The 72089-nt window shown below is 39.4% G+C and overlaps 1 protein-coding gene across 2 annotated transcripts; it reads left to right on the top strand.

Annotated features, from left to right (window-relative positions):
• Positions 1-16757: 16757 nt before the first annotated feature.
• On the top strand, positions 16758-67614 carry SCAF11 (SR-related CTD associated factor 11). Of its 2 annotated transcripts, none has more exons than XM_084206992.1 (15): positions 16758-16928; positions 33995-34070; positions 34888-35042; positions 43996-44073; positions 45787-45884; positions 46930-46997; positions 47625-47680; positions 50042-50148; positions 51082-51171; positions 52464-52570; positions 56523-59015; positions 60986-61329; positions 63706-63924; positions 64355-64474; positions 64845-67614. In XM_084206992.1, the coding sequence occupies exons 2-15, from the start codon at positions 34010-34012 to the stop codon at positions 64971-64973; spliced, it is 4125 nt and encodes a 1374-aa protein (XP_084063118.1). In that variant the 5' UTR covers positions 16758-16928; positions 33995-34009; the 3' UTR covers positions 64974-67614. The 2 variants fall into 2 exon arrangements, with proteins under 2 accessions (XP_084063118.1, XP_084063119.1); XM_084206993.1 differs by lacking the exon at positions 16758-16928 and adding an exon at positions 17212-17572.
• Positions 67615-72089: the final 4475 nt, after the last annotated feature.

The raw sequence follows: 72089 nt of genomic DNA, 5'->3' as shown, positions 1-72089 counted from the left end.
GCTCTCATGAGACTGTCTCCAACTGCCCCCCAATACACAGTCAAGATGGTGAAGTCTCTGTTCAATGCACTCTTAAGAGAGGCACAAAACAGACTGCAAAGGAAGAAAGTGCCCCCAAGAGACTCGACATCTCCTCAGAGTTGGCCAGGCAAGGAGACATTGGCCCAAAGGCTTTTTTGACTGTGGTCCCATGTTTGACAGCCTTGAGGAGGACTGGGGAAGAGAATAAGGCAAATAAGTTTATTTATAATTCCCTTCTTAATGCTTCTGTCCTTTTCTGTCTGACTCAGTCTGCCCCATAGATGGAATTCCCATGTCAAAACACAAGCCACAACATTTGAATGAATTTTAGAAATATTGATCCTTATATTATTCATAATATTGTTGTTACATTATAGGATAACCATAACAATTCAGAAAATGCACATTGCATCTCTACCTGCTTGCTCTTAGAGGCTGGGCAGGAAGGGCAGAGACAGCTTCTTGGCTCCTAGATGAGTTCACAAACCATGGGAGAGCAAAAGTAACCCACTGCATGTGCCAGACAGGCTCACTGAACTGTTCCCAAAATCATGGGGTCAGTGCTAGGACTGCTGTCCTGCCTCTCATTCTTTTCTTGCCATAACAAACCCTTTGTTTTCAGTTGCTGCCCTTGTTCTTTCAAGGGACTGCCAGCAGCCTAGCTCCTGTAACATTGAATGGAGCAAAGCATGGGACAATGTGCTCACACCCACAACCAACTACACTGCTCTCGTGCTGGGACTGAGCCACCCTCTCCCTGCAGAGCCAGTGACCCATTTAAGGGTTCACATTGCTGCAGCGTAACCCAAGTGACATCAAGGATGCTCCCATTTGGCACCTGTACTTATGGTATCCCAATACTGTGATAGCAATGGCATAAACCAGATCTCTGCAGCTTTCACAGCTCCTTTGCAATAACTGAGACCCAACACAAATATTACTCTGACATGATTCAAGCAAAGTCATGGTAAGTTTTGGACCTTTATGGAAAAAAATTTAATAAATTAGGTCTATATCAGTTTTCTTACTGCTTTACAGAAATAAACTTTCTCAAAATATTTCAATTTTAGCACAGTTAATTAGTGATACCTAGTGCATTTCATAGACTAAGCAAAAATCAGAGCAATTTAAGTCAAATTGAAGTGTGTTCACTGGGTAGGCATATGCAAGAGAAATCACAGAGGGTTGTTAGTCCCAGGCACGTAGCAGGTAGCCAATATAGCTTTCCTGGTATATTGCTGGAGCAAATGACAACACAAAATTGATGCTAGGTACAAGACCAGCAGATCTGCAAACATCAAGAAGGAGCTGGCTCTCTACAGTTGTCTTAACTGTGCCTCCTGCAGTTTGTTATAACATCACTCGCACGTGGAAGCAGATGGTTTCCTACATATCAATTTACTATGCCTCTCTTTCACTGATTTTTTTTCAGCTCCGTCTGTGCATTTTTATTCAAAAGGGGACCATATGGTCCCTCTGAGGTAGTTTATAAATAATTGTATATTTACAGTAGCAATTGAAACCAGAGTCACATGCTTGCCTTCAGGAAAGCAGCTGAAAGTAGCTGGGTACTATAGGATTTGGAATGATTTTCTCAGTACAGCATAGAAATATGTAATGAATAATTCAATAAAAATTGATTTCACATGGCCTTCCTGATTGCATTTGTTCTGCTACTGCTGCAAAACACAAGGTTCCTGACCAGACCTGGTCGAAGAGAGATGGGTCACGTGCGCTCTGACAGCATTGGCTCTGTCCATCATTTGCAGGCTGGAGCGAAGATCCCGTGTCTCTGCCTTGTCAAGGGCTGGATTCAGCTTTCAGTGAAAGAGGGCTTAGGAAAGATGGTGCTGTGTCCCTAGGAGACCCTACTTTACTTCATCTTTGAGGCCTGCAGGGGCTGCTTTGAACACCTAGTTCAGGCCTTCCCCAGCAGGGTAGTTTTCCAGCTGCAGATTGTCTGAGGACAGCCAATATTTAGCTAGCATCACTTCTTCAGGCACTATAAAGTGTGTAAAGGCTGCTGTGAATGACTGCCACCCTCGTGCTTCTTCTGCTCACCCTTCTCCTTCCTCCCTGCGGACCTGTTTGGCCATATCCTTCTTCAATCTTAGCAAATTACTCTAAGAAAAAAGCCCAACTGTCTGAAGAAACAAGACCAAAGTTGCTCATATAACTTGGTGATTGAAGTGACTGATTAGGAGCGGCCTTGCCTCCCCCTCCTCTCCTGCCCCATATATTTTCAGCATTGTCCTTGTTTTTGCACATAAGAATGAAAGACAAACCTGCACCTCCCCAGTACCAAGGGAGGGTGTACAAGGTCAGATGTCTCAGATATTTATTCTTCCCACTGGGAATAAATTGTCAGAAGAATTCATCTCCTGCTTAGATCAATAAATAAGAGCATATTTTTAAGTACCTTACATTAGTATTATTGGCCAAGATATGTGAATGAGAGTGCTATTCTGGAAGGTTCAATATCTCTTTGTAAATCCTGCCTACTTACTTGAGGGCTTAACTGGGGACACTGGAATAAGCATGGCCCCTGACCCACTAATCCCACACCTTCAGCCTGAAATCTGGGCTCCTCTAAAATGGAAAATCCTGTACTCCAATTCCTATCTCATTTACCACCCTCCTGGCGCAGTGCATTTGTGTATCTGAGAACTAATACCTGATAAAAAAGAAGATAAAACTGATTCCACTGAGGTGGCAACATTATAGTTCACTTTACTTTCCTTTTTCTATGTCTTACACTGCTGATGCCTAATGAGATTTGCTTTTCATCATGATCCTCTGGAGTTGATGCCTAAGAAGAGCACTGCAAGCTGTGATTTACCAAGCTAGGAGGCAGGATTAGTTGGGTTATGTAAGCACGACAGCAAAATCAATCATGAATGAAATCTAGACTCATTCCAGTGTTGTGTTGAACCCTACCTTCTTGCCTTCAGCTTGAGGAGAAAAATTGCAGAGATCTGTACAATGATTTGAGAAGTGGCTCAAATGAAGCCACTGTCCCTTCTACTCCTTTGTATCTTGGCTGTTCATACTGCCAGATGCTGCCACCATCTTCTGCCTTGGTTATCCAGTACATTCACCAGTACCACGTGCAGTAATATGTGCTGATGTGTTTCTTTCATGCAAGTATGAAAGAAAAGTAGTATAATACATATTTTCAGCCCCAGCTGATTAAATCTGCTCCTCATTCAGTTATCAGTAAATATGGTCAGGAGTAAGGTGATGGTTTGCCCATGAAGAACATGGTGACCATGGGGACAAGAACTGCCAGCCCAAAGCTTCCTCAGGTGAAATGGTGGGGATGGCATGTGGTGGGCAGTGGAGAAGACTGGGTTTGCAGGGTTACAGAACATCTCCTTCAGAAATGTCAGGTCTTCAGTTCTTTGCCTTAAGAAAGCTAGAAGATGTGTAGCCGGGAATTCCTGCTTTTTTGCGGCTTTGTGGTTCTTTCACTGAGAGGATGAGGAGGGCTGCCACCCATATCCCCACTGCAGCTGCCAATTGTCCTGTCCCCCCCTACAGCTTGGGTAGGCTACCCTGCAAAAGTATCTGCAGGAGCATGAGCTTCTAAGTGGAAAGCCACTCACCTGCTGTTATCTTCTGTATTGCTGGATGGAACATTTTAGCCCTCTTTCCTTATTTTAAGAGCAAAAAAGAAGTTTTGGTTTTCACTGTTTTTCTTTCTAAGCTTGACAACCAGACTATTCACAGTAACAGAGTAAGGTACACATTAATATGTTTCCATTAGCAGGACCTCTGACTCCACAAAGTTATTTAGGCTCCTAATAATAAACACAAGCACCAGGCTTGCCCTGGATTTCCAAACTGAAATACCCCTGAAGATCTGAATTGAAATGGCCATATCAGCAAGCCCATGAAACTAATTTTACACAGACAGCTATCAAATCCATAGACTAATCAGCCAAAATATAGAGATTGCTTTTTGCTAATGGCTTTCATTAATAATTATTCTGTTGCTATTTAAAAGTTTAAACTCTTTTTCTCCTGATAGAACCCCCTGAAAAGTCCCAATGCAATGCATGATACAAATACAGCATATCAGTTCTGTGCTGCAGCAAAAGCTCCAGATGATAAAACTGACATAAAAATGAGAAATATATTTTTTTCTCTAAACTAGTTCACTGTGATGAAAGGAGCAAGCAAAATACCTGAGAAACCTGAATTTTTAAGGTGTTATTGTTTCATACACTGTTATTGGATTAGCAATCCTACCTTTAAAGGTATAGACCCATTCTAAATGTACTAGACCAGATAATACCCTGATGCAAATAATTATTTCATTGATTTAATCAAAGCAGATTTAACTTTTGTTAAGTAACAACCAGACCCAATAGTATCTGTACTCTATTTATAGCTTTACTCCAGAATTCCATGTTGTTCCTGACATAGTAAAATGACACTTTTCACAAAGGCAAGAAATCCACTGACTTCATATTCTAAACAAACCATTGTTAAAATAAATGGAAGTCTCTTAACTCTTAACAATAGTGAGTCAGATGGATTTGACCTCTGTGGGTGGGTTTTTAATTATGCCCACTATGTTTAAGAAAGTACAGTATTGTAATAATATTATTCATTGCATTCCAAGAGTTCCATCAAAGGCTTGACAATCCGAGGAAATGATGCACATCCTCACTTACAGTACTACTAAATTACTAAATATGTCCGGTCATATAAAACCCGATCCTGTGAAGTTTTGGCATTGCCACTAAATAGGAACTAATAATATCTTAATTGTCCCTTTCCCTAGGTGAGTCATTGTGCTCAATCACAGATTTTAGCCCTCTCTAAAAAAGGATAACCAGAATAAAACTCCAGCAAAATCCAGCGGTATCAGTGCTGTGCACTGACGTGTTTGTGATGGGTGGAAGGAAGAGGGTGAATAAGCGGTTATCCGGCAGGGAAAACCAGGGATGGGCAATGTGTAGAGTCCAGAAGGGCTGCTGTAGGGAGGGAGATTGCAACATGACATAAAAGTGGTGTCTCCACTGAGTCTGTGGTTTCTTTTCACTAGCTCAGTTATGAGACAGAACTGCCCAGCACCAGACTGCCCTCCTGCAGAGTGCCATGGTGCCACCTACAGCTTCTTCCGCCTGGCTGCTGGGAAACTCCATTAGAAGAGAGAAAGCCCATATCTCCTTCAAGTGGTGTGGTTAACTGATACTTAACATGACAATTAATTTTGAACTGATTTCATTGCAGTGAACAGAAGAGTTGTCTGAAAGGAGTTGCTGCTGTAATCCTCTACTTTATTTTTTTTCCCCTGGAAATGCAGGATGCTACTGCTCAGTTAAACGTCAGTCACAGCAGCAGGGTCCACAGAAACAACTGCAGCCTTATTCATAGTAAGTGATAGTAAGAGTCATAGTCTGTGTTTTAGATCCTGATGAAATACGGTTTCTTGGTGGAAATTAGTCACAATATTCAACATCTAAAAAATTAAATTCTTCCCCTAATCTTTTGTTTCCATTGCAGCAGTTAGGTGTGTAGCCAGGATCCTGTGCTTCCTGGCACTCAATGTCACTATTTAGCTTTGCTGAAAGACTTGCTAAACCTCTTCCCTGTTGACAACTGCTTTTTCTCTGTGTGTTTGCTCTCTCTTGGAAAGCCTACTGATCATTTACGCCTGGAAGACAACAAACAGGAAACCTGCCAGCACTCTGGGAGGCAGCACCTCTCCTCCCGAGCCAGAAGGAGCACCTCCTGGGATGCTTTGACCTCCTTCTCCTCAAACCTAGCTCCACCATGTGGCTGGTTGTGTTAATGGGCATCTTCTGCATCTGCAGGCGTACAGTCGCTGCTTACTACAATAGCTTTTCAGGACCTGCCCCAGCAAGGATCTCTGATGGGGTTTTCCAACTGCTCATCCTGATGCTCAGTTGGGGAAGAGGTCCTATTCAAAAAGGACTTTGCACCGTTTCCCACAATTTTCTAGGTAACAGTAGTTTGAGAAAATATGGACAATTGTAGCTAGTAAATGCAGTTTTTATTTCCATTTAAAATTTTCAATAATTATTAGTTCAGAATCAAATGAAAATTTGCATTTTCCCTCTAAAATTTAGAAATCTGCTTTACAAAAACTAGCACAGAAATCTGCACAAGAAACTGCCACAGGATGTGTTCCCAGGAGCTGGGGGGAAGAAAGGGAGGGGGGGTATGTACAAGCTGGCTGAGAGGAGTTTTCTTGTTGCCACATGCAAGGCCAGCAGTGCTCTCCAGGCCACCACAACACCAACCTCCCACATGAACTAATATTTTGATGCAGTGATAGGGAAAATGGCATCAAGGGAACACTGAGTTTGCAGAGCTAGAGAATGTTCAACATATCTAACATTCTGGAGGGGTTGGCTGCTGGAGAAGGGCAGTCTCAGTGCTGGATCTCAATTTTGTTAAAATTATACAGAATTTCATTTGAATTCTCTTTACCACTTGTATCACAGACTTTAAAGGAGCTGGAGAGAAGTTGGCAGGCAAAAATAAATACTCTTATACTATGTACTTAGAATGTTAGTGGGCAGCGTACCTCAATACTTGAAAACACAAAGTTTGCCACAGATCAGGTGGCAAACAAACAGGTGGTAGACTCAGCCACAATTTTAATGCTGAATTGAGCAGGTCATTACTGACTCCCTTAACAGTTCAGTGTTATTAATAGCTACAAAATATATAATGTGCTCCCTCAGCAGAAATGTGGCTATTTTATTCACACTTTATAATGCTTCCTTTTCACTAACCTGGGAAGATGGCCTTAATAGGATCTGCTTAGGTCTTTTGTAAATTTGGAAATTTATAGAAATATTCTATTTGATAGTTTTGGGTTTTTTTCACACTTGCTGAAAAGCAGCTTGGTAGAAAAGGCCGTGGGTGTTTTGATGGACACCCAGTTGAACATGAGCTAGCAAAGTGGCCTAGCTGCAAAGAAGGCAAGTGTTAGGCAAAGTATTGCCAGCAGGTTGAGGATGTGATCCTTCACTGGGGAGAGGCTTCACTTGGGTGTGCTGTGTCCAGTTTTGGGCTCCCCACTACAGGAGTGATATTGAGCTATTTGAGAGAGTCCAGCTAAGGACCACACAGACGATGAAGGGACTGGAGCACCTCACATTGGAGGCTAGGCCAAGGGATCTAGGACTATTCAGCCTGGAGAAGAGGAAGCTCAAGGAGATCTCATCAGTGTGTTCAATCAGTGGGTACGAACACCTGCAGAGAAGGTGTAAAGAGGATGGAGCCAGGCTCTTTTAAATGGTGCCCAGAGACAGAATTTGTTACAACAGACACAACCTGAAACACAGCTGGTTCCTTCTGAATATCAGGGCACAGATTGCCCATGGAGGCTGTGGTCTCCATCTCTGGAATATTTAAAAGCCATCTAGACATGGTCTTGGGCAACTGGTTGTAAGTTGCCCTTCCTGAGCAAGGTGAGGTTGGACCAGATAACCTCTAGAGGTCCCTCCCAACCACGAGAACTCTGAGATTCTGCAAGTTCTGTCTGATAAACAAATGGATACATACCCATTCTGTGTAGGCATATCACTAGGATATATCCAATGTAAAAAGAAGACACAGACAATGAAGGACAACATCTCACTAAGGAGCTGTGGGCAACGAGACCATTTACTTGCAGTCACTCCACCTAAACAGGTCTATGGTAACAGCAAGGTGAGGGGGGAAGAACATAATTAAGACGTTCCTTCCTTCAACAGCTGGTTAATTGGGTTTGATGGCTCAAATCCCTTCTGATTTCTGACATTATATGATAGTTACAACCCAGTCCCTCTTTTTATCTGCTGGGTCTATTGAAGACATTATGGCTTTTCCTTTAATACACCATTCCAAATTTTGTCTTCTACTCCTGTGTCCCATGAACCTTGCTTTGGTGATGGGTTCATACCACGGCAACCTCATACCATGGCTGTTCTGCCATGCAGAGCTGAGAGCAGCATGGACAGAGACCCACAGCATGCAGTGTGCCACACAGCTCTGGCACCAAAGACTGCAGCAGAGGGAGTATCAGAAGGTCGTCAAGTCACAGAATTATTATTGGGAAGGTTATTTTCCTATTTTTAGTTAGTATTTACAGGTGTGAAAATGCTTTGAGTTTTGGCTAAATTTTTCTTTCAGCATTTTAAATACAAAGGACAAGCAAACTTCAGGAGGAAAAAGCTTCACTGAAAAAAATCATGGCTTAAGTGACAAGAATATTTTTCAATGCAACTATAGAACAAAATAAATCAAAACAGCCTAGAAAAACCCCAGAGCATGGGATGATGAACCTAAGAAATAATTATATTTCTCCTAAATTTTATAACCTGTGGGTAATCTCAGCAATTCAACAGAACTCTTCTCAGAGAATAAAACTAACACCTCCTCTAGTTCTGCCTTGATGGTGGCTGCATGAATGTGAGCACCATAACATTAACAACTCCTCCACCTAGCTGCCTTCTTCCATAATGTCATCCTGAGCAGCTGCAGACAAGCAGAGGCTTGTTAAAGTGTTATTTTGGGGTAAATGTCAGAAATAATTAATTTCAACATGATTTTGAACATACTGTTCTCAGAGTGTATTAAGTGGGGTGTACTTTTAGTAGAGTGGATCCTTAGTTCTTCTTTTGGGTAAAAAGATTGTTTAGTATGCACTAAAAATACTCCAGTGGTATTGTACATGATTAAGGGATGTTCTTTTTAGTGGTGCCCTTATTAGCGAGTGTGCTATGAACAAATGTGTTTATTAGATAGCGAACAGCATTTCAGTTTGCATTGGACCATTAGCTAGCAACCTCTCAGCTGACTTCACTGGGTGATCAGCTGGGGATTACTGTCTAGGGGCTGTAATAACATAGCCCAGTTTGGGTGCAGTAAATCACTAATTATGCTGTCAAGATAAAGTATTTGATAATAATACAAAACTAAATGATTGTTTGGAAAAGCTGATGGCAGTGGTGTTGGCAACTGACGTAATTCATATGAGCTATACAGCTAATAATCTGAAGCCTGAAATGATTTGTTAAAAAGTGGTGAAGTTTTGTTCTTATTTTAGTCACTTGGATTATTGCCTGTTATGCTTAGGATGTGACATTTTCTGAATGCATTTAAAGAAACACACTCAACTCTAGAAGCAGTCATTAGAAAAAAATGGCCTGAAAGTCCTCCAAGAAGCTTCCCAGCCCTTGAGAGCTGCTGCCTCAGAGCAATTCCTTTTTCCACCTGAGACACACTGAATTACATTCCTGTTTTCTGCCTTCTATGAAGAAGAGCCATGCAATCATCACAGGCAATCAGCTTGGCTGACTCAGACTTGCTGAAATGATGAAATTAACTATCACAAAATCAAAACAATTAAGTAAAATAATTTTTTCTCATCACCGCCTCACCAAAACATAACCTAAAGTAAACATGGATTGTATTCTGCCCTCTCTGGGTACTTTGTGACAAGCTTGATTGATTTATGTGGAGCAATCAAAGATGATATTTTCATCTCTGGTTATCTGCTTTTCCATTTTGCTCATGGTTACCGCCTCGCAACAGAGAGCAGAAACAATGTTTCAAACTGCAAGGCAGAATATTGTAAAGAACCATCAGTTTGTGATTTATTTGTATTGTGTGTGGTTGTTTTTTTCCAAAATGGAAACCTTTGGGAGAGGGACAGATTAGGCAGGAGGGGAAGGAAATGTCTCTTGTTATGAAAAGACAGACATTTTCTGGAGACGCGGTTCTGCATCATGTTTGTTAACTTCTCTTGCACTACAATTTGATGGCATGGTAGATTGGATTTCAGAGATTCCTGTTCATCCTGCTACTGTCACTGCTAAAACACAACAGATTTCCTCAATGGGAGGAGTGGCAAGTGCTAGAAACTTTAAGAAGTCTGGTGTATGCAAAATCTCAAGGAAGGGCAAAGGACACTGCAGGATTCAACATGCTGGACAACTAAGGAAGATGAAGATTTCAAAGCACCTTTGAACTGTAGTAGTTAATCAATACTTTAGAGGAAGTAAATCTGTGCTGAAGATTCAGCGTTTTAAATTAAATATAAGGAGCTCTTCTACAGTAGAACCAGCAAAGGCCAAAGAATGTTCTTAATCTCTAAAGCTTAAATAAGGAATTTTAGAAAAATCAATCTGCCCATATCTGTCATGTTAAAAAAATCAACTAATGAACATTTTTCATCTGTTTAAAAAATAAAAATCTTTTAGATATTCATATGAGTACAAAAATATTGATTCACATGAAACAAGGCTATACAGTATATAATATTCTCCAGTATAGTTCAAATTGCATAAACTCTTGTCAGATAAGATGTTTTCATCTCTTGAGGTAAACAAACAAACAAAAAAAATAGGGAAGGAACAGTGTTTTCTAAGTTTGTTTATGTCCATGAGTGTTGAGACACAATAAAAAGCAGCTGCTCCGTCTGTGGAGTGCAGCTGCCTGGGGCTTGGCTGCTGGCTGGGGTTAAACCATGACACCAGTTAACTTCATTCCGTCTCACCCTCCTCTCGCTCTGTCATATACAGTCCCAGAGCAAAACCTTTTCTTCCAATGAGTTCATGCTCATGTGTGCCTTTGAGCTTAACTTTGCTTTTATTTAGCTATCTCCTACAGTTCTTCTAAGATGAAGAGTGGTACTTACAGACAACACTTTAAACAGTATTTTTGTCAACCTGTTGTTACACCAAGTTTGAGAGAAACCAGTAAGCCTGTTCAGGGTGGTGAAGAGAAACATTATGTAATATGGTTCAGTTTAAGTTCAAGGGACTAAATTGGTTGGACAGGTCATCATCACACAAATTAGAACAAATCATTTGGAACAAGGAAAGAATGGTGCCTATTTTTGCTAAGGAGTGCACTGTTGGATTTTTATTAGAAATTTTTAGGTATATACATAGTGTTAAAAGCTCTGAGGATTTTTTTGTCTTAAAACTGTGAATAAATGTGGTTGGTCACAGCACAGTTCTAGGATGCAAAATGCTCTTGGGAACTCTTGGAATAATTAAAAATGGTGACAGGATAACACCCATCCCGCTTCTTGCTGAGGAAACAATATGACTATATATTATAAATTATGGCTAATTATCTCACATCCTGTTTCCTCACAGCCCTAAACACAGGAAGCCTTTTCTTCTTCCAGATATTCAATATTGCTGTTAATAGCATCTTTCATTTCTACAGTGGGATGCATTCCAGAGAATTCCAGTCTTTCTCCATGGAGCACAGTCAAAGTGTGATCAACAACCTGGCATAACAAGAGAAAAATTCCAGCCAAGACATTACAAAATTCCTCTGATCCTATTCAAAAGGGTTGCTGCTACCCACAAAGAACGGAGAAAGTCTGATATCCCAAGGTTTTGTCCAAGATCTTCAGCTTCAGAGCTAGAACATACTTTATTTGAACAGGAAACTCCTGGGAACTGACATGTGGGTACTGAACATAGAAACACTGTGAATCTGAAATGTGTGCTGTCAAATTTTATCTGATCTGATCCCGTCCATCTTTTGAAACTCAGTTTTGTCAAAGATTAGGCCAACAGGGATAACTGTATATACTTTACTAAATGGCAAACACGGTCAGTTCTAATGTATACAGAAGAACCAATAGCAACTGACCAGTACCTTTGAATGAATTAGAAAACCAAAAAAACCCCACCAAAACCAAACCAACCAACCAAAATATCAAAGGAGAGGCTTGATAACTTTGTTTCCAACATGGTGGGAGCATTTGTGACTCTTGGGTTTGTCCTGTGTAGGGCCAGGAGTTGGACTTTGATGATACTTGTGGATGTCTTCCAACTCAGAATATTCTGTGATTCTGTGATTTATTAAAAGAAATAGAAGAAAAAAGGAAAGAGAGAAGTTGTCTGTACTATGACTGACTACACTCTCAAAAAAGATTACTTTTTTAGGTGTTAGACCATACTTTTATATTACCGTTGACTAAAAAAAAGCCTGAAATTCCTCACTAGTCTGTGTTAACTCATCCCACTTACTTTTATTTATAGACTACCACACTGTATTTCTAAACAATGAAACTTGCAAGCAGAGACATACTGCATATAAATAAAAAACTAGTCTCTCAATCAAAGGTTTTAAAACAAGAAAAAATTAAAAGCTCTATCACTGAAATAATGTTCTCTGTGCAGCCAAGTATTTGAGGCATCTTGACAATGAAAATATACTATCTACTTACTTGGAGATATATATATAGCAGAATTTCAAAATTCAGAATTCCCTAAAAATAAATGAGAATGCCAGTACGAAAGACAGACTTCAGAACACCACATTATTGGAACAATGGGCTTATCCACTTAGTTTATTTTCAGTTAATTGGGTTTTTTTGCATAATATATAAACACAAGACAAAGTTGAATTTCAAATTAAAAACAGTAACAAAAATTTATTGTTGGAAAGAGGGACAGACATAGTCCCAAAATCTATCTGAAAAAATTATCAACCTAACAATTTTAATTATTTCAAAGTTAAGAAGAAGACAATGTCCAACACTAATTTTTCAAGAACAACTGCTGCCAAATCACTCCGGTTTCCTTTTATAGGAAAATATCAAGCCCCTTAGATAGGGTGGACAAAGAACTTACCATATATTTGATTTTAGTGGACCTTTCAATGTTGTTTAACATAAAAGACATTGAAAATTAATTAAAAATGGTAAAAACAAGTAAAAATCTTTTTCAAAGAGAAAGGGACCAATCTGATACCAGCACTTATGGTGGACAGGTATAAATGAATGGGCTTCTCATGCAGTAGGAAGGATCACAGATATAAATCTGTACAGCTTTTCAAAAGTATAAATTTTAAACTAAGGAAATGGCCTGCTTGAGGACAGAGACTTTGGAAGAGAGTCCACCACCACAGATCTTGAATAGACTGAGTGAAGGAGCATCATATACATGACTGACCCTTCATGGGGCAGAGAGGGTGAATGAGCTCTGAATAAACTCTGAGAGTCCACCTTTTTTATGCCATTTGCATATTTCTACATTCTTTGAAAGCTCAAAACCCAAAAGCCAAATAGATGACTCATTTATTACATAAATGAGCATCTGAAATCAGACAGCAGAAGTATTATATCATCAATAGTTCTTCTGTTCCCTGGGTACAGCATATTTCACTGGTTTAACTGATGAGTCCCAACAGTGTCACAGCAGGAAGAACAATCCACTATGCTAAAGTTTGTTCACCTCCTCTCTTCTAGAGACAGAATGCAGTACTGGCAGCTTCAAGACCCCAGAAATACCATTTCAGGCTCATTACATTGAAAAAAGTAATAATAAAGTCACTTACCTGTGCCTTCACTGGAATATTGTGTTAATGGCAAATGGTGTAGGATGACACAGAATACTTCCAAGTCAAGAATTTAAATTCACAGCACAAATAAGCAGTTGTCTCCATCTTCCCCTCTGCGCTCTATGACAATTTGAGTTTCTGCTCTCCTGGATAACTACCATTTTGCCCTCCAGGTGTCCCATGACTCATCCCTACTTTCATCAAGCATCACCTCCCCTCCTTTGCTCTACCATATTGTGGTCAAAATCTCTTTGTCAGTTCTGCCATCATCTCCCCCTCTCCTTCACCCTAATACCTCTCATTTCTAGTATCACATTCCTGGCTGCTCCCCTCTCCAAATGACCATGCCCTCACTCACACTGCTCTCCCTGCATGTGTTCCAGTTTTTCTCTGGCATATCTGGCTTCTGATCATACTCAGAGCTGTGGCATGAATACGGCTTTGCATGTGCTTCCACACCATGCTGACATCCTGAGAGAAACATAAGTTGGTGAGAGGCTCTGCTTCAGGAAAGTTTCCAGCTCTCATGAATACTGGGAAACTCTGAGAATGTGGGCAGACTAAATCTCCCAAACAAAACACAGGGCACGCACAAAGCGCCTCCAAAGTACCACTAAAAATTGTGAGTCTCCTACAGCCTGAGGTTTACTCATGGTCTTTCAGCAGAACATTCTGGATCTAGCTGGAAAATGAAGAAACAGCCCTGCTCCTACCTACCTAGAAAAGACAATAGGCAATAGTAACTGCCTCTACTAGTCCTATCCTTCCCCTGCAAAGGATTTATTGGTGGTCCTTACCTTGACTAAGGATAACCTCTGCCATCAGTCACTTGAAGAAGTTGAAGACCTCAGAACACATTAAACCAGACTAAAGACATTACGTTTTTACCACTGTAAAGCATGAAAACAAAATTATCAAATGTCAAAATCACAAGATTGGCTCCCAGATATTTAGATTTTGAATTTAAGATTCTTCCTTTCAGCAAAACTGGCTGGTGCTGACAACTCATCCACTAATTCAGAAATGCTAACAATTTCTGTATCCATTCCCATCAACTTTGCACCAGCTAACACTTCTTTTCCTGCCATCTTCATCTCAATTCCTAATGATATTTCAGCTATCCCTTCAGGTCAAATCATCCTCCTGTCTTAATTTTTGAGAAAAATACTAATGGTTGCATGAATGACCAATAAGTTTAGGAAAGTGCCTATATCACAGGGTTTGCTGAGATTAATAGAGTTAATGACCCTCTTTTTCTAAACCCCTGTACAAAACCCAAATTCCCCACTCTCCCTTTCAGCAGGCACAGAGCTCACAGAAGGGGTGACATCTCAGGCTCACCTTTGGCAGATCTGGCCAACTGCTCATCCTTGACAGACTGCTTCTGGGAGCAGACATCCAACTGGACAGGGCTGTCCTTCAGCCCTGATTGGACTGGAAATCTCCTCAGGCTGGAACTTCATGTACACACAGGAAAACAAAAGACATATTTGCCAGAACTGGCAGGAGGGAAGTCACAGATATCTGTCACCCCCACCCCCCCATCATAAACAGTGTACAGAACACATCCATCTCAAGAGGTGAGAGAGAGAGGGCCCAAGCCACTTCACCGTTACTACATATCTTGAAGTTGTGTGAGTAGCCATAAAAGCCCATGCTGGGATGGATGTGAGACAGACAAACAGAGGATCAAATGAAAGTACAGACAGCATATCAGAGGTGCTGAGTGTTTCTCTTTGCATTCCTCTCTCACACAAATATTCCTCTTCAGGTTCCTGGCTCTTCTGTGAAATGATCTTTGCAGCATGAGTGGGCAACAGCAACATCTTCAGGACTTGTGGCAGAAACAGTGAATTCCAAACTCTCTCTACACCTGTGAGTCCCGAGTGACTTAGTAAACATTTTAATTAAAACATTCAACAGTAACAAAGAGTAACATACAGTAGCTGTGTATAGTATGCCCTCCTTGCAACAAAACCTGACCCCTGCGATTGGCTAGGCAACCACACTGCTGGTTTGCTGCTGTGGTTCTCCCTTCCTAATTGCTTCAGGGTCTAGTTCTAGGGTCATTCAAGATCTCAGTGTAGTCAAAACACAGCACTTGTACTTGTAGCAAAGCTTTCTTTAATGCTAATTTTTCTAACACCTTATTCCTTTATTTATATAATCCCATCGAAGAATTGAGGAATTTATTCACCTTAATCACTTTAAAGTCAGATTTACCTTAAACATTTAATCTCCATTCCTAAATCTATGTTTTCCAAACTATGGGAGTACTCTTACTTCTTGTTACATTTCCCTGAAGTCTTCCAATGAACACAGTCTTTTCCTTCCTTCCTGTCACTCTTACATTCTATCCCACAGCCTGCTCCTACTTAATTCAAGTTCTTCTGATATGATCCTAAATTAATACTCTCTTAGTAATCATGGCAACTAATAAGGTATCATAAACTCTTGATAAGCTGACGCTGGCACATTTTACTCTCTTCAGGCCGTGACTTCATTCTGAACGCAAGGAGACACTACACCAAGCCGCGTATTTGCGGGCGCTGCTTCCCCTTCCTGTGCTTTGTTGCTGCAGCCGGTGCGTTGCCCTGGGGCTTCAGCTGAGGGCTCCGCACGGCGCTTCCCAGCTCCCGCTGCCTCTGAGCCTGAGCTCCGCCGCTCTGGAGCCCCCGGCAGCCGCAGAGCCCGGCGGTGCTGGCATGCGGCTGTAACGGGGGCAGCGCACAGAAGCGGCAGCTGCACCGAACTGCTTTCCTGTCTGCCACAATCGGGACGTACGCCACCACGGCAAGCCGCTTTGAAAATAAAGGGCTGGAAATGTACAAGGGTTAGACGTGCCTGTGTCCGTGCGCCCGCAGGCCGCAGCCAGCCCGCACCACGGCTGACTGCGCGGCGCCTTGGGCCCCGCAGGAACCGCTTCCACTCCCGGCAGGGCCGGACCCACGCTGCCCCGCCACGGCCTCTTGTGGTCACAGGGCTTCGTCCAGCGTGCCTAATGGAGTTAAACCGCTACTATTACTACTACTAACAAATTAATTAAATTAAAAAAGGTTTGGCCCTCGGGACGCCCGGCGTCGCGGATAGATTACGTCACAAACCGCGCACTCCCCCCCATGCCTTGGCCGCGCCCGGCCACCGTGCCGCCACCAGAGGGCGCCCCCGCCCGCGGCCCCGCCCCGCCTCGGCCCCGCCCCCCGCCTCATTGGCGCCCGGGCGGGGCGGGGCCGCCGGATCACGTGCCTTGCCTCCGCCCTCCCCGCCAGGCGGTGCTGGAGGACCTATCCCATAATGCTCCCTGGGGGCGGCACGGGGCGGGCCGGAGGCGGCTCTTTCTGGGTCGCCCGGGCTCCGCCTCTGCCGGAGCTGAGCAGCGCCCCCGCCCGGGCCCCGCCGGCGCTGCCGCCGAGCTCCCCCGGCCACGCGCGGACATGTGGCGGCGCGGCGGGCGCTGAGCGCGCGGGGCCCCGCGAGCCCCGGCAGCCCCGAGGCGGCGGAGGCGGCGCGGGCACCCGGACTCGCCGCTCCCTGCGGGGCAGAGACCGCGCCAGGGAACGTCGAGGCGCCAGGTGAGCACCGGCGGTTGGTGCCCGCCACCTCCTCGGGAATTTCCGCGCGGCAAGGGGAAGTGCTCGGGGCCGCGGGCCGGGGCCGGGCGCCGGCGGGCCGGCAGGGGAGGGCAGGCTGGAGGCGTTGCAGTCCCGCTTCGGCCGGGGCCTTTGCCCCCGCGCGGAGCCCGCCGGGCCGGGGCGCTCCCGCCGCTCCGTCGGGCTGGGGCGGAGTTTGCTGCCGGCTCCGGCCGCGTTTTCCCCCCTTCCCTCCCCTCCCACCCCTCCTCGCCGCCCGCGTCGTGGCGCCGAGCGGGAGCCCGGCCCGGCCCGGTGCCGACGCTCGGTCGCCGCGGCAAGACGCGGGTCCGGCTCCCGTGCCCGCCGGCCCCCCTGGGGTGAGAGGGGAAACAAAGCGGGGCGGCCGGGGCGATCCGCCGGCCCCCTCCGTGCCGAAAGCTTTGGAGAAGCCACACCGGGAGGAGCCCCAGCCCTGCCCGCTGACCCGTGAGCGCGGCTGAACAAAGATACGGCCCGCGGAGCGCCGCCGTCCCTCTGCTCCCGGTGGGGTGGGCGCACGACTGGGCGCATGGAGCTGTGAACACCGGCGGCTTTTGCTGGAGGAGCGGCTCCTGGGACCTTAGAGTTGTGGAGGAAGTTGCACGGTGAGGCTCAGTTCAAAGCCCAGCTCTGCTTTTGTGCTGCTGTGGGATCGCGACTTAGACATCAGCAAAGTTGCGCAGGGGGAGCGCTGGAGCCTGGAAGCAATTTACCGAGCCAGTGAGATAATCTCCAGTTCTTGTGTATTATAGTACATCGTGTCCTAGTTTCTTTTTTTTTTTTTTCCTCCTTTGGTGAGTATTAAAGAATATTATTAGCCTGAGCCCAAAATGTAACTCGTCTTTGACAGTCCATCTCCACATTTATAACTTCAAAACAAAGCAATATTGTTAGGACTAAAATTTGTCCCCTCCCTCTCACGATGTTTTGCTCTTAGACTACTAATTAATTTTAAATTCTTAGGGAGAACGAGATAACAGAGAGAAAGGCCGGGTAGTTACCGTGTGCTTAGTATCAGTAACTAGGTGCTGTTGGCAAAGAGTCATTTATTTAAAATGTCAAGAGACAGTTAAGGTTGTGCCCATCTAAGTAATTATTGTATGATGGATTGGAATGTCCTTGATTATTGAACAGCTATTTTAAGTTTGGAATTTTATAGCTTCGGTAACCTTAAAGGGTAATCTGGCTAACTGAGTGTCCAGTGTTAAGTCAGTAGATCACTGATGTGTTCAGGGCTTTTGATTTTCTTTGCAGTGGATCATAGTTTTCAGTATAATCTGACTTAAATTTTTCTAAGTAGGTATTCAGGCTCTTACACATGGGAGAGTCATTTTGTCATGATTTCATTTGCTCTTAGCAGAAATAAGTAGTAGGCTTCTTAAATGAAATGACAGAGTGACAAAAAATTTGCTGTTATTTGGTTGATTATATGTGATAATCCATGTCTCTTCTTTTTCTAACTGGAAAAGCTGTTTTTAGAAACTCACAGTGTTAAAAGAAAATGGATAGTATCCTCTTCAGTGGCATGGAAGGTACTTGGAAATGATCCCAAGTACTTTTTCAAGTGTTTCCTTTAACATTCTAGGAATACAGTGTTTGATTTTGTGATTTCCTGAGATAAGATGAGACATATTGAAGGTGGGGAGGCTGTTTAGACTTTTAGTCAGAATATTACATCTTTTTAAGCTTTATTTTCAGCAGTTTACATTTGCTGATGTGTCAACTTTCAGAGTGACAAATTACAGAAATAAAAAATACTTTTTTTTTTCATGTTTCGCTGACCTTAAAGTCTGCTTTGGAATGAGCAGAGCAGTAACAGCTTTGTGTCTGTCTGAGGAAACCTCTTGTTTCCCAAATGGTCATGGAAGTGAATGTTTTTTCTGACCTTCTTGAATAGCAGCAATCCTGGATTGACTAGTTTTTACCTCATATTCAGGTTGCCTTTGGAAACAGTTTTCCAAAGTTGCATGGTATATGGTGAGTGTTTTGGCCACGATTTTATGGTTCTCCATCACATGTGAAGGTTGAGTTTGTTGCATATATGAAGATTGTTGAGTTTGAGCCAATGAGCAGTTGTAAGTTTATCTTACTCTCCAGTTAGTCAACTATTGCCTTGGAAACACCTAGATGATGAAGAGCTTCTCTGTGCTCTCAACTGGCTGTAGTTTGATGCAGTTGCTGCATGGCTTCTAGCCCCTGGTTTTATAAAACTTGCAGACGGTCCTGCCCATCGTACATGATTGCTCTTCTCAGGTTACATACGTCTATTGGGTTTTGGTTTTATCCTGGTACAGGGTTTCTTTGCAGAATCTTCTCAGTCTTCCCCTGTCCTGAGTACTAAAAAACCTGTGCAAAATCTTTAAATTACTTAAGTTGGCTTTATATAGTAATTAAAGGGTAATTTGTCTTTCAAATAATTATGTATTTAAACATACTTTATATTAATAGGGGTGAAAAAAACAATGCTGGTAAAAGTTTGCTGGGCTAACTTGCCGTACCTACAGCAAAATTCTTGAAACCTGGTTTTCTGTCAGTCCACTGTTCAGTGTTCAGCTTTTCTTTGCCAACAGTCTAAAGTGAGGGACAAAAATTGTTTTTCCAATTAATACCTATAAAAAACATGGAGAATAATTCCTCATGATGGCTGAACTGACTATTCAGTGCTGTCAAGCATTGTTATCAGTTTTTCTGAATGATTTTTTAAATGGTTGTGGCTAATCTGCTAAACCTTTTAAGGCTGAAGTAGGTTTTATAAATCTTGACATTATCCATTTTTTTTGCCTTTTTTTTTAATTACAGGTTGGAGATGCAGTATTAAGTGTCCTCTATACTCATCAATGCCAGAGATCTCTAAGTGCACATGCTTTTGAGCGCTTCAAAACAAGGGCTAGTTTATTGCTTTACAGCAGCGTAGACGAATTTTGTTTCATCTGTTTGTACTAGTCCACCTTGCCCTGAAAGGCAGTGGGCTTGATTGGAGAGGGTCTGTGTACAGTGATATTGTATCGTCCCTACTTGTTTAATCTCTTTTCACCCAGCTGGAGGGGATATGGACACAATTTGCAAGAAAGTTGCTTAATTTTGATACTCTGAACCAATTGATTCTCTTGTGTAGCAACATAGCTACAGTCATTAGGTAGCAAAGTGAGGGCTCTAGCTGGAAGATGGAAGGTGAGTGTACCTCTACCTTTCTGTTTGCTAAAGCTGCGGCTCTGCTGTCTCAAACAGCTGTGTTTGAGAGGTTTGTCACCTCTGCATCTGGCTCTGGTGAAGCACCAAAGGCATGATGAGGGTGATGCCTTGGAAGGGCTCTCAAAGGTTGAATGCACATAATCTTTAAGTGCCCCACACCACATCCAGCAAGAAGTTTTTCCCTGTTGGGAGCTTTAAAAAAACTAACCAACCATGTTGGTTTAACGCAGCCTGGCTTTTAGTGGGGGCAGAGGAAGCCACAGAGGCTGCTTCTGAGAGAGAAGCTCCTTGAAACTTCTGCTGTGTCCAGCAGAGCCAATCCCTGAATGCTCTGGTGATGGACATATTGGCTGGCCTAATTAGAGAAGTTGGTAATGCCTCTGTGATGACATATTTAAGAAAAGGAAAAGCCATGTGAGGCAGCTGCTGGGGCCATGATGCTGGAGGGCATCCTGGCACAAGTGGCCACACAGCCGGGGTGAGCGCCTGTGCGGCCGGGGCTGTCTGGACATGGTCTGCAGTGAACTGTGCTTGCTTGGTCGCTTTTAACCAGCCATGCTGCAGGCAGAAGGGCAGGGGCAGTGGCAGCAGCTTCTCCTTTTTGGTGCCCCACATGAAAAGAGGCACTGAATGGAACCAGTGGCCAGTGCTGCCCATGCAGTGCTGGAGGGGACCACGTGGCTGACAGTGAGGGGCACGATGAGCAAGCCCCTGATGTGGAGCCCAGATGGGATCAACCTTTCACCACTACAAAACCCTATAAGAACTTTTGAATTGATAGAACTTGAGAGCAAGCAGACCTACAAATAACAATTCTCTCCCAAGTCAGAGAAAAGGAAAAGGTGAAGACACATGAGGAGAGCACAATGGAGACACTAAGGTCCATGAAAGGAGGGAGTGGGAGGAGAAGGTGCTCTGGACATCGAGCTGAGATTTTACTACAAGCTGTGGTGAGGACTATAATACAACAAACTGTTTCCCTGTAATTCATTAGGTGCATGGAGGGATGTAGAGGTCCACTTGCAGCCCATGGGAAAAGGTGCTCGTGCTGGAGCAAGTAGATGCTGAAAGGCTGTAATCTAGTGGGGAACTTGAACAGAGATAGAAGACCCTTGCTTCCAGAGATAGAGAAAGGACCCTTGCTTCCAAAGTAGAGCAGCTCATCCTAAAAAGACTACCCCCATGAACTAATGACCCACGAAAAACAGTTGTGGGAAACGTATTTGCCTGTGGAAGGAACTCACGTTGCAACAGGTCAGGCAGGACTACTACTTGTGAAAATGAAAACCACGCTAGAAAAGTTCACAGAGAGCTGTCTCCTGTGAGGACCCCATGGCACAGCAGGAAAAAACCAAAATTCCTTTCCATAATCAAACTGAAGATTTTTTAAAAAAATAACAAACCGACTAAAGGCTCCCATGTTTTGTCTCTGTGCTGTTGGTGGGAAGGAAGGAAGGGCTGGAGGGAGGAAAAAGGTGTTCTAGAGGTTTACCTTAGTTCTCAATATTCTCTTTTAATTCTGTTAGTAAATTTTCTTTATAGTGTTTAAGCCTATTTTGCCCTTTAGTGTTTTCTCCTAATCCTTATCTCAACCTGTGAGCTCTTCAGTTTTTCTTTCCACTTACTCTTCTCAACTATAGCAGAAGAGAATGAGTGTATAGTTTTTGTGGGTGCTTGGCGTTTAGCCAGTGTCAAATCATGACACTAAAAAAAAAAGTAGAAAAGAGGAAGCTGCATCTTCTTGAAAGATTTTACTTTCCTATGTCCTTCTATTGCAGTGCATCAAGTTTCCTAAACACTTGCAGTTGGAGAAACAAATCCAATACAACTAAATGTGGAAGTTGTCACTTCTAAGCTTGGGAAATTGTTAACTGACTTCACAAAGGACGATCAAAATACTGCATTTAATTTATTCAGGAAATAAATATACACACGCACACCTGTGTAGGCATTGTAGATCTGTGGTTTATATTTTTGTAGGTTTTGCTAAGTTGAGTATTTTCACCTATTTATTTTTTATTAGCAAGTTATGCTGTCTCACAAATTTATTTTGATGAAACAGTAGTGTTGTTCTTTCTTTTTTTTTCCTCTGTGAGAACACAGAATTGAAATTTGAACTCAAAAATACTCTGCCATAGCAAAAATGAAAAAGTAACATTTTAATTTTATGGTTCTGTGATTGGTGGTATTTCTTCTTATTAAGATTTTCAGATTTTGCATGTGTATATATATAAATATATATATATAGATGTGTGTGTGAATAAAAGAATATGTAGAGAGAGCTGGGATATAGAAATGTTTTCCAGTAGCTGTTTTCTGTTTATTAAAGCCTAATAAATTGCAGTATCTGATCACTTTTTCTAAAAGACACTAATAATGTCTCTCTTAGTGCATTTTTTAGTTTAAGGATTGGTGAGCTCACTTTAAAATGCAATGGTTAGGGGGGAAAATACTGCATAACCATGATCTGCCTTTGCAGGTACTATTTATGAGTATACCTGAGTGATGCATTTAGTGGTATTTGAAACTTTTTTCAGCTAGTACAGAATTGCTTGGAAATGTCAATTGAGTTAACCTTTGCTGTCTCTGGCTTGCTACCTGGCTTTTGTTAGACCGCCAGCAGTAATAAGGAATGTGAAGTTCCATGTGATCAGTGTCTGATAGAAGTCTTCATCTTTGTCCATATTTTTAGATAGCAACACAGGCCAAAACTAGAGCAATGAAAACTTGTGCTTTTCTTGCTATGGCACAGGAGAGATGGAGACACTTAGATGAAAATGAGTTGAACTGATATTGAAAATCTGGATGTTAAGGTAGAATCTGAAGGTAGGGACGTGGTCTTAATTGGCCTGCTCACTATTTAGAGTGAATAACTTCAGCAGTTCTGGACATAAGAGGGGCAATGAAATTCTCCTATGCTTTCCATATAGCTACTGAATAAACACTTTCTATATGCAGTTTTGCTTTTTTAAAACGTTCTTAGTTTATCAGTTGTTAGGTAAGAGGTAGTGACCATTGTGGCTTGATGGGTGGAACAAAAAGTAATTGGAAGTCCTATGAAACAGCTGGAGAAAATCAATCTGGTAGGGCTACCTTGAGCTCATTGGAGTTTTGGTTTAGAGATGTTACAAATAAAGATACCTATAACAATGGAAGTAAAATATATTCTTCTCTCTAAAGCTATGCAGTTGTGATTTTTAAGATGCAATTTCATTAGTCTAAGCAAGAGAGGTACCTTATGCAAGTCTTGGATAAATTAGTGGGTTCCAGTGGTTATTTTGTGGTTCTTATTCTGGCAAGAAACTTTGAATGACAGTGGAGTTCCTGATTGTGGGGAGCTGCTAGTGTTGTTGATATGGAAATCTTAAGTTCTTTTTGCAATGGCATAGAATAACAATTATAACAAAGCCTGTGTTGGTCACTTAAGCATTCACAGTAAAGTACTGTTGTGTTGTAGATAATTTCTTGATTTCATATATATGGTGAAGCCAAAAAGGTGATTAGCATGACTATCTATTAGACTCACTTCACAAATTGGAAGGAAAGGAAGGAAAGGTGATGGAGTTTAGGTTGTATTTTCCAGCTCAGATCTGAGGTTGCCATCTTGCATTACCAGTTGGTATTAGCTTTCTTTGCATTGCTGTCCATGTTAAGAAGGACCTTTTCTTACAAACCTGTCTTCTGTTCCTGGCTGGGATTTTCTAACTTTATTTTAGCTGTCTTGAAAGTTATTGCTGAGTGAGGGCTGTGAAAACAAAATCAACAGTAATTGAAACTGCTTACTCCCTATCTGTCTACTACTTCTGAAATGGCATTCAATGCATTGTTATTCTACAGATATTTAGGAGATTTTGTACAAAATACAATTACTTAAAATTATTATAGTAGTCATAAATCCTTCACAACCTCTCTTTTTTCACAAATACAGCATTTCTTTTTGTTCAGGTTTTGTAAGAGGTTAGTGTAGTTCTTTGACCTGAGCTTATGAAATGCTGTTATTCAAAGCAAGAAGGAGCTCAAGGACTGTATTTTTGACACCATGGCTTTCACCTAGTGTGGGTTTTTTTTAAAGTGTATTCCTCAGAGAGGCAACATGTGCTTTTAAATGGGTATGTTATTTCCGCTCTTTTGTTTGTTTTTAATTCAGTGTCTTTATATTTTACTTGTAATTTGAATTTTTTTTTTTTTTGCAGAAATGCAATTTTTTAAATCATGAACATGTCATAAACATGACAGACACAAGTCCAAAACCTTGATTTGATGTTTCATTTGAAAGAACAGCATGCTTTTAAGAGAGGATTCAAGTTCAGGGTATTTTTATCAAGGCTATTGTTCTATGCAATCTTCTGTAGTCCTTTTTTTTTTCCCATGTAAGTTCAACCATAAAGTTATAGGGAAGCCTGGGCATTACATAAATTTTGTTAAGAGAATGTCCTTCATTTTGCAGGGTTTCAACATGCAGAAGCTAAAAAATAGGAGTACTGTGGTTTAGGTAAAAGAAAAAATAGTGGTAGTCTGTAGTTGGACAGTTGCATTCTGTTTCTTCCTTTGCTGCATTTGTCCTTTTTCTCTACAGCTCAAGATGCTCCTCTAATCACCTACCACCCTCATTCTGTTGCCCAATTACATTTTGCATCTTAAATATGCTTCTTGCTGCTGCCCCTGAGCTTTTCATTTGCTCTCAGTCTTACTCCATCAGTTTTGTCCATCATTTTTCCCTCCTCTGTCTTCTCTGCTTCTGTCTTTGCAAGGTCTCCTGGTTCAGCTCCTGCATCCCTGATGTTTGAGTCTGGTTATATGGGTATGATTAGGATGGTATTAAGAAAAATAAAGATGGTCTTTCTAGTTTCTTTAGCATCAGAGAGATGACTGCAACAAGTCCTGCTGTGTTGCCATAGCAGTGGCTGAAGTATGCTCATTCATCTTGTGGGAATGTTGTATGTGCCGTGTCGCAGTGGGATAGGAACTTAAAATTATTTGTGTATGCTAAGCACAGATCAAGTTTATGGGGGGGGGGGGGGGGGGGGCGCGGAAATTAAATGCAATGACTAGCAAAGACTTATTGACTAAATGCAAACTTTTTTTTTCTCCCAGATTTGTGACATGGCTGTATTTGGAAGGGTTACTTGTATGGAAAGCATGTTCTTACTCTCTGTGACCCCACTGCCAAATATCTGCACTTTGGTGGAAAGCATGAAAATACTAGTGCTTCCAAGTGGCTAGAAAAAAGTACTTAAAAAAACCAACCCTGTTCTTGGAAATGGCAGAGCCATTTTTGCTGACTTTGGTATGTAATGCTATCCCTTCCAGCTGCAAAAGTGTGCATGTGACTAAGGAGCCTGAACAGCAGAAGGCAAAGTCCTGAGTTTAAGTTGATTTGATTTAGTTGCTTGAACCATGTGCACTTTGAAAATAGTAAACCTAATGCCTAATGAGTTCCTGTTATTTGTAAATTTCGATTTCACCCAGTTTAGTCACAGACTACTTAGAAGAAACACCAAAGTGCTGAATTCTAGATTTTGTGAGAACATGTTTTGTACACTATTTTCTCTTTCATATTTTTTTGTATTATGGTAATTACTACAGTATTTCAGTGTTTTGTTGTCAGGATATGAAAAGATGTGACTTAGTGGCAAGCACATGTTCTTCCTACAGGGGTGATTGTGGTGTAGTGCTTCTTCTGTTGAGAGTCTTATCGTACACGTGCATGCACAGGAGAGACAGCAGCACAGTGCATGCTGCCTTCTGTTCAAAATACTGGCTTGGAAAGAAAAATAAGGTGGGCTTTTAATTTTTGTGAATACATATTTCATCACCTTGTATCAATCTTTAGAAGGTTTTATTCATCTGTCTTCTGTATAAATGGAGCTGTTTTTTTCCCAAGGGGCTTAACTACAGCTCCAATGAATGTTTCCTCCTTATGGCTATTATGAGCCCAGCTGTGCACTTCTGTAAAGATTACGTCTGGAACTGACTTACAGAATTCAGAACATCTTAGGGAAGCAGTGTTATCAGTGCAGACTTACTGAGGAGTCACCCTGCAAGATTGCCTTAGTTTAGCATGTAGGGAAGCTGCACAGCTTTTCCCTCGCTGCTTTTGCATTGTCAAGAGCTGACAAAGGCTTGAGTAACATAATTTGTCCTCTAACAGAGTACGAAAGGGTTTTCTCACAGACTTGAGAAGTATCACTAAAGAGCCAGCTGGGACACAAGCCTAATTTTATATTACAGGTTAGATTGATCAGCTGGGAGTGTATACTTTGAATCAAATGAAGCTGCACTGTGACAACTAACTCCCCTAAGTGCCTTTTTTTGTTTTTATTCTGTTCCTTGCTGACTGGCAAGTTTAGCATTATCTAGTTTTTTTGTCTGCAAATTAAATTTACCTAGACATGGGGCCATCTTGGTTGTCAGTGGTCACCCTGAAACACACAGTTAGTATAGAGGTGCCACATAACTATACTTTGACATGTAATGTCACATGGTCTTATGAGCTAACCTCGCTGCTGCTGCCAGATATTGAAAATCTTGTGGGATAGTTGATGTACATTGACTTGTATACTTCAGCAGATTTCTCCACTGTTTACTATCACCTTTAAAATGAGATCAGGAGAGATCCTAAACTTCTGCTATCCATTCTACCTTTTTACACTGCAGTGAACAGAAGTGTTTTGCTTGCAAAACTCTAGAGTTCACTCTTGATTTATAGCAGCAGTTCAACACCCAACATTCTGTAAAAGACATGGTGTCCCCCACAGTTATAGAATATTCTCTTATTAAATGGCATTTTTCTTACTACTCTTATTTTTTGCTTAAGTCTTGCAGGTACTCTTTGGTTAAACTTCATTGAGGAGCACTGCCTATTCCACTGATTTAATAAGATCTGTACTGCAGGTTGAGACCGTTTATAACCATTATATATAGGAAGGAGATTACCTTGTGTGTGTGTGTGTTTGTGTGTGTGTGTCCACTGTAAGGTTCTTTCTTAAAACTCTTCATTTTCTGGATTGTCAGACCAGGTAGTGAGGGATAGTCATGGCATCTGAGTCACTGCAGCAGTTCTCAAGCATTTTGATGGAGTTGTGCCTGCCTTCCCTGTTTAGGAGGCAGTTTAGGGTGTTGTCCTGTCCAGTGCTGACTGGACATGAGTGAGTGTTTGCAGCTGCTATTTGTGTTGTTATTGTTGATTTGGCCACAAAAATGAAAGCATTGATTCTAGCAGGGACTTAGCAGTAGCCACAGCATCTGTAATTGAGGTATACATGTCAGTATCTTACTGCTAGATTGTGAAAAATCTGAGGATAGTATCCACTGTGTTGCTTTTGGTGGGGTGGCTTTTTTGGGTTTTTTGTGTAGGGAACGAGAAGAGCAACAGACAGCAGTGTACTGTTTAGTACAGTATAGTTCTAGCCATTTGGCTTTGGTGGTTTTCTCCTGTGACTTTACCTTGCATTTTCATGGTCCTGGCAGCTGATCTAGCTAGGTATTGCTGTGTCCTTGAAGGGAGTGCAGTTTGACAACAAAGTCTGAGTTTCTTTGCGCCTTACCACTGCCAAAAGGGGCAATGCCTTTTTATGTCTTCCCTCCCTCATTCTGTCACTTGCAGTGTCTTTGGACCCCTATGGCTCTTAGTGAGTCTGCTCACCATCACTAGTGGTGAGAAACATAGCTGCTTCTTTGGGTGGCTGCAAGCTGTCAGCTGTCTTGGGTAATTGCATCCTTAGAGGGTCTGGAAAGAGTCTTTAAATCAGCAGTATCTCCTTGCCTGAATAGCAGTGATTCTTTCCAAGACACTGGGTCTACATGAATAGGCTTAAACCACCTATAGAAAAAGATTTCTCTCTTTATTCCCCAAGGCATAGTGCTGGTCTTTCTTTCTCCTCATCTTTGTTGGTTCTATTGGATTTGATTTGGGAATGCAGACAAGGTGCAATTTGAGCTTACAAAGAGTAAAGATCCTCTTTAAAAGCCTGCTTTTGAGTGCCACCGTAGGTTCTATTCTCACTAATGTGCTGGACCAAGAGATTTTATGCACAAAGGAGAAAATCCAGGATAAGTGCTTCCAGATTCTCAATGTAGCCCTCATTTATTGAAGGGCAAACAGCATTACTCAATTGTCACTTGAAGCAAGTCTACCTTCCAGGCTCTTCTGACAAATCAGATGTTTTTCCAAATAAAAAATAAAACAACTGTGAGGGTTCTTGATGTACTTGGACAAATACCCAGCAATGTGGTTTTTTTCCTTTTTTTTTTTTTTGGTGTGTGTGTGTTGTGTTAGATATAGTGATACAAGTGGATCAAAAGCTTTTCAAATGTCCAACTGCCATTGGAAATTATAAGTATTTTCTCAGCCCATCTCTTAGACAGCCCAAGAGTTCTGGCAAAATATTTAAAAGTTTTCATCAGTTCCCAGTAATGGTCCAGAGATTAGGATGAGCCCATATGAAGAACTTCAGAGCAGGATACATGTTCTGTCATTAACTACTAAAACTACAATAACAAAAACCACCACCACCAAAAATCTGGTTTTGTGAAAGTGACTAGTTGTTGAGGTTTGTTTTCTTCAAAAACATATTTGCTGAGGGAGTGGCTTAAACATCTTTCCCAGGTTTCTTAATGACCATGAAAATGAATAGGGAGAAACAGAGTCCTTCCTATTACTGCCCAAAAATTTGATGGGACTAAAGGGTGTTATTTTTGTCTATTAAGCAGATAAATTCTGTGTATTTAATATATGTCTTGCTGTTGTTTCGTAATTGATTGTTTCTTGAGTTATTAAAAAATCAAAACACAACTAAGAGTCCCCCAAATCCTTTTTAAAGGAAAATATTTTTAATAGAAACAGAACAGTCTAAGTAAATGCTACTCTGAGTATTAGTGCAACATGTATCTAAAAAATGGAAAGTTTGACTACAAATGTTTCTTGAGTTAAATCTGTTGCAGAAATGAGTAAGGTATCTTGGACATCATTTTGCACTTTCTCATTGGAGACTTCATTGCATGTGTTCTTGATTTCCATCCCCCTTTCCAGCAGAACTGGGGTGCTTCTGTGTAGATAAGTCTCTAGACTGTTAGTGTGTTGGAGGAAGAGTGTATTTAGTTGTTGCATTATATTTGCAGGGTATAAAGAATGCTTGTAAAGACTTGATCTTCTAGTTAGGCAAAAAGGAGGCATGTGCTAATTTCATGTGTCACTTATAACTAGGCTTCTGTAATTTTTTTAATCCAATGCTTTTTCTATGTCTATTTAAGATTATAATATAATAGATTCATTAAGAAATTAAGAGGCATGACTTTGAACAGACCAAGTCTTTTCTTTCCACATGCACAATGAATTAGTGTTGAAATACATCTGTGTTTTTAGGTTGTGAGTTGTATGAAGTAGTTTGTGTGAATCACAGTTGTACTTTTGTGATGTAGGAAATAGTTTAATGTGTGCATGGCACGTTGTTTAAATTCTTCATGAAGCTGAGTTCCTCAGATGGAGAGGGACAAATCTGTTACCACAATCTACAGTCAACTCTCTTTAAGCACTTTTGTTGGCAGATGCATTCCATGAAAACAAGAACAGGAATTTCATTTCCTTGGAAGAATAGCCTGGAAACTTTAACATTTAATTATTTTAATGGAGTAGGGAAATGAAGTAGTGTTATGTACCTGTCCTAGTGTTTCTGATCACTGTTCTCAGTTTAATATACTAGTATACCTTTGTCTTTATGTCAAATATGAAATAAAGTATTATTTCTCTTAGAAAGTAATTCCATTGAGAATGTACAAGCACCAGAAAAATACCATCTTGGCTATAATGTTATGCTGTCTTTAGGCATTCTTAGGAAGGATTATCTAGAGTTTGGAGAGGGGTGTGATATGTTGGTGGGGTTTTTTTGTTGTGGTTTTTTTTGGGGGGGTGGGGGTGGGGGTGGGGTTGTTGTCAGCACAGAATCACAAGGTTGGAAGAGACATTCAAGACCATCAAGTCCAATCCATGCACTAGCACCTCAACTAAACCATGGCACCGAGTGCCAGATCCAGTATTTGTTTAAACACATCCAGGAATGGTGACTGCACCACCTCCCAGGGCAGGCCATTCCAATACTTTATCATTCTTTCTGTAGAAAACTTTTTCCTAATATCCAACCTGTATTTCCCTCGATGCAGCTTGAGACTGTGTCCTCTGGTTCTGTCAGTTGCTGCTGGAGAAAGAGATGAACCCCCAGCTGACTACAACCACCTTTCAGGGAGTTGTAGAGAGTGATAAGGTCACCCCTGAGTCTCCTTTTCTCCAGGCTGAGCCACCTCAGCTCCCTCAGTCGTTCCTCACGGGGTTTGTGTTCCAAGCCCCCCACCAGCTTCGTTGCCTCCTCTGGACGCACTCAAGTGTCTCAATGTCATTCCCAAACTGAGGGCCCAGAGCTGGACACAGCACTCAAGGTGTGACCTCACCTGTGTTGAGGACAGGGGGAGAATGACCTCCCTGCTCCTGCTGGCCACACTATTCCTGACACAGGCCAGGATCCCTTGGCCGTTTTGGCCACCAGGGCACTGCTGGCTCATGTTCAGGCAGCTGTCGACCAGTCCCCCCAGGTCCCTTTGTGCCTGGGCACTGTCCAGCCACACCATCCCCAGCCCACAGCATTGCAGGGGGTTATTATGGCTAAAATGCAGGACTCAGCACTTGGATTTATTAAACTGCATCTTACTGGACTCTGCCCATCCATCCAACCATTCCAGGTCTCTCTTCAGAGCCCTCCTACCTTCCAACAGATCAACACACAATCCCAGCTTAATGTCATCTGCAAATTTACTAATGAAAGACTCAACACCCTCATCCATGCCATCAATGACTATATTGAACAGAACTGGTCCCAGCACAGACCCCTGAGGGACACCACTGGTGCCTGGCCCCAGCTGGATGCAGCACCGTTCACCACCACTCTCTGGGCCTGGCCATCCAGCCAGTTCCTCACCCAGCAAAGAGTGCCCTGTGCAAGCCGTGGGCTGCCAGCTTTTCCAGGAGTGTGCTGTGGGAGACAGTGTCAAAGGCATAAACATAGTATAGTGTTTGTTGCTGTCTTATCACATTTTGGGAAAAATAAGTATTCTATTGTTTATGTTCTTTGCTCTTTGTAAACCACCAGGTTCTCTTTTCCCAGCTCTTAATGCTTTTAATCATATAATTGTAATAACAATTAACTCTTCTGCTATTCTAATGCCTGTGATGCCCCTTTTAAAGTAGTGGAGAAAAAGTCTTTTCAAAGTTAATTTGTTAAATAGTGTGTAAATTATTATTATATCTTTTACTTAATTTATAAAAATTTCAGTAGTAATAAATTCCTCTGCTGTGTTGTGCAAAATGCAATGTCAAACTCATGAAGTTGTGCTGTGCAAAGTGATCTGTGAAATCCATTAGCAGCACTCAGTATCTGTTTAAATAACAGGCTTGTGAGAAGAATGGGGTAACACCACATAAATGTTTTCAGTTGCTGCATGTCTTGGATTACTGATATTCTGTCAGAATTTTAGGATTTCTGTTTTTCTAATTATAAGTGTGTCAGAATTTATGGGATGTCTGTGTCTAGAAAGAGTACAATGGAGTAAAAGGTTACTTTTTCTGGGGAAAAACAAATTTGAAGAGCTTCTGTGTTCTGTTTCTGCAATCTGTTTTAGTGAATTCACAACCTCTTTTATAATAAGTGTGAACTCAAAAGCTACTCCTTAATTTGGTATCTAGGTTGTGTCTATTTAAATAATTTTCTATGGATGTATGCATAAAGCAGAATTCTTGATCTTGTCTTGAAACTGACTCAGCTATAAGGTGTCCTGGGACTTCTACGGTTGAAACATGTTTGAGTACAGCTTGTGGAATTTTTGGCTTCTGTAAAGCACTGCTGAGGTTTTAAGATGTAGGGCAGAAGGATGTTCTTATATTTTGTGTATAAAAGCATCTATACTGCACTCTACTGTATGATTTACACTTTCTGGGGCCAAAGCCACTTGTGCAAATCAGATGAAAGCAACAGACCACAGTCTCCTAAATTCAGATGTGGTTTTTGTGGTCTTACCTGTCCTAATTTCACACAGATTTTGCTTATTGAAGACATAAATTTTAAAGGAGCAGCTTGACTTTGGTTGGGTTTCCTTTTGCTTAGCTTGCAAAAGGTGGAGGTCTGGACAGTGATTGTTCTGCCAACAGAACTCACCTGTAGCTTACAGCATTGGCTGCAATTGGGTCAGTGTTAGTGTTAGTGCTGGTAACCAGCCTACAGTTGATGCCATGTATTAATGATAACTTTTGTAATAATTTGAGGTATAAAAATGCGATAGCAGTGTAGGGAGAAATTTCCTTAAAGCTAGGCTTTTCTTTCCTTGTCCCTTCACTTTCCCCTACCCTCAATTGGATTGATTACCGTGTTCCCTTTGGGGAATCAAGTAATTTCTAATAGGAATATCAAAGCCTATTTGAATTCTAATTGCAGATTTCTAATTAGTTTCACCATTTCTTTAGCAAACTGCCTGTGTTTTGAGACTCACAGATCTGAGTCCTGATTTCTTATGTTGCCTAAGCAAATGAGAAGTATACGTGATGGCAATGTGCAGCAGAGTTGCTTTTCTTAGTATAAAAAATGATCATTAAAACAGTTCTGCTGCCAAGATCAAGCAATAAAGACTTGATCAGAAGAAAAGTTTGGGGAAGCAAATTCTGTGTCTCCCTCTTCTAGATGTCGTGGTGGTAAAGGAAAAGTATTGTAGTTTCTGAGTGAAATAGGAGGAAATTTAGTTAGGAGTGTGTTTGTGGCAGTTTCAGCTCTGTCCCGCTACTTTGTCTAGCAAAGATGTTGAAGGGTGAGAGTAAACCTCAGTTGGTTTGCTTCAGGTTTGAATGCTTAAGTAGCAGACCTTGGTAATCTCTGGTTTCTTCAATGTCTTCAGAAGTTTTAGTTTGTCCTTTAAATACTAATAGTTTTTAAAGCTTCATATAGTTTTGAAGAAACCTGTTGTTCCCTCTGGGGCTTGGGTTGGAGCTTTAGGTGTATATACTATCTCTGCTGTGACCACAGGAGTTTGGAAATGCAGGAGATTCAGTCCTTGGTATAGATATTCTTTTTTCAAGTGGGTTTCATTCTACATGTATTAAGTAAAATTCCAAAGAACATATACTTGCTATTTCTTATGTAGGGTCAAATTCTTTCAGCTTTTGTGATGTGGATCACTGGGATGTACTTCATCTGTGCTAGCTCTTTCACAGAGCAGTTAAGAAGTGCACCCCCATTCATGATACTGCGCTGCACCTGTGCTTGTGACCTGTCCCTTGTTTGATATAAATTTCTTTACATGTTTTACTGAGTGCAAATAGTTTTGATTATTTCATTCTTGCTTTTGTCATACAAATATAAGGTGGTTTCATTTTTCTAACTCACCACTACTATGGGCAAAACTATGTTTTACAAACTCTAGGTTTGTAAAACAACCAACTCTTGTGCTGCTAGAGTGTTTAAAGTTTGTTGCTTCAACTATTTGCATAGGGCAGTTTGCAGGTGTTAGTTACTGCCATGTTGCATGGGGTCGTTTGCATGGAAACTTAGCAATATGTTGGATTTTTAAAAATAAAAGCACCAGTGGTAGTCTTAAAACACTGCAGAAACTTTGCAGCTGTTGAACAAAAGCAAATTTTGAAGTTGGAAACATCAGTTGCTAGACAGCAATAATGATACTTATAAATTGTAAGCAATGTATTAACTTCTAATACCATGTATTTCTACTCTACAATGGAGAATACTCATTAATTTTTTTATTTTCAAGTTGCAATCTAAATGAACTGGTTCTGTGTTTTCCAGACTACATTTTGTAAGATGAAGAACAGAAAGCAATGTATTCAAGATACTGAGGATCAGACACATGAAGGCATGGAAGGTAAAGTTTGTGTGTGAAGCATATTATTCAGGTTCAAGCTGTGAAGGTCTGATTTTTTTCATTTGCTCTCTCAATTAGTATGCTCATTGTTTTGAAAGAAGTTGTGTAAATATAACCACTCTCTCATAATATTTGGCGTTGGCCTGTGAGGTCCCCAAATAATTTCCTGTCTCTTGTTATTACCTGTTAACTTCTAGTAGCAAAGCAAAAATGTTGATAGCAATTGCTATTCAGAGAAAACTATTATTCAGAGTAAAATTCCTTGAAGAAGAGGAATATTTTTGTATTCTGAAAGCACTATCTAACTCTAACAAAATCGGGAGCATTTTTTGTTTAATGTACATGATTAGGTAAATAGTTGAAGATATTCAGATTAAGATAATTCTAAGACAAAAAAGCTAAAGGAAAGGTAGACCATATGTATATAAGATAATATAGAATATGCTGGTGTAATTTAAGTCATGGAGAGAGTGCAAACACGCAAGGAGAAAGAACGTAGGAGAATTATATCTAAATGACTACATAACCAAGAGGAAACACTGTGATACCTGCTTTATTGAAATATCCCTGTAATTAACTTTGTTTTGATGGCAAAGACTGGTACAGTAGTCTATGAAATAAGTTGCTTAACTTTCTTCATTTGAGACAGTTTTCTGCAGTTAGAAGCAAGTGGAATTCAAGTTTTCAGGTCTAATGCAGCCAAGAAGCTGGCCAGAGAAGTACTTGAAAGAATTCGTACTTCTTTATTATTCAAATCTAGAAGGACTTTGTTTCAAAAACTGTCAAAACTTCTAAGTGTCAGTGTTAATAATGCCAGGTGAAGAAAACGAGGAAAGCTGTTCCTGTTCTACATTATTGTATGATGACAACACGTGCCCCATCTGTCTGAACTGCCTTCTAGAACAAGAGATTGGGTTTCCTGAGAACTGCAGTCATACCTTTTGCATGACTTGTATTCTTAAATGGGCTGAGGTAAGACTGAGCACCAAGGTGTGCTTTTATTTTTCAGTGAAATCTATTGCATCTAATACCTACAGATATATATTTTTTTAAAGTTACAGATTTTGGCTTTGCACAGAAGAGTTCAGTGAGCAATTTGTAAATAGATTTTGGAAAACTTTGTTCTTAATGTGAAAAAGTATTTTGAGTTTTCTTTCACTAGGCAATCTTACTCTGGTAACTTAATGGTTGCTAGAGATTAGGGATGGGTAAACAGGGTGGTGTTGGCTGTTTGGAAGATCAGACAGTATTAATTCATGCTATAATATTGCATTGTTGTTAGCTTAATCTTACTTTGTGATAACCCTTAGGCTGTTTGTCATAGTGTCAACTCAGGGCTGGGAACAGTATATATTCATGTTAGTCTACAAAATGAGTGATACAACCTTAGTTTTCTACCTGTAAAGAGAATTCAGCTAAAAGCTTTACTGCTGTTCTGAAAAAAAAAATATTCATTTTAATGATGGCTGGGTTTTGTTGTATGTCAATAACTTAGTTCTGGAATGTTAAAGAAGAATGACTTGTTAAAGAAATCCTTGATGACCTTGTTCTATTTAATCCATTTTCCCTAAGCTATGTTATGCAATCATTGCATTCAGTCTGGAGTCTTTACCTTTCCTGTAACTTTTTCAATTATCAATGTAAAACATCAAATTAATATTGCTTTGTACTGAGATGGGTGGGGGTTGCTGCCTTTTGTCCCGCGTCTATGGACTTGAATTTTTTGTTTGTCACTTCAGTGAAACCACTGTTTGGTTTCTTTCATTCTTTTGAAGTAGATTATGATTTTGGTTGCAGTATTGCCTTTAGAACATTGGTATCCCTTGGTTGGTATGTATATATGCAATATGCTTATTCTTGCTATGTTTTAACCTTAATTTCTGTGCTATTTATTAGTGAAAGCCAGTGGTAACACAATTTTCTGAAGAATTTATATGAACTTCAGAGCATTAAAAAAAAGGTTATTACATTGAAATGGCTTTAGATTTACAAGCCAGATAATAAACAAAGTTTCCTGTTGCCAGATTTTCTGTTTTGCATTCGATTCATTGGAGCAATTTGATTTGTAAGGGAAGAGGAAATTCTCACCTGTAATTTTACCCTGAGTGACTTAGCTGGTTGCTATAATGACAGCTGAAAAGCATTAAACAGTGACATGCACAGGGAAGCAGTACAGTATATTGGCTTGCTGCTGGATTCGAGTTTATTCACATTGTCTAACAGATGCTTTTAAGCCAAATGAGGAAGAGAAATTTTCTTCTAAAGGGGCAGGTGAGTGATACGACATTCTTCTTGTCAAGTCAGGTTTTTTTTTTTGTGGTCTGAGGTGCTATTCAAATAGAATAAAAGCAACTTCTCTTAAAAGTTGACAGGTAAAGTAGATGTGATGCCATAAAAAAGATGTGCGGGTGTTTCTAAAGCTACATAAGGCTCTGCTGCTTTTCATTAGCGACATCAGATAGGTAAAACCAGCCAGGCTTCCTTTCCTGAGGTTACTAGACAGCCAGGCCTGTTGAGTTCATGGAACTCCACTGCCTAATTTAGTAGTTTTAATTAAAAGTAAAGCGACAAAATAAGTGTTGAAGCCTGGGTGACAGTTCAGGGGCTTCAGCTGTGAGAAGCAGATGAGGTTCTATAGATTTGAACGATAGAAAAATATTATAAGCCTGTCACCATTTAAAATATACTGATGCTGTGTGCTTTTTGCCTGTTATTAATATTTAGTAACTGCATGTGTTCTTTTCTGAGAAATGTTGCATAACAGCCAGCTTTTTCTGGTTCCTGGTTGATGATAACCATATTTTAATCATTCCGAGTAATGAAGATATAAAAAAGATAGAAAAATTACCTGCTGTCTAAAAAATACACTGCCCTATTCTGGGTAAAGATTAAGGTTTTTTTTAGGTGTATAAACAAATTGCTTCTAGAAATGGTATTTTCTTCTTTAAGTGCTGGAGAAAAGCAAAATTGCGAATAAAATGATTGAATTAAATCTTAAAAAAACCCACAACTAATATTCACATTATTTGACATGTTCTTTTGTGTATCTTCAGTTCTGCTTCATACAGTTAGAGGCTCTGCCAGCAGTCTGTGTTCATGTGTTCAAGTTGGGTATTTATTTTATTTTTCTGTGTTGCATCTGGACTATAAAATATAACAGGAAAAGCTGCTTCTTTAAAGTGTTGCTTTCAAATTGTATATAATCATTGTTCTCCTGAGAGTTTATGGCTTTTTTATATAACTGTGTAGACTCTAATCAAAAGCAGGGTAGTTTAGGCAAAAGATTAGTGTTTTACTGTTCTGCTCCCTCTTCAATCTACAGGAGATTTTCAACACTGCAGCTGCAGTAAAGTGTCCTGTACCAGCAGATCTTCTGTCTGAAAGCAGCAGTTTTAACACTTTGAACATCTTACTTTTTAAGAAGTGAGAGAATATAGATTTTTAAAAAGCACTTAAAAGCAATAAAAAAGCAATGTATAAAAATGGCCTTTATTCCAAGGGTAAAGAGGGGTAGGAAACTCACCATGGAACAGGTCTAATACATTAGATCCTGTTGGCTAAATCTGAATATTTAGTTTCAGAATTAAATAGCATTACAGTTGACTCAGTACTGTATTTTCTTTCCCTTTGAAGAAAGATGTCTAAAGCCTAAAAGAAAAGTGAGGGGCAGACCAAGAATCCCCACAAAAGATTTAATCTTCAGAGTAACTTTTTAATATGTCCCTTGAATTGTTCTTCTCTTTGGCTGTGTTAATTGTGGCATTTGAGAGCATTGCTATGCACAAAATCAGTTGCCTATACTATTAAACTCTTCTATACTATTAGACACTGTCAACTTGTGTGCTTTTGGCTGTGCTAAGTAGTGCTGTCCCAGTCACTGCTGGGGGCTGTTTTCACTAGGCAAAGAAGATTAACATAAATGTTTGTCATCCTGTGCCAGGTGTCAACCATTTCTGGTGGTGGTGGTGTAATTAATAATGAAGACTCTCAAGCTTGAGGCTTTGTATTTCAGTGAGTCTGTGCTGGAAGATCATAAAAAGTAGAAGGTGCTAAATCAGGAGCTGAGGTTACTGGATGCACCCTTCAGTGGGAATGTAGAAGGATAGTGTAAGTGAAGGGTTGCTTTCAGTGCAAAGAGCATTTATGTGGTAACATTTTTCTGGCCACATAATAAAAGGGGGGAGGGTCTAGCCAACAACAAAACTCCCCTATCTAGGCTCTTTAAACACCCCAGTAATGTTGTGTTACACCAAAGTAAGCAATTACATTAATGTGTTTCTGTCATCTGTAATACTACTAGTATATTTAAATTACTTGGGTCAAAACTGATTTTTTTAAACTTTTTTTTCTGATAAACTTGTACTTTGTATTTTCACTGATATGCACATGTTTTAGTTTATAATAATTGGCTCTGAAAGGATTTAAGTGAAACTGATACAAAGAAAAGTTAACTAGCCATCTGTGGCAAACATGCACCAAGTTGTTAACACCACCTCAGCTAAGACAACTGCTTTAGCAGCTGTGGTGTTGTGCTTGTATGCATTAGAGAAGAATCTCTATCTTTGTTTTTCTATTCTATTCAAAGAAAACAGTCATAGAAGCAATAAATATTTACTGCAGGCTCTTTAGCTTCCTTTCTGTTCTTCAGAGTGCTAAGAAATGCACTGGAGATTTCTATCTCTGTTCTTCTATTAATTCCTCTTATGAACTGTCATGAGAGATGAGTGTTGAAGAAAAGATTCAGTGTGTTGTCTGCACTATTACAATGTTTGTGTAACAGATATTGATTTCAGTGACCCTCACCTACCAAGCTTATTTATCTCATGCTCTGGCCCTGGTTTCCCACATTATTTTTTCCCTGTGTGGAGAATTTGAAAGTGGAGTATGTACAGTCATAAATTCTCCAAAGTGTTGGGGCATATTCAGGTAGGCCCTGTACAGGATGTGTGGTTGAAATAAACTAAATAGCACTAAGCAGTTGGCACAAAGAGCTGTCTTGCAGTATCTTTCTAGTGGATGTTCTTAGGTGTTTATTCATAGATTTTGATGTTCAGTTCTTAGAGCAGTTGTTGTCTTTGTGCTCATACGAGGTTTGGATCATTGTGTATGTGGCATATACCACTGCGTTTGTATATTCTTCTGCCGTTAAGGAGAGTTACCTGTATGATAACTGGGATTCTTAATGTGTACGCTTTCTGATCTGGATCCTTTTTGTCTGAAGGATATAGGAAGGAATCAGCTTAAGTGGCAGCAACCTCACAGTGATCTGCAATACAGAGCACTGTGGGCAAAATTTATGACACTAGTAAATGAAACATAGATTGTGTTCAAAGAAACACAACCTAAAACCCCGAAAATAACAGCGGAAAAAACCTTATTGTTCGAGTATACCCAAAGTGATCTATACCTAGACAGTTCATCTGAGGACTGATGTTCAGAAAAACTGTATTAATCAAATTGTTTTGGAAACTGTAGATTTTAAGTACCTTTTTGAAAATTACATGTTTGCTTTGTAGTATACAGTTGTTCTTGGCTATTTTCCTGCTTAAGCAGGGCAGTTGGGCAAGGTGACTTCCAGAGATCTCTTCCAGCCTCAGCCACTTTGTGATTTTGCAAGAACATTTGTGTAGCAACTTATGAATGTTACGCTGTTGAAGTGCAGTGCAAAAGTCTAAGTGGTTTTCATTTTACTCCAGTTCTTCCAATAGTGTCAGTACAATTAAACTTAATTTGTTAACACTTTGTGGCAATTTTGAATTGGAACTTAAGAACTAGCCAGCTGTGTCATGTAGGTAGAGAGAAGAGAGCTGTTTAGATTTGTAACTAAGTAGTCTACTGATTAGCTGTTAAAACTGTAATCTGTTCTTTTGCGCTCTGTATTGTTACTATCAGTGATTTTTCCCTCCAAAAAAGACTTGTCAGAAATAGTGCTTTCTTAAAGGATAACTATAAAACTTTTAAATTTACTTGCTTTTTAAAAGTAGACTGAAAAAAAAGTAATGGTAAGGTTTTACGTTCTTCTAGAAAATAGTGCATTTTCTGAGGTCTTCCTACTTTCATTAAAATGTGGAGAGGGTGTTTCTCACCATATGTGGTGTAATGGTCTCCCTGTTCACTGAAGCTGGAGATGTTACTATGGGCTTTTTGCTGTACTGTTATTACAAGGTGAAGTGAAATATACAGACATTGCTTTAACAGTCTAAATCTCACTTTAAGTCTGAATTTAGTTAGGAGAATCTGTGCTTAACAGGTTATCTAAGAGTGCAGGATCATGTTTCTTTTTGTATCAGCTTTTCAATACAAAATTTGGAGAACAGACTTTATTATGAGCTACTTGAAGAAAAAAAAATTGGGGGAGGGATTTAAGGCAGCAACTCTAATTCTGTACTTGCATCTTGTTACTGCTTGTTATGAAACCTCATGACATAGAACTTGATGAGATGGGGGTATCTGTCAAAGTTGTTTTATCAGCCAAATATGTTTCGGGGTTAGCTTGCACCTGTTTGTATAGCTTTCTGAAATATAGTAGCTTTCTGGAATATAGTAGCTGCTTCATCCTTTTGCCCTCATCACTTTGTTCAAATGCTGTTTGAAGTGATGCAGTTAAAACTGAGGACCAATGCTCCTTGACTTTAGAGATCACAGTTCTGTGTCGCTCTAGTACAGTTACAGGAATATAGAAATTAATTTATACCTGTGGAGCTAAAGTAAGATTTTTCTAGAGGGTCATTAAAACCAAATAAAATACAATAAATTTTTTTTTTTTAATCTGAAAATGAAACATATTGCTTGTGGATAAATTTCCAGGGCTTGCAGATTTTTGTGAATGTTTATGTATTTTATTAAGAGAATTCTTCAGATATCACAGGATAGATGAAAGAATGAATCACTGTGGAGTTATCAGGTTTAACAGGAAAACTCTCAATAGTTCCATGTGGAAAATAAAACAATCAAAGATATTTTGAAGGTGAGCTACTAGTTTGTGCTTTTCCAAGGAAAGAATGGTTCAGAAGAAAGCAAGCAGGCCACTAATACCTGCTCTGAGGTTCTAATGATATTGATGATTATATTAAGTACTGCATGTTCTGATTTTTAAAGCTATGGTAAAGAAAGATATTGTAAAAATCTGTGGTTTTGATACATTTCACACACCTTCTCCCTTGCGCACAATAAAAGTGGCAGCTACTCCTCGGACTTGTGCCATCTCAGCATCTTCTTTCTTGTTTTAAATGTTCTTTATCAAAAAGTACAGTGTACATTCACAATTACTTACAATGCTCCCTGAACGGAGACCTCAGAAGAGTGGAATTGCTAACCTGCCTTTGATGAAAGAAGACTCAACACCTTTGTCACCTGAACCATGTTCTCAAAAAACATGAGAGATGAGTTAAAGGTCACCACTCCTCATAATTGGTTCTTGTAATGAATGTTGACTTTTTTTTACCTTTATTCCTTTCTGTAGCAGTATAAATCCTGTCTTGCTGTTGGGAAAATGGACAGGGGAAGAACTTTGGGTTTTTTCTTCCATTTTTTTCCAATATTTTAAAGGTTTGGTTTTATTTGATAGCAGACAGGTGAAAGCTGATGCATGTTTAGACAGAAGTAACCTCTAGTTTCCCTCGGGGTACCCAACAATTGTACTCCACCTGGGGACTGAGAGTGTACAACCAAATGTCCTGAGTTTCTCTAGTGATAATGTTGTCAGCTTACAGAAAATGCTAAGGCTACAAAAAGCAGCTGAGTAGGAGTGGAAAGAGCATCTGCTGTTTCTGAGCATCTCTGTACCTAATGGTTGTTTTTGACTCTTCCAGAATGTTTTCCTTCCTTTTTACTACTGTGTAAAACTGTATTAAGTTGTTAAACATTTGTTCAGAAGAACTGAACATTGAACATCTTTCTAGTGGAGCAAAACCAGCTGTTATTTGGATTGCTGCTAGTAACACTTAGTATTCTATGATACTTTATTGCAATGAATAAATGTAACTTGCAGTGACTTAAACTTGGGAAGATAACTTGACATTCATGTGTAAATTTAATGTAGGAAGAGACTGTATTGGATAAACATTTCAGCTAAGGTAGATCCTGAAATGAGAATAAAAATGGCTAAGAAAAAAACCTTCCTCCTACCTATCTTTTACAATCTGGCATATCTAAGAATGAAAGTATGTACCTTGATGTTTGCAGTGGATTCAGAAGCTACAGTGCATTGCATGCTATTAAATATCCTCACGGAACATTGCACTCCTGTGTTGCTGTGGGTTAGCTGTGCTTTGACTACAGGACAAGAATTGTCTTCATGATCTGAGTCCTTAGGGAACTGGCTTAATTACCCAATATGCTTTTTTTATCTGGGGCCTTGACACTGCAGAGAACAATGGTATCCCCCAAAAGAGGAAGTTTTTGGTTAGGACAAAATACAAGAGCATCAAAGGCTAGGTGATGGCTTTAACTTACATTCTTGTTCCTGAAACTACCCGTGGGAATTTTTTTTTGTTTGTTTAATGGGTTTGGATTTTTTTTTAATCAGTCTTGTTTGGTTCTATCTACTTCAGTTGAAATCAGAAGCTCAGAAACTTCCTGAATGCTCCATGTTTGGGGGCTGGTATGTGAAAAAGAAGTTGAGCAGTCCTTGAAATTGAGAAAAGAGCAGAATTAACTGGAAGATTAGAAGGCCTGATGAAAAGACAGGAATGAAGTTCACTACTGGATTTTGGGGCAGAGTTCATATGCAGATTTTTCCTAGCTGCTTACATAATTCTAGTATGGCATCTTGCTTGCATAGATGCCCTGTAGCTCTCTAAATTGCAGAAATTATATGCCTCTTCAGGGCAAGCAGTTCCTATACTGGATCTTGTTCAGTGAATGAATTAGGGGTGGAGACTGGGTGTGTGTTTCGGTTTTTTATTTTGTTTTACAAGTGTTGAACTGAGCCTCTGAAGGCCAGTGGGATTAAGGTGGGTGTGGAGGTGATGACAAAACCTTCAAACCAAACAAAGAACCATCCCCCACAGCAAACATGTCTGGAATTAAAAGGAATAAAAGAGTTCTCTCACAGCAAAAGTTAATATCTAATGTGGATTTTTCTTAAAGCTGATTCACTATATGATCCACTTATGTGGCACTTCAGTTGAAATTTCCTATTTCCCTGCTTAATAATGTGTTATTGTTCTCTGTGTGTGTGTTTTATCTGATGTAGTGCAGCCTCAATAGGAGAGCATTTAGGCGATCAGGGAAAAACAATAAATGGCTATTTCCATCAAACAGTAGGGTAAAATAGCCTTCAGTTCCCTTTTCTTGAAAATTGATTTGTAAAACTTTAGATGTGTTGCATGTGGGAATCTGTTGTCTGCTGACTGCAACAAAAGAGATATGTTATGACCACTGTTTGCTTTCTGCACTACCAGTTTTATGTTTTGGAGGAGACACAATGCAACACACTTTCTGTTGAAAATAGAATTAAGAAACAAAATGTTAGAACAATATGAAATGTAGAGGATGTTTGCATATTGTTATGCTTTTCAGTGTGTTATCAACATTAATCTTACATAGATTCCAGAGCAGTATACCGACTACTAAGAAAAATAAGCCAAAATCAGGACATATTCGTATAAAATCAGTTGCCTAAAAGGAATTAAAAGACCAGAAAATGAAGGTAACTTGATGTAAAATGCATTAAATGCTTTTCCTTTTTTAAACACAACTTCTGGGTTATATTCTGGTTTCCTTTAGATTTTTCCTGAAAGAGCAATCTGCTTATATAAAACAAAATACTGAGTGTATGGATAATGTGTCCAAATGCATTCTTACTGTAGACAAATTGGGATTTCGTGTGCTTCTGTACGCTACTATAATAGTGAATAAAAGTTTAGAAAAGGGCTTCTCTTAGCTCATTACCAAGATTGTAATAAGAAAAATAATTTTTCAGACACAGGCTTCATGTCCTATTGATCGCAGACCATTTCAAGCAGTGTGCAGGCTGGATGCACTGGATAAGCAGATAAAGGTATGTTCCAGACTTATTTTCTAAAATAATTTCCCATGTAGGAGCATCCAAGTTATGCTGCAGCCTTCCATTCATATAAAATGAAATGTGTTGTGTTAAATAAACTTTCCAAACAAAGTTATTACTGTTTGAATGTTTCTATTGCATATTTGAAGCTAGGAATTATTCTTAATTATTTTTTCAGAGCTAGTATTTACCATAGTAATAATAATCATAAAGTTGCTGTTACTACTTTCTAGTAGCATTCATGATATATCCAAGACTAGAAGTATAGTAATTGGTCTCAAAGTGTTTTTTAAACTAGGTTTTGTAAACTACTGCTATACCAATTATCCTGCAATATTGCCTTTTTTTTTAAACTGAGGTGAATCTTCTGTATTCACAGCCTCCAATTCCCAGACAAAAACACAAAAAGGCAATTAATGTTAAACGTTGTTCAACCAAAAGCAGAATTTTTTTCAGTTCTGAATTCTTCTTAAAAATACTGATATGGAGAGTAGTTTATCAAGTAGGAAAAAACCTCTTCTGATAGTTGATCTTGAAAATGCATATAGAAAGATCCTGGTGATTCCATGTACAATTTGAAAATTTTATGATGAAATTATGCTTATAAGCAGTTCATAAGCTGCTGGTCTTGAACTTTGTGACACTTAGAAAACAGCCTTTCACTACTCATTTCTTGTATATCTGGAGGCCCAGGCAGTCCCTGTGAAGGAGCCATGCTGGCAACTAGAGATGCTTCCTTCTCATAGGAAACCGTAAACTTGTGTGTTTTGTCTTCTTTATTTCTGAAGAATCAAGGAAGCAGTTGAAATGGGATAAACTGAAGTTTGCATTTGGAAAAGTGTAAAGGCTGTATCAAAATGCAGTTTGAAAGATTGTCTGTTCACAGAATTGCAGTGTAAACAGATGGGCAGAGAAAAATGTCCTTCCCTGAAAAAGAGCCACTGGAGCCGTAGGAATAGATGGAATGTGTACCAAGATATACAGACACAGTGGTCAGCATCATCAGTGGTGCAGTCAGGAGACTGGCAGCTTTCTCTTTGTGATATTCAGAATTAGCATGCTAATATGTTAGGGGTTGCATAAAAAGCCAGATTTTGGGGATGAGGAAATACAAAGTTTCTAATGCAAGCAATTACAATGTAGCCATTGAAGCAACTTCACAGTGTGAAATAGGAGTTTTATTGCTCTCAGTGTTTTTGAGATGTGACAAAAACTCAGTTATTTTACTCTAGAAGAAAATTGGGTGTGTTTTAATTATGAGGAAGCATATTAAGTTGAGTGGTAGTTCAGCATTTTCCCAAGGTGAACCTTGTGTATTCTGAACAGCCAACTTAGTTTTAAAAAACTTAGCTTATAGATTTGTAATGGAAACTAGTGCATAGCTCTGAGACACTTGCCATGGCAGTCAGAATGTTCAGGGCTTTTTTCATCCTGTGAACTTAGTATGCATCTCAGGCATTGTCAATAGCATATCAGGGTGTAGTTTTTTTCTCTTTTATTAAAAAAAAAGAAAAAAAAAAAAAGAAAAAAAAATCTCCAAACTGTGAAGTTAAAGTCATGTCTGCTTCAAAAGAAGTAAGATTTGAAATGTTTTCTAGTCCTTCTGTTTGAGTTTAATTTCTGTACAGACCTGAAGAGACCTTGTATGAATTTACTGCCCACGTGTCATGACATTCTAGATTGGGTTGATTCTATTTTACAACACAGGTTCAGGTTACAAAACAGCTAAGGAGGAAGGAGGAAGAGGAAAACTGTGTCTGCAATAAGGAAACTTACAGCCATGTGAAGATGAGAAGTTTTGTAAGGTTGGTCAGCTGTGTAATTTCAAGCATTTGAATTGGAATATTCAAAAGAAATAAAATCAACTGGTTTAACTTGTACATCCTGAAAATTTTGTAAAATTATTTTTATTTTAAAATATGTTAGTTTTCGTGAGTGGTAGTTTAATTTTACTTTTATCATTGCTGTAATTCCCAGTTAAATAGTTAAAATAGCAAGGAAGAAGTAAAGGGAAATGTATTTCTTGCATTGATCTCTGTGAAAGTTGCGTTTTTCTAGAAATTCTGAAAAATTTTACATTCATTTGAAGTATGGCTACATCAAAGTCTAACAATATAAATTTTTTGGGGGGGGGGGGGGTTTGTTTCTCTAAACAAGCATCCACTTTTCTTGCATGTTATCATAAGCACTGGTGATGTTCCTCTTCTGTAAAACGTAGTTGTAGTCAAGAACTGATTTTATTCTAGTAAACTTCAGAGGGAACATTCCTGTTGTTATACGGAAATAACACTTCTGTTTTAGTAAACTTTATCTTGTAACATTTGCTACATTGTATAAAGGGAAGCTGAAGATTACACAGATAAATTTTTTTCTAAATAGTGCTTATCTAAAGTCAGTGTTTATTAGAATGTATGAAAAATACAGAATTCTTGAAGTTTAATGTGAAGCCGACCTCAGTACAGCAAAGATAACTGGAGGTAAATTACTGGTTTTTAACTCATAAGAAAATAAGATTCACCATTCTGAATCAACACTGACTTATATTCTTTAAAGGAAGCAGGTTATAACAATCTTTCAGTTGTTGCCATGAAATCAAACAAAACTGAGCATTCTTATTTAATACAGGATATTAACTTGTGTGTAAATTGGTTTTCTTTTTTTTTTTTTCTAAGCTGTGTGAAGCACTGTGGCTTTTGAAATACAAAAGATGATATTCATGATGCACATTCAGGTTTTAATAGCTGTTAGAACTTGGTTCATGTGCACAAAATAAAAATACCTTCAAATAGGAGAGGATTTTGTTTGGATGCCTAGAAACTGCTTTTTTAATGTCTTTTTTTGGTCTTGCAGAAGAGCTGTATGTCCAGACAGAGGGCCAGTAACAATAAAATTAAGCAGAATTGTGAAGAAAAAATACAGTAAGTTGGTATTTGCCAGAATTGCTGTGTTTTTTTAAGGTACTCTAGAATATCTTTTCTTGATGAGCCAATGTAATTTTTTAAAATTGCTTACATTTGTATACAAAACTCAAGTTCCATGTAGTAGAAATGTGGAACTTCTAGAGCAGAATTGCAGTATGTAAAACTCCTATTTTTATATTGCTGGAATACTGCCTTTTCAATTTCAGTCACAACTCAAATGGATGTGGTTTCAACCTCGAATAATTTTCTGTGTCAGGCAGCTGGGGAACAGCTAATGACTAGCTGTTATTCAGAGAAGTTTTTCTTTTGGTGAGAGTTCAGACACAAGCAACATTTAGCTATGTTTTAGGGTTGCTGTTCTGAGGGGCTTATTCATTAAAAGTTGTCTGATAAGTCTATTCATAACTTAGAAAATGAAGACAATATCTGAAGAGGTAAAAACTGCTTGGTATCTAAAAAGCTATTGTGAAGGTGCGTACATTTTCATTTTACTCAGTTTGTAGGTAAACATTGTAAATGCACTCAAGATACACATTTTGTTAACCTCCCATTGCATTACTGATTTTGATAAATAATCAAGAATATGCTAAAGTTAAGATGAAAGTTTTGTTCCTTGTTCCACAGGTAATATTTTGCATGACAAACAAAACAAGAAAACTTTCTCTGTGAAGATAAACAAGGTTGGTTCTGATAAGGAAACATTTGTAAATGCTTTCAGTTATTAGAGCATTTTTAAGACTACCTTCCTACTTATTTTTAAGGTTAACTTCTATTTGTTAATTTTGGTATGACTCAAACTTTTTTATTTTGTCTCTTTTTGTCTTGAAGTAATTAGAATATAGTCCCAGGTTATATGAGCTTCTTTCTCAGATTAAAATTAGTTTCTGGTGGTAAATGTTTTCATTTAGATTAGGCTATTACATAAGATCATGAACCCTGTTTTCATCCATCTCCTTTCATCCAAAGGAAGATGGTTTCATGTACAAGCTGTCAGCCAAGCACCATTATATGAAGGTTGTCATTATTTTCTATAGAATACATAGACGTAATCAACCAAGTAATTTATGTGAATCTGGTGTAGACATTATGGTTTGCATCAAATTGGGGGTTTTTAAATGTGAGATTTCTGTCAAGAAGGTTTCTGTTTCCAGGTTACTTGTTCATAAATCTTAGCCTATAAACACAGGATCACCAGATGCCAGATTTATAAGGAGTTGTAAATGCTCTCATTTGATTTCTACCATCCCTCCTTTCAAAAATACTTTGTGTCTCTGAGACACAAGTTTTTAATCAGTGCTTTCTTACTTGTATATGTACCTGTAAATGAATGTGCAAGAAAAAGTTTTAGGCCATAAATTTAATTCTGCAGTGCAAATGCCATCATTTGCCATCATTCTGTCTTACCTGAAGTTTGTATATTTGTAGGAAAAGCTTTGTTCAAGTCCCTGTTCTGGCTACTGCTTTGTTCCATGTAGTATGGGGCACATCCTGTGTATTTTCAGCAGCTCATAGCCTGAATTGTAACTTCTGTTTGGTGCTCATTACACCATAGTTGCCAGGGATATTGCTAGCTCCAGTTTGTCCCTTCTAAGTCAGGTATTTGGAAATTTGGGTTCTGTTGCCCTGTAAACTTAAAAGTACATTTCAGTGCATTGAGGGGGTTTTGAACTGGAAAGATAGGGCTTAATGGTAGATCAGCCACTAATGTGACTTCATGGCTGGGGAATGCTTTCATTTTTAGTTTTACTGATTTATGTTGAAGTGTTTAATAGCATTAATGTCTCAAATAGTACCTGTAGCAATAAAAAAAATGCATAAACAAAAGTAGAACCATTAAAAACCTTCAGGAGGAAGCACGGGACTCAATTATCCAAGAAATGTTCAAAATTTAAAAGAAAACCATTATGTACTAGCAACTACTTTATAAGCATATTTGTGGAACATCTGGATAGCTCTTTTAATTGGAGGGAGAATGGTTAATATTAAAAATTTATATTATTCTTAAAATAAAACTTAAACCCAACAGTTTTTAAGGCAAAGCTTAAAATTTTTACACTGATAAAATAGGGCATTTTCCCTGCAGAAGCAGCTCTGTGTGCCAAAGTTTGGTGGAGCACATGGATAATGACTGCCTGTTGAGACATGTATTCTTATATATCCCACTCCAAAGTTTATTTTTCATTTTTCTAAATTAAAATTATGGGAGTATTCTAAACTCCTGTTCTAAAATACCAATCCTAGGGGATGAACAGGAAAGTTTTAGTCAGATTTGAGGTGGTGTGAGCCCTTTAGGTGCTGTGACAGAAATGGATCAGTGTAGGAAGTATATTAGTGTGGGAAGAGTATCTGGAGGACTGTTGATGGTTTGTTGTTAGGGTTTGGCTTTTCCCCTGCAGCCAGTGCAGTGCCCAGCAGCGGAGCTCCCTGCACGCCTGCAAATGGCAACGGGCCAGCACACAGCGCGTGGCTGGGCCTTGTTAGCAACATCAATTGGTGGTGATGCTGGTATGGTTTGAAATACCAAGTGGGTTCTGAGTGCTGTGCCTCTGTGTGAGGGCCCAGTAACTAGACACACCAGACAATCTTCATATTCCGTAATCCTGCCTGAGGGCAAAGGAGAATCCCAGCTACCCTCATTAGGTTTTCTTGTTACTTGAAACAAAGCTTTTGGTGAATTGCTGTGCAGGGGTGTGAAGGTGCTTGGGTTGTACTTACTGTGGTGCATTAGGTAGCAGAGTTGTGCACTAGTGAAGATCTGGCTTAGTTATTCATAATGTCTGTGTGGAGCACAAAAGATTTTGCTTTATATAAAATATGAAGTGTATCTGCAAAGAGCAGTTGTTGAGAACTTAGAGACTGAATAGAGAACATTTGTTTGCTGTAACTGCAAATGTGTTCATATACCTATGGAGCTATTATGGTGTCTGTTTTTTATGAGCTAAAGTCTTGCTGACCTAATTTTATTTCAGTGCGTCTTCATGTATTTAGTGTTAATTATTTTATTTTGGGTGTCTTTAATTAATAATTTATTTTTTGTGTAGCCCAGAAGACAGACCTGCTGGAATGAGCGCATCGGAACTAATTTCTTCAGCACACTTCTGGCTGGTGGTAGCAGTGAAGAATCCTTTTTTAGCTGTAGAAATGACTGGTTAGTGTGTACTAGTGCTTCATATAAATTGATGGGTAACTGTACTGTAGATTCTCAGCTTCCTTCTGCTCCTACCTGTATATATACTACCTTGAAATATTTTGAAGATTGGCAGAGTATTTATTCATTGATGAAGAGCAGTTAAAGGATAAACAGGAACATTTTAATATGAATACTGTTAAGGGCACACCCCAATTTCTGTCATGTGTTCAGCATCAGAAGCACACACTTGAATACTTTAATCTCATTGATTTAACAAGAGTTTTATTTTTAGTTCATGTTTAATTCCTTGCTGAATTGAAGCCTTGGATAGGAAAGGCTTAGCCTGTTACTACGACAGCAGTTACTGAAAAAGTTAATGGTAAATATCCTGGTTTGTATCAGAAACAGTCTTCTTTGTTGTTGTTTTTTGATTCCAAAAAGAATACTTTAAACATCCATGAAGCAATTTTGCATTAAGCAAAATACCTAATTAAGCCTAATACTTAAGAATGGATGTATAAATAAATTGTTCATTGAATAGATGGAAGAAAAAGAACAGTCTAAAAGAATGGTATTTGGATAATATGGCCTAATTAAAAAAAAAAAGTACGATGTATGTTTTTGACAGTCTGTAAAAGAGGAACTTTTTGCCATGCATGCAACAGAATTTATTAGTCAAAGATGCAAAGTTTCTCCATCCTTCAACTCTCCAGCAGACACATTTCATTTCCAGTTTTCCATTCCATCTGCTTTATTTATTTAGGGCTTCTTTTATGTTTGCTGAGACTGTGTTTTTCCTCTAAGCAATAACCAATGCATAGTTTAATCATGACTGTTGAAAGTTGTAATACAATTAAATGAAAGTCATTGATAGGAGCAGTTACTGAAATACAAAATTATCATAGTACAAAGTTACTTTTTATAACTTCTTGTATGAAATTTGTCTTTCAGTACAGAATTCACAGAAGTCAATTCAGGGATCAGACAGAAGAGACAGGAACTGGAATTGTCCTGTTCATCTTTGATTGCTAGAGTTGAAAGGTCTGTGTTTTGGATTTGTAGTGGATCATCATACTTCAAGTTTGGAATTTGATTAATTCAAATTGGTCTTTAGATAGAATATTATTTTCTTGAGACTAAGTAGTTTGCATTTAATTTGTTAATTTTTTATATATTTGCTGCTTGGTGATTTTATGTCAATAGATTCTTTTTTGTATGTCTTAATAATTTTTTGCTGCTTGTGACAAGCATAGTAACTCCACTGACTTGTGCATCTTAATATGTCACCTTTTCACGGAAATGTGAGTTTGAATGTTTTTTCTATTTGGAAGCTAATATTCAATGAGCTTTTAAAATTATTTCTGTCTCTAGATATCAGACTATGCTTGATTTGGCATCAATCTGATTCTGATTCCCCACAGCGCCCTGTACCGTACTTTCATGGGTTGGTTCTATCACTTTTTTTGTAATAATTTATTAAAAAAATTCTGTTTGCATCTAAAAAGAGCTAACAGAGTTGTATCAAGTGAAACAGAGAACATAAAATAATTCTATGGGTTTTCTTGTCAGAGAGCAGGTGTGTGTTAAAGCATGCCCTAAGGATATTTTTTGACAGTATAAAGCAGAACCATAAAAATACCTGATTTTAAAATAACACAATAAGAAATTGGTTCTATTATCTTAATTTCATTACAAATATCTTTGTTCTTTTTGCTATTAAAAAAAAAGATTAAAGTTAAAATTGCAAGTGAAGAATTTTTAAATTATAATAAAAAATTGCATCTAGGATTGAAATAATAAATCTATTACATGTGCGTTTTCTTAGGAAAAGTTTCACTCCAACTCAGCGATAATGCAAAAATTGTAGATCTCTAACTAAACTCTGTTTTTGCTATTTATTTTGTTTGCTTGAAGAAAAAAATAAAAGGTGTATTTTCTAAATTCTCATGTAAACCATTTCTCATTTTACTGCAGAAAAGGTTGCTGTTCTGCTGAAGTACTAAATCAGCACTCATTCCCTATATTTCCAGTGCTACTGCTTTGGACTGAGCTGTTATGGTTTTGTATTTGACTTTAAAGAAAGCCAGATGTATATTGGTTTAACATAACATACTTTGTTCAAACAGTTTTAATAGATTAGGCAGTAAAATAAATCTGAAATTAAATATGACAAGGAAAGTTTTGTTCACTGCCAGCTTTGTGTTTGTCTCCAGCTCTGATGTAGTTAAAAGGATTGTAGTTGCCTAATGTGTTTTGGTTTTGTGCATTGTTTCCAAGACTTGCTGCAAACAACTAAAACAACTAATGGTACTGCTTTTGCTTTTACTTTGCAGTGTTCCTTTAATATCTTATGGAGCTGAAGCTGAGACCTTTCTTCTCACTTCTTCTGCAGTGGCGGGAAGAGTTCTTCCAACAAATATCAGGCCTTTGGAAAACTTTGGTAAACTTTTTTTTTGTAAGTTTTCTTTATAGCTCATGTGGAGTATTGTTAAAGTATGATTATCAGAAATCAAACAGAGTTAGTTACTCTTAATGGGGGAAAAAAAATCTGTTTTGATGCAATTTGGTACTATTTCAAAGTCAGCTACTTAATTTCTGAATTTGGAATATAGAACATAAATAATCCACCCCAAAGTTGGTACAACTTATTCTTTTGAAGATTAATTAATAAGTATTTATGTGACTTATTCCATTTCTAATTGCAACATTTTTTCCATTCATGCCCTTCTTTCTTCATTTCCCACTGTTTGAGGATAAATCTTATTTTGATGCATTATGAATGGCATGTTTCAGAGGTATATTGTGCAGTGTGAGGAACAAAACTTTCTAGCAGAGAACAGCATTAGTTCGGAAGCAGTGAAGTGTATGGATCTCTTTCAGTTTGCGTACAAGCTCTACAGGGCAAAACCTGGCAAAAGTGCTGGAGCTCCATGCTCTGTCAGGAAAGCAGCAGAAGACAAGACATGGAAGGAATTGCCTTCCTCCAGTTACTTTAACAGCCTCTGTCTCCATACTCAGCAAGAATGTAGTTTCTCTTCCAAAAAGTTGCACAAGTTCAAAGAAGTGGAAACAAAGGAGTCTTATTTTATAAGGCTTGAGTTAATACCTTCTTTGAATTGGGAATCACACCATTTTCACTTGTCTAGTAGGCAAAGAGATAGGATGGATTTGGGTCTCCTGGCTTATGAAAATTGTGTGGAAATAAATTTTTGGAAGGAATTAAGTAGTAGAAGGATAATGAAAAATTTGCATTCATATTCTTATTCTTTTTAAAGGTATGTATTTCTCTTCCACATTTCTCAGTGAAAAATGGATAGTTTGCTTCCTCAGGTCTCTGATGTTTGGCAGTGCAATGTAACTGATCCTTAACCATTTTGCTTCTAGTAATATACTTTGGTAATATACTCTAGTAATAGTAATAGTATATAGAGTATATAGTAATATACTATAAGGGTATACTCTTATATATAGATAAAGAATATAGAATTCTAGATATAGAATATACTATGAGACTATAGTATTACTATATAGTATTACTATATAGTAATATACTAGAGGATATAGTAATATACTGTACTAAACTGCATGAAAAAAATTAATGCAGTACGTTAGCTTGTATCTCTTGACTTCCCTGTCTACTTTTCTACTTCTATAGTCAATCTTTTTCTTAGGATGCACCAGAAGCATTAAAAAATTATGTTTAGAACAGAATCTTGTCAGTTGTCTTGATTAGAATTTTGATACTTGTACTGTGGACAAAGATTGAATTTTAAGATTAGAGCCAACGTACTACAGTGTTTTAAGATTCAGAGCTTAAGTCATCTTCACATTTTATTTAAATAATTCCTATTGATAAGGAGCATGCAGGAAGTAAGAGCCTTAAAATTTCCTAGTAAAACAAGGGGATGGTGGACATGAAGATGTCCCTTGAGGATTTTAGTCACATTCTCTTGAGTGAGTGTTCCTACCCCATTTTGTTTTTATATAGCATCTGAGTAAAAGAATGGCACGCATAAGAAAAGGTAAAGACAAAGGCAAAGAGAAACCTTATCTGAATATTGTTAGAGATGCGCAGCAAGTATATAAAAGGACACAGACTTTTTAAAAAGGTGAAGAAAAGGAGAATGAAGAAAATAAATGCATTTTTAAAAAGATGCAAACTGGTTCTTTCATTTCTTACTAAATTTTGCCTGAAACATCATAGCTTCTCTCAACTTTTGGTCTTACTCTGATGCAAAACTGTATACTTAGGTAACAGCTGACACTGGCTTCCAGAGCTGTACAAGGAGGCATACAAATATCAATGATGACCATATAATGTAGTGTCTGAATCATCCCTGTAGCTGCTGCAGTTTTAATAGCCTGTTCCTATTAAATAGTCTGTTTTACTAAGTTGACGTGAAAACGCTTTAGTGAATCTACGAATACCACTAAGATTTATGCTGGCATTATGCAGTTTTTGTGTGATTGAAATATTTTTCAATAAAGAGTCAGCTGAAATGCCTTTTATTTGGTCCAAGTCCAAATCTTGTGAAACTTTTCTGTTAAAATTTTACAAGTAGTTGGGAATGCTAAAAAAGGGTTTTTGCTTCACACGTAGATTTTGAATGTTCTAGAAAAAGAACTCGCCTTTTAATTCTGTCCAGATTCCCACATTCCACTGGTATTCTGCTGGGGTTTTTTTTTTAATTATCGAAAGATGATTTCTTTTCCCTTGAAGAAAATAATCACAGATATTAAAATTTGAAATGTCATGTAACATGTGACTTGATTTCCTGGCTATTGTAATAGATGTGAAGACATAATTAGTCTGAGACAGCCACCTGTTGTTGAGGAAGTGCTGCTTAACCACTGTAAAATCACTTCGTAAGATAATGATTGGTGAGACTGTTAGAGTAGATACCCAAAATAGTGTCAGACCTGAAATTCCTCTGGAAGTTCTTTACCATCATGTTATTTTCTTTTAAATACATGGTACCTTCTATACAGTTGATGTTGGTTTTTATTTTTTCAAGTGATTATTTGATCATCGGACATGCAAAACCCAGAAGCAGTACTTTTTTTTTCATGTTCAGGCAAATTATTGTGTGTTTGCAAGGAAGGTCAGAGGATGTGATTGTAGTCCTGTGCTCTTTTAAAAGCTAGCAAGGTCATTATGGAATTAATTCTCTCGAGATTATTGTTTGCATTTAATACAGTGATAGGTTTTTTTTTTGTTTTAACAAAGTAGTCAGTGGTAGAAAGAGGCTTTTTTGCAGTTACTTAGTTTTCTTATTCCAGTCTTACTTTTCTAAAATATGTATGTGAATACATTAGCCAAATATTTTACTGTAGCAGAAGCATGGGAAATAATGTACAGAGTTAAAATGATGTGTTTGTGATGTGAGAGATTTATTGTAAAATCTATAGCAATTAATCTTTCTTAGTTGATTTGCACTGTTTGTGTATGAAATTGAAGCCATGAAAGAATGCATTTTAACACCACATCCTTGCTGCTTCCTGAAATCTACACAACATGTGAAACGAATTAATGGACATACCAAGAAATTAATGTAGTTCTGAAGTATTGCATTCAAGTATATTTACTTAATTGTCATTAATCTTTAATTCCTGAGCTGTCCACCAGAAGCTTTCATAGCCGACAGTGCAGTCTTCCCTGTGCAGTGAATGTAACCCTTAGCTTCCCTTCCAAGACTTTTATTGAATGGTAGATGGCATGAAATAAATTAGTGCAGTATCAACACAAGAGCTGAGCTGCTTGCTAGGTGTGCCTTAGTCATTCTTCGTAGAGCTTTTGTTTTTTTAATGCACTGTAGGCTGCATGCTATAGGTGCTGCTGGTACCTGGGCTGTTTTGTGGCCGAGTTTAAGTTCAGTTTGCCCTATAACTGGTGAATAAGTTGCACTGTCATTGCTATATCTGATCAACTGCTGCACCTGTGATCATCCACTGATGGCCACTGGAAAATGTCCCTTTCTCTAGTACTGCGCTTCATATCAGCATGCCTGTGTTACAGTGACAGGACCTGCTATGTGCTGTGTGGTTAATTCCTTACTTTTCTAACAGTTTAAATGCTGGCTATCTTGGAGCAGCTGTTTCATAAATAACAAATAACAGTTTCACTCTGCATACTATCACTGTCCATGCAGCCATGCCAGCACTGCTTCTAAACTGTGTGTTCAGATATCTGATGTGTCACTTTACCTTGTTTCTGTTCTTTAAAACAACCAGTTTTCATTTAAAAAGGAAAAAAACTGTGGCAGTATTACATACTAAATCTTAAATTGTATTATTTGAGGATATCTGTTATGCTGCAGAAGGCCCTTTTATGTTTTTAAATACATCCAGATAAATGGTCATTATCAAATCTTAATGTCTTCTGTTTCTGTTAGAATCTTTAGGCAAAGGATATGCTGTTGCATGTACCCAAGAAGGAGAAGAGAAAAAGGAAGCCTCTGGTTCATCTGGTACTAGAGGAAGTAGGAGGAAATCAGTTGCTTCTACTCCTACGAGAAGGTCTGCTCGAAACAGCAAAAACGAGGCTCTGACTCCGTCTCGGAGCTCCCCTCGATCAAGCAGTTCTGCTTGTAGTGCCCCTGAAAGCAATAACCCATCTCTGAATAAAACTCATTCAGAAGCAGAGAATGCTCCTCCAAAACGCAAGTCTAAAAGAGCAGTTAAACAACAAACACCTGCAGTTAAAAAGAAACTGAGAAGTTCTGCACGTTCTGAAAAATCACCCTGTGGCTCAGTGGAAGGTGGTGACATTGCTGAGCCTGAAGCAGTCTTAACTTTAGATAAAGACCACCAGTCAGATAATGAAAGCAATAATGCAAGCCTCCCACAGAAGAATAATGTCGAAACAGAATCTGCTAATGGATTGGAAAGCTATAGTGAGCACGCAGAAATTGAGGAAACTACAGGAGAATGTGACAGAGATGAAGACACTTCAGGCAATGCAGATGTTAGTTTTTCTCTCCAAGAACTCCCAGTACTAACTTTAGGAAGTGGAAGTGAGGAATTTAAAGTAATTACTGAAAAAAATGCAGATCTTTCCAGTCAGGACAATTGTGAAAATACTCCTGAACAAGTGGAAACAGTAGCTAGTCCCAAAGATGATGTATGTGACCATGCAACTTCTGAAAAAGTAGATCAGACATCATGTAGTCCTCAAAAAGAATTAATGGAGAACATAGAGACTTTGACAAAAATAGATCAACCCATCGCTAGTCCAGAAAATGAATTGTTGGAACATTTGGAACCTCTGCAAAAAGATCAGCCATTGGAGAGCCCCGGAAGTGAAGTGCCTGAGCATCCTGAAGCCATGGAAACAGATAATTCTGAGACTGAACTAAAACCAGTAGTAGACTGTGCAAATACAAAACCTGTTCAAGATGAAGAACCAGATGCATTAATACACAGTATTTCTATGGACTGTAGATCAGAACAGCCCTTAAAAGAGAACACCATTTCAGAAAGTGAAGAGGGTGGAACTTCAGAGTCTCCCCCAGTAAATGCTGAACATAAACATTTTGGTGAAGATAACAATGAAATGATACCAATGGACTGTGACTCATTTTGCAGTGACCAGAATGAACCTAAGATTGAGCAGTTAGTACCACCTGAAAGTACAGAGCAAGGAGAAGTGAACTCCTTACAGTGTGACATGGGAAACTCTGTATCAGGTTCTGATGAAAAAGATGAAACTGTTCCTCAAGCAAGAGAGTGCCAGGCAGAGCTCACAAAAGAGAAAAAGGCTCGAACTAGAAGATCTAGATTTCACTCTCCATCGACAACTTGGTCTCCTTCTGGGAGAGAGGGCAGGAAATCTCAATCACCATCCCCTAAAAGGGAGACAACTGGAGACAGGAGCTCACGATCACCCAAGAAGGTAGTTGTGAAAGAGGGAAGGAGATCCACATCTTGTTCTCCAAAGAGAGACACACTCAGAGATGAGAAAAAACCACCATCTCGATCTCCCAAAAGGGAAACTGTCAGGGAAAGCAGGAGATCATCTTCTCGATCACAAACTAAGGATTCATCTCCAAGGCGAAAATCTAGGTCTCGAAGCAGTGATAGAGATAATCAAAGAAGAAATCGTGACAGAGAAAGAAGAAATAGGAGGTGGTCTAGGTCACAGTCACGCTCTAGATCAAGATCACGATCTAGGACTAGAAATAAAGGTTCTTCATTCACTAGAAATGAGAGGGAAAGTCATTCACCTCGATGGAAGGAGAGATGGTCAAATGACAGCTGGAGAAGTCCCAGAGGAAATGATCGATACCGTAGAAGTGATCAAGAGAAACAGAACGAAAATCTTAAAAAAGAGAAGGACAGTAATACAGAAAAAAGCAACGATGATCAGTGTTCTTCAGATAAGCAGAGAAATGATTGTCCAGACTGGGTAATGGAGAAGATAAACTCTGCTCCTGAAGCCAGGAACAGAGAGAGAGAGAAACCACATTGGGAAGAGGGTAGGCATGATAATGCAGGACAGTCTTGGAATAAAAACTTTGGTTCAGGTTGGATTCCGAATCGAGGGAGAGGTCAGCGTAGCCGAGGTGGCCGTGGCCGAAGCGGTTTCATGTATGGAGACCAGAGTGAAAGTCACTGGCAAAACAGAAAACCTCTCTCAGGGAACTCAGATGGTTCTGGGAATGAAGCGTCGAGGTTCTCGGAACAGCAGCCATGCAAGCGTAAGAATGAGCAAGAGTATTCGTTCGATACACCCGCTGACAGGTCTGGGTGGACATCTGCGTCCAGCTGGGCTGTGAGGAAGACTTTACCTGCTGATGTGCAGAATTATTATTCGAGAAGGGGACGCAATTCATCAAGCCCACAGTCTGGATGGGGAATGAGACAAGAAGAGGAGACACCTGAACAAGGTATTAATGGTTTTGAAGTGTAATAGCTTAAGCACAGATGCAGTAGCTCAGCAAAATCCTGTCACGTTGTCCTGTGATCCGATCTGCTGATAAGTTCTTTAAAAAATTATTTGGGATGAATCCACACTCTTTTTGCAATATGGAGGGGTAAAGGTGGAGCTTGGTGATTTCTTGTATTTTGATGGCTTCTTGGTTTTGCGTAAAGCTCAAGTTCTGGTTTAAGGACTGTGCAGCTGAAGAGTGCTGCTGAAGTAAATTGATTTGGCTGAAGAGAAAGCATATCTTCATAGTTACTTTCAGAATCTGCACAACTTTAAAAAGGCTAATTTGTTTCAAAAAGACATGAATTTGCCTGTGCAGACCCACATGGCAGATTTTAGAGATGACCAAGCAGCATGTTGATGTTTATCTTGCTCCTAGATAAGCATAGTCCTGTTTAAATGCTTTTAAAAAAATCTAGGGTAATTTATTAATACAAAACCAGTGCCTTTACTGTATTTCAGTTTTAAAATTCCTCCAAAATGTTAAGTCTAAATCAGTTTTGAAGGGGTTTTTATATCTAAAAGACAACTGCCCTGACAGAAATAAACTTTTGGTATATAGTAAGTTAACTGAGCTGTGGATGAGATTGATTCTGAATAGCTCAGAAGTCATCCACAGATTATTAATGCCCTGATTAATAATCTTTAAAGATAGATGTGAATTGATTTCAAGAACTATGAAATCCATTTCTGACGACAACTACACTTGAACTCTTGCACTGTCTCCTTGTTTTGCCTTTCATTTTTATCCATTTTCATCCCATATGCAAGCAGTTTTCTCCCTCTTCTGAGAGATAACTGCATCAGTGCCTTCCTAGTTTTGAGGCAACATTGGCACCCTTCTATCTACTGCAGGGAAAACTTACCAAACCTGTAACTGAAAGCATTTTGTGATTCAAAGACTTTTTCATGTAGTTCAGGAAACAGGCATGCTGTTACTCACTTTTGGAAGCTGAGAATAGTACAACAATCTCTGATAACTGGATAAAACAGGCTAGGTTGCCATCATGACATGGTCCTCCAGGGCAACCTGCTTTTGCTGACCCCACTTGAGGTTGGACCAGAGAGTCTCAATAGGTCTCTTCCAACCTTAGTGATTCTGTTATCCCATTATCTTTAAAAATAAGGATTTGGGCTGACATGTAAGACCTTAGATTGCGATCCCTGTGAATTAGATGACAGGGTTCCTCAAGGAAGGGATTCTAAGGAAGGACATCTTAATTGCAGCCTATCAATCATTTCTCCAAACTAATGTATTGACTTCTGAAAGGCTTGGTGCTTGTTCTTGCTTTCTGTTGAAGAGAAGATGGGATATCAAAGTAATTCATTTAAGAAGTGCTACTTGCTACACCAAGAGGTTATTTTTACTTTTCGGTTTTACCTGTTGTACCATTATGGGGTTTTTGAACAACTCATTCTGAATATGAATATCTGTTAAATGGTTTGAGGATGACTTATTGCTCAGTGTGAAAAATCCCAGCAGAGTATTTCTGTAATTACCAGAAGTGTACAGTGAGCATGTGTGAATCAGGAGCAGAGACTTGCTGATGTGGTAATGTGTGACTAACCTTTTGTGGTTGCAGAAGGTAATTTTACTGGGTAAATTATGTTGTCTTCCTGCTCTTTGTTGAAAAATTGCAGTTTCCTTGTGATGAAAGAATTTATTTGATTTGTTATGGGAGCAAGTATAGAAAACAAATTCAAAACACAGGCTTTCATAGTAGCCTACATTTTTTAGGCTTGGAAAATGGCATTTGGTTTCATGGCATGTGTGGTGGTGAGTGCTGTGCAATATCTTGAAAATACTCAGATTTTAGAAAGCTTTTTGATAATCCATCCTTAATTAAAAGTTTAGACACCTGGCTCCTATTTTGCTTTATGAAGTACAGAATTTCTTCTTGAAATACTGTCTGTTTTTTGCTTTGGCAGATGTAAACCTCAAAGACCAAGGCAACCAGCAAAATGATGGTTCTCAGTTACCAATAAATATGATGCAGCAACAAATGAATGTAATGCCACAAGTGAATGCACAGCACCAACCTATGAATATCTTCCCGTATCCAGTGGGTGTCCATCCCCCCTTGATGAATATGCAACGAAATCCTTTCAACATCCACCCTCCAATGCCCATGCATCTCCCTACCGGAGTGCCTCTCATACAGGTAGCTGCTCCCACAAATATTTCTCAGGGATTACCTCCGCCTCCACCTCCACCCCCACCATCTCAACAAGTCAACTACATTGCTTCACAGCAAGATGGAAAACAATTGCAGGTATGCTTTACCAGAAGCATAGAACAAGATGATATGGCAAGAACAATGGTGAAATAATACCAGTTAAGGATTCTTTATCTTGAATACCATAAATTTATACTTGCAGTTTCTTTCTCTCTTGCCTGTTTTCTTCCACCCTGCGCCAAATTTGAAGTGGAAGCATCCATGAGCATATGGGTTGTAGCTTTTAAAAAATAACAACATACAGCATCATAACCAGGTTTCTGTGGTAATGGAACACTGAAAAATTTCATCAGTGTTGTCCATTATCTTTTTTATCCAATACTAAATCTTTCCCTTTCAAACCTGATTTTTTTTTAAGCATTCTAGGAAATGCTTGAATACCGTTTCAGCAGCATGTAGGAAGTGATCTAAACTTTTGTGTTGCAGTTCTCATCCCATGGGGTCTATCAACAGAGGAAAATTGCCAAGAACTACATAGCACCCATTTGTTCCATACTTCCATTCTCCAGCTGTCACCATCTCAGTGGCTTCCCCCCACACACTTTTTTTAGTCTGTTTAATCTTTTGAGCCTTTTTATTAATAATTTCTGAGGTCTCTTTGGTGTTTTTTGCTTCTACCTTCTAACCTGATTCTCCTGGTTTTGCATGCCCTGTTTGAGACCTAATTCCCACTTTTTTCTCCAGTTTCAAAAAGACTGTACCAAGCTTAGAGCAGGTCAGACCATCTTTTAATGACTTTCAAGATATCTTTAAAACAACTCTTATATAAGTGAGCTCCTCCTCTAGCTGCCTGTTTATATTAAGAGCTTTTGTATCAAGGAAAAGAATATGAACAACTTGGAGGAGAACCCATGGCCCTGCAAGAAGATGTAATACTGCATTTATGATAAGTAAAGGGCTCTTCAGGAGTCGACTGGGGTTTGTGCTTTTCTTTTGCTGCTGCCTGTTCTAACCTAAACCACTTCCCCCTACATTCCAGGTTGAAAAAGTGAGCAAACGATTTCTATCTCTCTGTTTTCATGCATCATCTGTAAAGATCTGAAGTGAACTGATAAGTGGCCTACAGTGTTCTCACTTTTCACTGCTGTCATCTGTTTATAGTCATTAACTTAGAACAAGGAGAGTTGAGTGCTGTGGGAAATACTGAGTGGAGTCACAGGCCATATGAAATAACTTAATACACTGCAAAGTAACCAGCAAGGTACTGCTGAATCTAAAATGCTGGTACATTGCTTGTTGATTTAATTAATGCCTCCTGTCTGAATTAAAATATTTTCACAATTGGAAATCCAGTAGGTTTCACCTCCAAAGATGTAAGAAGTCAGAACATTGGCTTCAAATCTCTGAAATGAGTATCTAGTGCAGCAATAAGTTCCAGTAAAGATTGCGTATTGCTGCAAAACACAGTTACCTCTTGTAAAGCCCACGTTACACTTGTTGCTCTTACCTGCTTTTGTGGACTGGTGTCCATGAACCTGAATGCTCTTGCAGCTGCTACTGCTTTTTCTTTGAGCTTTCATTCAACAACCCCTCAATGGTAGCACAATAGAAATGACTGAATACTGCAGGACACCACCTGTCCTTCCTGTTGAAAGGAAAATGAAGACAGCACACTAGTGAGCCTTAGCATGCTGATTATAACAGCTCCATTTCTGTGTCCTTTCCAAAGAGCCCAGATTCCTCTTTCATTATTTTCCATCTAGATAAATGCAGATGTGTAAAGAGTAATGGTGATGACCTGCAAAAAACCAGCGTCTCCTGCCAGAAACATGTCAGGAGGATGTTTTGGGGTTCCAAAGTATGTACAGTGCCTTTTGATGATGTTTGGAAATGGCCAGAAAATGGCTTTTCCTGAAAAACAGATCCTGGTACTTCAGCCAGCATTTCATCTCTTTCTTGTGTATTTATATTTGCAAGTTCAGGCTGATAACAGACATGAAAATAGATGTTTTCAAAGCAGCATCGTTATAATGCAGGAATGCAAGTGTGGCTTTGGGTGGTACCTTGTGTAGGTGTGTTTAGGTGCTGATTTTTTTTTAGAAAATGTCTACTTATCACAACCTTGTTCTGTAAATCAGATTGATTCTGCAGCCATAAACTTCCTTCCCCTTGTACTAACACCCTCCATGCCTCTTTGCAGGATATTTTATTACTGGGATCCGAGCTAGAAAATGGCAGCCATTATGGTGACATGGAAGATGCTTTACTTTTCAAGCTTTTCTTTTTGGTTTTTTCTTTGAGTCAATCTAATGTAATATGTGTGTAACTTCCATAATAATGGGCAGTGTGGAAATATGTAATGAACCAAAGCATGCAGTATTTGTGCTCGTTTTAAAGCAGCTGAGACTCCTAGAAGGGCGCATTGCCATATAGAAGAATGACGTATTAACAACTGATGATTTTTTAAAACAGGGTATTCCAAATGCTTCTCATGTAAGTAACAGCATGAGTGCTGCAGCTTTGCCTGCTCCAGCAGCAGTCCTGGGAAACGTGGGAACAGTTCAGGGACCAAATTCGGGTAATGCAACATCATCAGGTCACATGAAGAGCTCTAATGCAGCTGTAAAATTGGGAGAAAACAAAGCAAGTATAACAGTGGAAGCCAGTGCTGATAGCTCGAAGAAGGACCAGGCAAGTTCAAAGTTCAGCATATATTTTATATACACTGTTTATATATTTACATTAAAACATATAAAATTTAATTTTTATGTAAATGTATTTTGATGTACTAAAAAATAGCAAGTTATGACAATAACCTCTCGGTCTTGTAATATTCATGTATGTAATATTTTTGTGGCAGCCACAGGACACAGATTAGCCCATGACTCCTTTTAATGTAGTCTTCTTTAAAGCAGTACTATTATAAATAATACTTGAATTGCTGTGGGAGAGCGTTCTGTGCTTAGCAGAGCACAGGCAGCTCCTATGAGAGCTGAAATGGGGGGGGAGGGGGTGGTTTTCTAATCTTCTGTAGCAACCTTTTTCCTATAAAGTGTTAACTTGTGATTGATAAAGATACATAGGCAGTGAGATATAACACTCAAGTTTGTTTTCCCTTCAGAAATTGTTAATTCAAGAAAAAGCAGCGCAAGAGGTCAAGCTGGCGATCAAACCTTTCTACCAAAACAAAGATATCACAAAGGAGGAATACAAAGAAATTGTGCGGAAAGCTGTAGATAAAGTAAGTTGGTGCAGTAATCCAAGCTGCAGACATTTCACCTTGGGGCAAGCTTTGGGGTGGGTTTCTCGTTTCTGTGGGAACAGCTCATAGGTGCTGGAAAGGGGGAAGAGGGAGAAGCAAAAATACCTTTCTTCTTTCTCCATCCACAAGAGCTTTCTTTGGCTTCTCAGAACAGAACCTGGTTATTGTGTCGCAGAATTGAATGGGAATTCAGACGTATTTAGGAAGCAATTGGAAAGTATTAGGAGTTTTGAAATATGTTTTGCCTGGGATGGAAGAATCAGAAGGGTCAGGAAATAAATGAATAATGTGGGACTGTGGCAAATCAATGGAAATGATTCAAATGTTTTTGTTCTTTAAACTGTTGCAGGTTTGTCATAGCAAGAGCGGAGAAGTTAATTCTGCAAAAGTGGCAAATCTAGTGAAAGCGTATGTAGACAAATACAAGCATTCACGGAAGAAAAATCCTGAAGAGGCAGTCTCCTGTGAAAGGAAATAGAATATGTTTTCATTTTTTAGTTTTATTCTATCTGCAAAGTGCAATTTCAATGTGAACTGTTAACTGAAAATTGTACATGACAGTGATTTGAATTTGGTTTTGATAAAACTATTTTTCAAGGTAGTGTATGATGTTTTGTTCTAAAGAAATATAGATCTGCAGGGCAACTTCTTTATTCCTTTTTAAAAACAGATTTCTAAAAAGAATAAAGGTGTAAAGAAGAATCATTAGGAATGTACGGTTGTGTGGATACTTAGATGTACAGCATTTTGACTTGAATAAGAGAGTGCATTAACTTAGAAACTTGGAGTACGTTGGGTTTGGAACAGGTATGTACAGTACATGTGATCAGTCAGATTAAAGTAAAATTTTTCTTTTGATTGCTCGCTAATTATAGCAAAGATGAAATAATTAATTGCCTTGACAAATACTTCTAGCGTTAACTGGACAGGCTGAATGCAGGGGTCACAATGTGTATATTAAAAAAGCACATGGAGTTGTCTGAACACAACTGTTTAGATTTCAGAAAGAAAAGTCATAAACAGTAAAATGTGGTGCCCAAAAGCATGGGTGCTGCACAGCTGTTGTAACACCAAATAAAAATTATGCTGCTTGGTATTGTTTGTGATGTTTTTTAATTTGTTTCAAGATAGTGGGATAACTTGAATAATTTTTATGTGTTGAAAGCCCTCAATCACCACACGTTGATAACCTCAGTTTAGGTTATGCCCTTAGGCTAGCAGGAAATTAGCGTACCAAAGCTAGATGTTCAGAAACAGAAAAGTTTCTTCTTCAGGTAAAATCAAGAAAGCTGGAATTTATCGTGAGGTTCCCAGTTGACCAGAGACTGCCAGTTGTGCCAATCTCAGCTGCACAATACTTTCCTCCATTAATTAGGGACTGTGGCATGAATCTCCAGCCTGGTATTGGTGAGCCCAAGCCAAGTGTCTTCCTGCTTCCCTGAGCACTGGAGACAGGTTATTAGAGGTACTGCAAGCATTCTAAAAACAGCTCTCAGGTCACTGAATGTACCTGGGGAAAGCTTACACCTCAGGTAAAACCACTTTTACTGAGGCAGCAGCAGGGAGCTGGAATACTGAGATCACCATGTGCTCCTTAGCAAAAGAACAGCTTGAGATCCTTCTCCAAGGAGCCTTAGTCTGACTTGTTCCCTTACTCTTACACAGTGCTATTAAAATCTTGTCACTAACCCTCCAGTCCTGTTGTGCTGTAACAGCCTTTGGTGTTGGATCAGCCTGGCTTTCACTCCTGCCCAAAGCCTCCTGGCCCAGAAGCAGGAATAAAACATTTTAACAGAAAGTATCAATTGAGATTTCTGAGGAATTATCTCTTTGTAGCCAGTAGTTCCCAAATTACCTGTTTTTGGCAGAAAAAAGTCTCACTTTTTAAGTAACTTTTGCAGAAGCCTAAGGATGACATAAGGGATATCCACCCGTGTACACGTGTGGTGTAGAGAGAGGTGTAAAAGCATGATGTTTGTTACAACAGTTGATTGCTTGGTTTTAACTGTAACTTTCTGCAGACTTAATGAAGCATTTGATTGTCTGTATTTATTTTTGTGTGCCTAAATACAAATGCTATGTAAATTAGAAACAGATATAATACATTTTCTACAGTCAAGTCAGGTTTTAGGCTTTTCAGTTTACTCAGTTTTACACTATGATAGCAATTTGTAAGATCTCTTGAATTATTTTAAGCTAAAATTGGTTAGCACTTTTTGAAAAATGTAGCAAATTGCTATGTGTATCCTGGTTTATCACGCCATGCGTACTTTATTACATTTTCCTTCTCTGAATTTTTGGATTTTAATCACTTTTATATCTTTTTCTAGTCTATACAGTTGAGCCTTGCTATAAAGCTCCTTTCAGGAGCCAGATAAATGTTTCAAGGGTTTTTTTTTCCTCTTTTGGAAGAGGTGGAAATTGGGGGAGGTGGGAAGAAACAAGGGAGGATTTGAACTGGGAGAAGGGAGGGATGATTCGTTTCTTGTTTTGCAGCTCCTGGGTGGAAGAGAAGCTGTCACTGGCTTCCACGTTGTTGGGGCAGTGACTATAGTGATGCTCCACTGTATTTCAAAACCTAATGAAGAATACCAAATAGAGTAGTGATCAGTAACTTTATTTTTTACAATTAAATACTTCAGAATTTATCAGAAAATACGCAGTTTGTTACAATTTCTATGTTGAATTAAAGAAATGCATTGCCTTAATCTGTAGACTCTGCTCCTGTTTCTGCCGAAAAGCAGCGAGGTCTGTGCTGCTGTGGCTGCATGAGAGGGGGAGTACGGCAACCCCAGAGTCCTGGTTGTGTTCCAGTAGGATGAAAGGTGGATTTCTGTTTATTGAAACACCTTCTACTGAAATGTCCCAGCATGCGCCAGCACTGAGAGCAGAGGTGGGCAGCTGAGCCCCCTGCTGCCTCCAGGGTAGTGGTGATTCCTTCAATCCAAGCTACCTTGGGGGGAACAATTACAAAAGTGTACCTTCTGTGAACTTATGCAAATCAAAAGGGTTTTCCTTGCACCCCTTCCCCTTTCTCACTGTGCATGCTGCTTGAATGTCTCATCCTGAAGCTATACCTTACGAGCACGGTGGCTGTCCAAAGTCCACAGTACTGTGTATGTAGGCTGGAGTGCTGTCTACTGAAAAAAATACTCTAAAATTTAGTTTTGTGTAATGTTTAACAGTTTCTAATAAATTCTTTTCTCTCAGCTGGCAGTGTTTGGTTTTAAATGACTCTGGCTCAAGTGGTATGCTTTGGAAAGCAAGGTAGCTCCTGTTCCTTCTGTGCACATGCCTTTACCTTGTTCTGTGTTGCCTGGGCGCCCCGTTCTTTACATCTCATTTGTTTTAAGTTAGTCTTCACCCTACCTTGCCCATCTGCAGGTGCTCCAAGCTAGAAAAAAGCAAGTGCAGGTGGCAAAGAGTCCATTCACCCGGGACTTGAACAACATGGAGGGGTTCAGGGCGGGAGTGGAACGCTGCTGTGGGAAGCAAACAGGGCAGGATTCAAACCCTGGGCGTGCCCTACAAACAAGTGCCACCGAAGCAGGGAGCAGCTTCACTGAAATCCCCTCAGGGGATTTTAGTGCAGGAGAGCTGGCCTGCCTTGGGAACAAAATTCCAGGCATCCCTTTGCTTCCAAGAGTTACCTCCACTGTAGCTTCATGAGGTAGCTCAGGGAAGGTTGGCACGGGTATGAGAGTTACAGTTAAGGAGTTATGCTGGCAACATTTTTCATTATTACTACACCTTACAATATTCACATTGATCAATAGTAGAGATGACAGTAAGGACAATAAACTGTATCACCAATTTCAGTAATTGAAGAGTACTAATTATTACTAATGTACTAATAGTAATTATTACTAATGTACTAATAGTACTAATTATTACTAATGGAGTGTCTATGAAATTTTTTTTTTTTTAAAGTTTTTAATCACTAGGTTGATAGGAAAACCACTAAGAGTGCAAGTAACTACTTGTATAGAAGGAAATGAAGCTCTGGAAAAGCACAGGCTGGGATCTGGAACTTGACTTAAACTTGACACTTCCAATATCACTCACAACTCCCAGACTCACCCACCAACAATAAAGCTCAACCTGATCTTCGTTGTCTTGCACTGTGCAGTAAGTACAGGGGCTGACAGCAATAAAGTCAATGCCCATTACACATGGTAAACATGCAAACCCAGACTGTAATCCAACACAAATTACTGCAGGAGCCAAACATCAGATTTTGGCAGCAGGTTGTCATATAATTAGTCCTGAAGTTTTGAGGAAATTTAAAACCCACTGAGTATTATAAGGAGCATCAATCAAAAATAGCCAGGCATTTCTCGATCCTTTGGTGCAGTAGCAAGTGTTATGACAGAAAATAACTCATGGAAGTCAGAGTTCACTGTAAATTCCAGAGTCCTTTACAAAAATTCAGGGGTTTTGAGGACTAGGAATGTAGGTTACACATGGTCTTGCATCAAGGCCTGAACCTGGAATCACAGGGCTTTTCCTAGAGGACTATTTAAACAAACATTTCTAATAACAATTAAGCAATACTTGGAACAGGGGAAATAGAACACACACCTTACAGTGTAGGCCCTGCGGTTACGTGGGTCGGGGTGAGGGATTCCATCTCTGATGTGCTCTGGGTCAACTACGAGTTTAGTTGCAGGTCAGTTGCCTCAAACTTCACAGGAGCCCACTAAGGCCAGCAGGAAAACTGGAATGAGGGTGCAAGCCCCTGTCCCAGAGAATGTGTTTCCGTAGCTTGTGATTCACCATGTAACTGTTGTAAACAATGAAACAAAAAGTGTCCTCTCCAAAGGTCAGGACAACCAGACCTCGGTGTTAAATAAAAATTTACTCTTTGCCAGGACAGCAGCTTTCCTGTGGACATGCAGGCTCAAAGCCCCCAAAGAACAAAACCTACATATTCACTCTCATTGCAGTATGCAGGAAATCCACCTTAGACCAGCTGTCCAACAGCCACCCAACATCACAGTACGAGACAGCCTTTACCATGGTTCACCTTTATGAGATTTTTGTTTCTCTAATATTACATTTCTATTCACATGCAGTAAATCAGCTTTTTTCAAAGGTATGGGCTCAGATTTATTTCTGGTTATCTTGCCACAGACAGGGAGAAGCCAAGATCCAAGTGATGATTCTGATACAAACAGGTGAAAAACAGCAGGCTTCTAAAACCAAGATGGCTTTGAAGTAGTGATAATTTAAGAAGATACTGCCATCCCACCACAGACAAACTGGTGATAACTTTACTCATTAGCCTTGAGTTGTCTGCCACTTGAAAATGATTCATGAATTCAAACCCCTCTGTGAAATCCCACACATTAATTCTCTTAGGGGAACCACTGTGCTGGTTTTGCATTAATTGCTATTTGGTGAGGAGGGAAGAAATTAATGAACCAAAGCCAGCTCCAGGCAGCTGCTTTGCCCCTGCAGAGCTGCAGCCCACGTGCTGCAGGTGCAGCCTCTGCCACACAGGACACCGAGCAACCTTTTGACTCCCTCTGCTCCTGCTCCTGTCATGCTCTGCAGCCTGCACACACATCCCCTGATGCAGCAAGCCAAGGGACATCAGCCATGGAGATCTCTGCACCCACTCATGCAAGGAACGTCCAACAGCCCAGTAACTACCTGGTAGAAAAGGTGGAGGAGGGAGGAAGCACAATGGGATGAGTACTTGTGTCCGCAGCTGTTGCATGTCAGCAGATCTTGGGCCATGATGGGAACTGAACTCACACCTCACTACACGATCGGGGCTTCTCCCTCCAGGTTACCCCCCTTTGAAGTTTGAAACTAGCAAGAAAAAATGAGAACAGCGTATTTTTAGTAGTAATAAAATGATTCAAATCCAGGATGTGCTCTGCCCCAAACTGTAGGCAGGCTGGCAGTAATTAACACCAATGGCTGTGCAGTTCTGCCCTGCCATCGTGCTCTACACAGGGAACTGCATCCTCTGGCACAGCTGAGCACAAAGTAATGGAAAAAAAGGGCTGATCTAGAGGTGGCCAACTGCAGCACATTTCCTCCTTCCAAGCAAGGGTGCTGCAACAGCTTTCAGTGGAGTTAGACCACAAAGTGCTGTGTTACTGTGCTGACGGCTTCACAACCCCTAGAGGATTCAGGAATAATGTTTGCTTCCGCAAGAGATGCTTTCAGCATCCTTACTATGCTGCAAAACACTTTGAAAGAAGAAATGTAACTGTACATACAAGACAATTCCCCATTTAAAAAATACAGCTAATCTGGAATCAGAGTAATATAGTTTTGCTATGTTTTTTTTTTTTCTCCAAAGAAATTTATACTCATCTTCAAGAAGATACTGTGGAGCCAAGCCACAACAAAGATTCTTTATGACTGTGCTCCAGTGAGATGATGCTCACTGGAGAGCACAGAACATTTTCCATCAGTTGTAATGAGCAGTGGTAACACTAAAGTAATCTATAAGAAAGAAAATACATGAGAAATATTGCAATTACCTGTTTTCAAAAACATCTGTAAGAGTCGTACGCTGTGTATCATATAATATGAAACACATATTGCCAGTTGCTCCCTCCCCTCAACAAGCTCTCAAAAACTGGATTTGCCACAAACTTGGAGCCGTGAAGAATTAAGTGACAACAACTCTGCATCAAACTCCCCCGTATCGCTGTTAAACTAACAAGCACAAAAATACAGATGACATGGAGCTGAGCCATCACACTGCAGAAGTGCAGTTGCCCCTCCCCAAGGTAACTTTTGCCTATTGGCACCTATGTTCTGAACTGGGGCACTCCCCTGGGGCAGTGGGCAATGCCTGCACACAAATGCATAGTGCAGACCACGGCTCTCCACCACAGCCTGCCAAGTCAGCCACGGGCACTGGGCCCCGTTCCCCACCCGGGAAATGCCCCTGGAAACCAGGGCAGGTTTGCAGCACGAGCTGTGCTGAGCCCTGCGAAGCGCCTGCAACAGAAACTGGCAGGGAAAGGTCCTGCTCTGCACCCCACATCCCTGCAACATTGGGCTGCTCACATGGAAAACTGCTTTGCTTGTAAGATAGCAATCCCAACTAAAGGGACTTCCACGGCTTCCTTCCAAAGAGTGCTCTCTACCTCATTTTCTCCATTTATAATTCCATTATTCCACACTCCATTTCCTAAACTATTAGAATAAATTATTTTCTGTATCTGTAAGATCACATTATACAATCCAGTAAAATGTTTTGCCCTCTCAGTCACCATGGAAATTTACTCAGCCCATAAATCCATTAGGTAACAGCAAATGCAACAGAACTTTAAACAACTGTGAGTTTTCCAGAGAAACCTTAATTATTTCCATATTTAGTGCAGACTCTTTAAGGCTAGCTTTGGTTCTCACCTCAGTCAGCAATCAGGTTGTGATTTTACAGAAGGAGGGAAGTGGTTGTTTATCTGGAGGTGCGTTGGAGAGGCATTTGCAGCAAAGACAGCAGACACAAACATGACGTCTGCTCATCTGACACTTGCTCACAAACTCCTGCCCCAGCACAGGTCAGCCATACAGACCCTGCCTGAATCAAAGCAACAGCTCTGAATTCTACCATCCTGACACA

Source organism: Fringilla coelebs (assembly GCF_963513975.1).
Source record: "Fringilla coelebs genome assembly, chromosome: 5".
NCBI lineage: Eukaryota > Metazoa > Chordata > Aves > Passeriformes > Fringillidae > Fringilla > Fringilla coelebs.
This window is presented reverse-complemented; position numbering and strand designations above follow the sequence as displayed.

What these genes read in the sequence shown, in the direction of transcription:
- SCAF11 (XM_084206992.1), top strand. Translation starts at nt 34,010, where the DNA reads ATGAAGAACAGAAAGCAATGTATTCAAGATACTGAGGATCAGACACAT. An exon ending in TCTCTGTGAAGATAAACAAG is followed by an intron (nt 47,681 to 50,041) that starts GTTGGTTCTGAT and finishes TTTTTTGTGTAG; the next exon opens with CCCAGAAGACAGACCTGCTG. An exon ending in ATAGCTCGAAGAAGGACCAG is followed by an intron (nt 63,925 to 64,354) that starts GCAAGTTCAAAG and finishes TTTTCCCTTCAG; the next exon opens with AAATTGTTAATTCAAGAAAA.